This window comes from Gossypium raimondii, chromosome 12, assembly GCF_025698545.1.
Source record: "Gossypium raimondii isolate GPD5lz chromosome 12, ASM2569854v1, whole genome shotgun sequence".
In the NCBI taxonomy this organism is placed as follows: Eukaryota; Viridiplantae; Streptophyta; class Magnoliopsida; order Malvales; family Malvaceae; genus Gossypium; species Gossypium raimondii.
The window spans coordinates 38,269,404-38,341,492 of record NC_068576.1 but is presented as its reverse complement, the minus strand read 5'-3'; the positions used below and the strand labels follow the sequence as shown (position 1 = coordinate 38,341,492).

General features: G+C 32.7%; 3 protein-coding genes across 5 annotated transcripts; 1 reads left to right on the top strand and 2 right to left on the bottom strand.

The window, feature by feature from the left end:
• Positions 1–34,752: 34,752 nt before the first annotated feature.
• Positions 34,753–35,538, top strand: LOC128035500 (uncharacterized). The gene is made up of 2 exons (XM_052625256.1): positions 34,753–34,870; positions 35,204–35,538. The coding sequence occupies exons 1-2, from the start codon at positions 34,753–34,755 to the stop codon at positions 35,536–35,538; spliced, it is 453 nt and encodes a 150-aa protein (XP_052481216.1).
• A 25,841-nt stretch (positions 35,539–61,379) lies between these two features.
• LOC105762443 (soluble inorganic pyrophosphatase 1) lies at positions 61,380–63,376 on the bottom strand. Of its 2 annotated transcripts, XM_012580247.2 has the most exons (9): positions 63,137–63,376; positions 62,716–62,839; positions 62,596–62,624; positions 62,441–62,506; positions 62,235–62,342; positions 62,089–62,154; positions 61,878–61,998; positions 61,720–61,801; positions 61,380–61,632 (listed from the first exon to the last, which is right to left on the bottom strand). In XM_012580247.2, the coding sequence occupies exons 2-9, from the start codon at positions 62,837–62,839 to the stop codon at positions 61,590–61,592; spliced, it is 639 nt and encodes a 212-aa protein (XP_012435701.1). In that variant the 5' UTR covers positions 63,137–63,376; the 3' UTR covers positions 61,380–61,589. The 2 variants fall into 2 exon arrangements, with proteins under 2 accessions (XP_012435701.1, XP_052481650.1); XM_052625690.1 differs by lacking the exon at positions 63,137–63,376 and having other exon boundaries at positions 62,716–63,099.
• A 979-nt stretch (positions 63,377–64,355) lies between these two features.
• LOC105763984 (probably inactive receptor-like protein kinase At2g46850) lies at positions 64,356–67,479 on the bottom strand. Of its 2 annotated transcripts, XM_012582404.2 has the most exons (4): positions 66,599–67,479; positions 65,682–65,765; positions 65,524–65,598; positions 64,356–65,364 (listed from the first exon to the last, which is right to left on the bottom strand). In XM_012582404.2, exons 1-4 carry the CDS (start codon positions 67,371–67,373, stop codon positions 64,562–64,564), a joined length of 1,737 nt encoding a protein of 578 aa, XP_012437858.1. In that variant the 5' UTR covers positions 67,374–67,479; the 3' UTR covers positions 64,356–64,561. The 2 variants fall into 2 exon arrangements, with proteins under 2 accessions (XP_012437858.1, XP_012437856.1); XM_012582402.2 differs by having other exon boundaries at positions 64,356–65,598.
• Between the last annotated feature and the right edge of the window lie 4,610 nt (positions 67,480–72,089).

Genomic DNA, 72,089 nt, shown 5'->3' with positions numbered 1-72,089 from the left:
ACAATTACGCTAATTTTTAACAGTAGAAATAAATAAAAATTTTAACAGAAAATACTAGTTTACCCTTTGATCTAGCATACAATAAATAATTTATCCATTTATTGAGTAAAAGTGACAAAATATAACCCGACTCTTAGTACGAAACCCATAATATTTTAAACATCATATTTACTTTTTATGTTAATTTTAATAAATTTATTATATAGTAGATGTGTCTCATATATATATATATATATATAACGTTGTTTGGTTACTAGTTCGATGGGGTTGGCTTATGATATTTGGACATTTTAGAGATTTTAAGTTTTATCATACATAATTATATGCGTGAATCTTTAAAATTTATCATATACAATTATAAAGCTAAGATTTGTTTCTTTTAAGCCACTCTTAGTAAAAATGAACATGATCATGTTTAGCCCATTAAGAGACATTGAATGAGGAAACAAACTAGGGTTTATATATATAATGTTAGTGTGGTTATTGGCTTGATGGGGTTGGGTTGTGATGTTTGGAGACTTTGGTGAGATTCAAATGGCATGCTGAATATCATTGGTCAATTTTTATCCCATTCAAACTTTTTTTATCCACAAACCCAGGTTTTCATTTTATCCGTAGTTTATTAACCAATAAAGCAACAGTCCCTATCGACTAGTGGGGAACCCCATGAGAGATTTGATGATAATTGCAACAACTGTCATATAGGCCCCAGCCTAGAGGAGAAAGAAACTAAAGTAAGCTACTCCTATAACATTGCTACACACACACACACACACAAATTTCATATAGGACAGGCTGCTGTTGTCTTTAAGAGTTCAATTAATTATTTTAGCCATTTTGCAAATACTACTATATATTAGGTAAATTAGAGCATTCGCTATTTAATTATGAGTTTTTTCCCACTCAATTATAAAAATCTTAACATAATTATTAAACTATTTGATTTTGTCTATTTTAGCCACTAATTATTAAATGAGTAATAAAAGGTAATTTGTCAGTTTTAAAATTAGTGTAATAATAATTTAATCCTCAACATTTATATATTGTGTTAATTTAATTTTGATTTTAAAAATTAACCCTTAACATTTTACAAGTCATGTAATTTGATATATACATTTGCAGTTTACTTTTTTTGTGATCCTTTCACCTAAAAATTGAAAAACTAAATTGATCAATTACATTTGATTGAAAATATACCAAAAATGAAAACATGTAAAAATCCAAGATAACATTTTTTCATCTTTTCTCATTCTTTTGAAACTAACCCTAAATGTCATAAAAAATAAAACTGCAAAAAAACAAATTTTTTTACAATCAAAATGAAACTGATGCAATATGTAAATATTAATAGTTAAAGTTACTATTACGACAATTCTAAGAACTGCTAAGTTATCTCGACAGTAGATAAGAAAAGAAAAATTAAATAATTGAATAACTACTCTCTCTATAAAGGGTCTGAAACTGCAAGCCCTTTATGTGAAAAGGCAAAAGAGGGGATATATATGGCATTCAAAACACACAAATCAATCAGGTAAATGAGGGGCACACCGCCTGCTGTAGCCTTTGCACCAGCTACGTACGGCTGTGGCAACATCAACAGCGGCAGTATATATATAAGCATAATTAGCCGGCACTGCCTTCTGATGAAAACCGTTGAGCCTAGCTGTTATGTCGGTTTCCCTTTTTATTTTCTTTCATTAGAGACTCAGCTCAGCCCATTTGGCTACGAAGGATCTACAACCTCCGTCTCTTCTCATTTGTTGAAGTTTTTGTGGTGCCAAAACTATATAGGCTTTCACCCTTCTCATTCTCCTCTTTATTATTTCTGAAGTTGTTTATTAAATTATTTATATTCTGTAAATTTATTAAAAGAGACTACAAATTTTAAAATTTTTTATACCTAAAACCATCATCGAGTCTTTTACCATTGAATATAAAAAATTTAAAGAGCTGTTTATATATTGATTTTTTTCTTTTTTTGTGGAGGTGTGCATGTTGTTTGTCCATATGTATGCAGCAATCAATCATAAATTAAATGTTATGAAATGCTGCCATGTCTTCTTTTATTCCTTTAGTTGCCTTAATTATTTGTTCAGCACAAAAAGGTTATTTTTCATTCTATGTCTTGTTATTTTCTAGTATCTACCTTTCTATATCTTCTAGAGTTTCAAAAAGCCTCTCCTCCAAGCTGCCCATGTTTATCTCTTCCACCTACCTTTGCTTTTCACCCAGAATATGAAAATATAATAATAAAGTTGATATGAATTTAAATACAAATATATTTGTTACCAGTATAAGAAGACGTAAATTTGATCGTACTTAAACATATTTTATCTTCTTATTTACGAGTTGAAGAGGGCTTATAAATAATATTAGGCATTGTATACACAATGACACAATTGATGGTCTTTTATTACATTTATTTATTTAAGATAAAAATCCAAGCTTTCATATATCTAACTAATACATGGCTTCAATCCATTTACCAATCCTTATCCAGCTTCCATAATTTTTTATATACTGAATATTCAATAGTTATATCAAATCTAGATTAGATTTGTAATTAAATCAATTCAATTCTTAAATAAAAAATAAAATAAAAATTTAAAATTATTTTCTTCATCTATAAAATTAAAATTCAAGATCTTAAGTTCAACAAACCTTGATTGTCCGACTCAATCACCCATCCATCTAAGAAGCTCCCCCACAAGTACACTTTTAATGTCCCATGCAATTAGGGAAAGCAAGCAATCCTTTGTTGTTAAGTTAAAGTCGATATCTGTATCCATGGATGCCATTAGTTATGTATCGCATAGAATTTAATGCAAAGTAGAATCCAGAAACATATTGTGTCCAAATTACACGTGCATATGCCTAATATTGTCGACCATCCCCACCCAAGATATAATGCAAAAGAATTAATTGCCATGGGTTAAGATTTTAAATATCATTTTCCATCAATTAGTCTAGTTATTATTTCGGATGTTAAATGTGAACTTAATATTTTTTTATTACAGTAATAACTTATAACTTCGATATGCTATGTTTTAAAAAACAACCCAGCTCGAATTTCGCCAATATTTCTAATGGCACGTGGGTACAACTATCCACTGATGGTGTTGTGGTTAGAGATAAAGGGTGTGGTAGGAGATCAAGATGATAATTGGATTATGGGATTTAACCGGTACTTGGGTGTTTGTTCTCCATTTGAAGCTGAAGTATGGAGTATTCATTCTTATTCTAATAAATGAAGGATACAGACAGGCCATAATTCAGACTGATAATCTTGAGGTAATTCAAGCATTGACTGATTTGGGATTGGAGGATTCAAGGATTACTGTGTTTAGAAGGACTCAACGTATTATGCGGGTTGAAGGACAGTGGAAGATTAGTTACATGCCAAGAGAATAAAACTTAGTTGCGGATCGACTTGCTAAACTTAGTCTTAATTGGAAACAAGTTTACAGGTTTTTGATAAGGCTCTTAAGGAAACCTTAACATTTTTACAAAAAGACAAAGAGAATGATGCTTTTATGCATTTGATGTAATTTATTCATTATTTTCACCAAAAAATAACCCTACAAAATTTTATTGACATTTTTTAATAAATAAAAATCCAAAGTGTCAATATGATGCTAGTAGTTTATAATTTTGTAGGTAACAATATCATATTATCTAGAAAAGTTAAGAAAATAAAAGCTTAAAATTATAATTATTTATGATTAATTATGTTGGAAAGATATCACGCTGTATGTTTTACAATGACATAACTATTGCATTGTAAAACAACACAACCATATGAAGAGGATATCTCATGGAAAGATAAAGTCTTTTGTTTTCTATATAAAGGAACTATTTTATTTGGTCATTTTCACTATTTTGCTTGAAGTGTCTAAGGTCGGGAGTGTGCATTTAATTATCTGGTTTTTAGATACCAAGAACCGACTAAACTATTAAAATTGAATAAAAAAATGAATTTAAACCTAAAATCGAAACAATCAAATTAAAAAATTTCAATTCGGTTCAATCGTTTTTTCGAGTTTTTTGAGGTCTCTTTACAAAACTAATTAAGCAAATAATTGAATCGGGTTGGGTTGCTTTATATTTGAGTATTTAATTGTATATTTGGCTAATTCAATTCGTTGGGGTATTTATTAAGATTAATTAATTCGATTGATATATTCTATATCTAGGTAATTAATTGGATAATTTAATTGGGTGTTATGTGGTAAAGATAAAAGAAAGTAAGGACCTAAGAAATTGGGAGAGTAAAAGAATTGCGATATTTTATTCATCAATACCATGCTTACAATGCTTCTACAAAATCTATATTTATAAATATAATAAGTATAAATGAAATAGAAGTCTAATAGAGTTCTAAAACATATCAAACTTATCTTAATTTTCATGGGCATCCAGTTAATAATAATATATTCGTAACATTTTCCCTTGGATATCTATTACTAGATAATATGCTTTGTTAATATCTTATTAAGATAAAAACTCTGTGGAAAAAAAATTCTTAGTGAAAGAAAAAAAATAAACTTATTTATAATACGCATAACATGTTGCTTCATTAAAAATCTTATCAGGAAAACTTAATGGGACAATACCTCAGTTAAGGGAAAAAGAGTACGAGTATTTACTCCCCCTCATGATAGCATCACATGATATCTCAATTTTACATATTCCAATCTCGAATACTAGTTTTTTAAATTATCACTTGAATGGGTTTGATAAACATTTATATCATTATTATTCCGAACGTCATGAGTAAGACATAATTTTGGGGAAATATATTTGATCTCTTCAGGAGTTCTAATAATAATTATACAAACTTTAAAGCTCATGCTACTTCAGTTGCAAGTGTTGGAAATGTTCGCTCCGATTGACCTGAGTGCAAGCATTATGGTAAAAGACATCTAGGAAGTTGTAGATTTAATGATCGAGCTTGCTTTAGATGTGGATCATTAGATTATTTTATCCATGATTGTCCTAAGTTGGCTGAACAGAATACAGTACAGAACATGAGACCGAGTAATACTGTAACTAGAGGGAGACCACCCAGAGGTGCCGGGAATGTGAGTGGGAGTCAGAGAACGACCAAAGATACAGCTGTGAGGTCCGAGGCCAGGGCACCTGCTCGAGCATACGCTAGTCGCGCTCACGAAGAAGCGTCATCTCCAGATATCATTACCGGTACCTTCCTTCTTTATGATACTACTGTTCTTGCATTGATTGATCCTGGATTGACTCATTCTTATGTATGCAAGACTTTAGTATCCAGTAAGACTTTGCCTGTAGAGTCTACTGAGTTTGTGATTAAAGTATCGAACCCCTTAGGCCGGTGTGTATTGGTTGATAAAGTATGTAAGAATTGTTCGTTGATGATTCAAGATTTATGTTTTCTGGCTGATTTGATGTTGTTACCATTCGATGAATTTGATATAATTCTGGGTATAGATTGGCTAACTTTACACGATGCTATTGTGAATTGCAAACAGAAAACTATTGATTTAAGATGCAAGAATGACGAGATAATCCGAATTGAGTCTAGTGATCTGAACGGGTTGCTAGCTGTGATATCTTCAATGAAAGCTCTGAATTATGTGAAAAAGGGATGCGAAGCCTATTTTGCTTATGTGATTGATTCGAATGTGACAGATAAGAAATTAGAATCAGTGCCTGTTGTTTGTGCGTTTCCTAATGTGTTTCCAGAAGAGTTACCGGGTTTGTCGCTGATCCGAGAGGTTGAGTTTGGTATTGAATTAGTGCCAGGAACAACTTCGATTTTGATAGCTCCGTACAGAATGGCTCTGACTGAATTGAAAGAATTAAAGTTTCAGTTGCAAGAATTGATAGATAGAGGGTTTGCTAGACCTAGTTTCTCACCTTGGGGTGCTTCGGTTCTGTTTGTGAGAAAGAAAGATGGTACAATGAGAATGTGCATTGATTATCGTCAGTTGAACAAAGTGACTATAAAGAAAAAATATATTCTGCCCCAGAATTGATGATTTGTTTGATCAGTTGAAAGATGCTACTGTGTTTTCGAAGATAGATCTGAGATCGGGTTACTATCAGTTGCGAGTTAGATACTCTGATGTACCAAAAACTGCTTTCCGAACAAGGTACGAACATTATGAGTTTTTAGTTATACCTTTCAGACTTACTAATGCACCTACTGCTTTTATGGATTTAATGAATTGGATCTTCAGACAGTATTTGGATCGATTTGTGGTTGTGTTTATAGATGACATCTTGATATATTCTCATAATGAATTCGGGCATGCCGAATATTTGAGAATAGTGTTACAGACTTTACATGACAAGCAGTTATATGCAAAGTTTAGTAAATGCGAGTTCTAGTTACGAGAAGTCAGTTTTCTAGGACATACTGTATCAGCATTGGGTATTCAGGTTGATCCGAGCAAGATTTCGGTATTAGATTGGAAGCCTCCGAGAACTATTTCTGAAGTCCGAAGTCTTTTGGGACTTACCGGTTATTACAGACGGTTCGTAAAAGGTTTCTCTATGATTACAACCTCGATGACTAGACTACTTCAGAAAGATGTTAAATTTGAGTGGTCAGAAAAGTGTCAGAAAAGTTTTGATCAGTTGAAAGCTTTGTTGACTGAAGCTTCGGTATTAGTTCAACCAGAATCGGGTAAAGAATTCATGATATTTAGTGATGCATCTTTAAATGGTTTGGGCTGTGTTCTGATGCAGGAAGGCAAAGTGATAGCTTATGCCTCGAGACAGCTGCACAAAAAAACTATCCGACACACGATCTGGAGTTGGCATCTATTGTATTTGCATTAAAGATTTGGCGCCACTATCTGTTCGGTGAGAAATGTCATGTCTATTCTAATCATAAAAGCTTGAAATACCTGATGACTCAGAAAGATTTGAATCTGCGACAGAGAAGATGGTTAGAACTGTTAAAAGACTATGAGTTTGTTATTGATTATCATCCGGGAAAAGCAAATGTTGTTGTTGATGCTTTGAGTCAGAAATCACTGTTTGCATTACGTGCTATGAATGCTCAGTTGTCTATGTCTGATGATGGTTCAGTTTAGTCAAATTGAAAATGAGGCCTTTATTCTTATAGCAGATTTATGATGCTCAAAAGGTTGATAAGGAGATATTAGCAAAACGAGTTCAATGTGATTTGAATACTGATTTAGAGTTTCAAATTGATGTTGAGGGTTGTTTGAGGTTCAGAAATCTGATTTGTGTTCTGAGAAATCCAGAGTTGATTTAGATGATTTTGAACGAAGCTCACAGTAGTAGACTATCAGTACATCTGGGAAGTACAAAAATGTATAACGATCTGAAACAACTTTACTGGTGGCCTGGCATGAAATGGGATATCTTAGAATTTGTTTCGAAATGTCTAATCTGTCAGCAAGTCAAAGACGAACATCAGGTACCATCCGGGTTACTACAGCCGATTATGATTTCAGAGTGGAAATGAGACAGAATCACGATGGATTTTGTATCGGGTTTGCCTTTGTCACTGAGTAAGAAAGATACTGTCTGGGTAGTGGTTGATAGACTAACAAAGTCGGCCCATTTTATTCCGATACGCATTGATTTTTCGCTTGATAAGCTTGCTGAGTTGTACGTCTCTCAGGTTGTTAGATTACACGGAGTACCTATTTCTATTATTTCGGATAGAGATCCAAAGTTCACATTGCGATTTTGGAAGAAACTGCAAGATACGTTAGGTACGAAGCTACACTTTAGCACTGCTTTTCACCCACAGACGGATGGTCAATCAGAGCGAATTATTCAGATACTCAAGGATATGTTGAGATGTTGCATTCTTGAGTTTGAAGGTACGTGGAAATGATACTTGCCACTGATTGAATTTGCGTATAATAATAACTTTCAATTGAGTATCAAAATGGCACCTTATGAGGCTTTGTACGGTCGCAAATGTCGAACACCTTTGTATTGGACAGAGTTAGTGAGAATAAGATACACGGGGTCGATTTGATCAAAGAGACTGAACAGAAAGTGAAAGTAATTCGTGATAGTCTAAAAGCAGCAACGAATCGTAAAAAATCATATGCAGAGTTGAAAAAGAAGGATATTGAGTATCAGATCGAGGATAAAGTGTTTTTGAAAGTATCACCGTGGAAGAAAATACTCCGATTCGGTTGTAAAGGCAAATTGAGTCCGAGATTCATTGGGTCGTATGAGATTATTGAACTTATCGGGCCGGTTGCTTACAAATTGATGTTGCCATCTGAGTTAGAAAAGATTCATAACGTGTTTCATGTATCTGATATCGATCTAATTCCTCACATGTGATTTTACCGTCTGAGATTAAAATTAAGTCCGATATGACATATGAAGAAGAACCGATTCAGATTTTGGATCGCGAGATTAAAGAACTGCGAAACAAGAAAATTCTGTTAGTAAAAGTATTATAGGATCGAAATTATGTTGAAGAGGATACGTGGGAGCCTAAAGACGCTATGAGACAACAATATCCGAATCTGTTTAACAGTAAGATTTTCGGGGACGAAAATCCCTAAGGGGGGAGAGTTGTGACAGCCCGGTTTAGACCCTAGTCAGACAGTGGTTTCGGGACCACAAATATGAGTAAAAAATATTTTAATATTACTTTCCGTGCTTATATTATGTGAATTGACATGTGTGAAATTTTCGTGAATTAATTTTATCATTTGTGTGCCGATTTGTGAAAAAGGACTTAATCGTGTAAAATGCAAAAGTGGCTAGCTATTTGTTAAAGTGCTTTATTGTTATGGATTTTCTAATGTGGGGTCCTTATGTTGATATTATACCAATGAAAGTATGAGTGGACTTTTATGGACATATGGTAGTGGATTTTTAAATGAATTAGTTAACGTTAAAATAGTAATTAGTAAATAACATAATATTAAATAAAACAAAACACAAAATGCCATGCATTTGGCTTTGTTTTTGCCGAAAGTTGATGAACAAAGAACACATTTTGTGTTTTAAGCATTCAGCACTTTGGAAGTTAAAATTTGGTATGTATTTTGCTTGGTTTTTGATAATTTTCATGTTTTTTAGATCGTTGCTTCGTATTCTAGCTAGCCCGTGTTCTAATTTTTTTATTGGTTGTGTATTTTGTGAATTGCCATTGATGAGAAATTGTTGTTTTTGTTGTTTGATGATAAAAATAAATATTTGTTTATAGATTATTAAATTTTGTTTAGTAATTTTTGATAAAAAATCCAAATTAGGGATTTATTTGTGAAAATGAAAAATTGAAGGGCTAAAATGTGAAATAAATGAAATATGTGGGCTTATATGAGCTATAGGGATATTCGGCCAAGCTAGGATATTTTTAAAGTATGTGTATTTTGTGTTTTGTGAAATAGGAACTAAATTGTAAAAAATGTAAAATGTTAGGGGCTAAAATGCAAATTGTCCATTTATATGTTTTTGGAATAAATTTGAATGAAATGTTATTAAATAGCCAAATTTAAATTTATTAGATCAAGAAAAGAAGATATCAGATTTGGATCGGGGGAAATCAAAAGTTGTCGAATAGTCGTCTCGGTCAGTTCGTCACTACACCAAAACAGGCTTTTAGAGGCGTTTTTTTAGGCCTTTAAGCGCCGCTAAAAGTATTTGCGGCGCTTTCACTAGCGCCGCAAAAAATGCCGCTATTGACAACGTCGCTAACTTTTGCGGTGTTTATGAGACAAAACGCCGCTAAAGAACATGATCTTTAGCGGCGCTTTACCCACAAACGCCGCTAAAGAACATGACCTTTAGCGGCGCTTTACCCACAAACGCCGCTAAAGAACATGACCTTTAGCGGCGCTTTTACCAGAAACGCCGCTAAAGAACATGATCTTTAGCAGCGTTTTTTATAAAAGCGCCACTAAAGGTCATAAAAAATAAAAAATAATAAAATATTATAAAAACACCACAAATCCAATTTAGAAATGTATAATTTAATTTGAAGAAGTATTAAAATGGAAATTCATGAACAAGACGTATAAGGAATTGTGATCGAGGTACGTTGATACCAATAGCATGATCAAAGAACTTAATCACGTAAGGAAAACACATGGTTAGACAGATCTTTTTACATTTTAATACATCATAACCATAATTGGTACAATTTTATACCCTAATTGCTGCATCAGCTCCAGCTGCAGTTTCCACTTGAAGAACCTTGATTCCATTGACCTCCTGCATTATCCATTAAAGAGAAACAAATGTAAAATAAGTGGTCTCCAATCAGTGTATATATATATATATATTAAAAAACACACAAAAATTAAGTAGTAATTATAAAGACAATAAATAAAAATCAATACCCACAATTAAAACATAAAATGCCAAACATCAAAGAGACTAAGGACAATATACATATACCTATACAGTATATAATAACTCTCCAAACACATGAAAAACTTAAAAAGAAAAAGAAAAAGAAAAAAAAGAAATATATATACCTACATCGGACAGTATGCGTATCCACACAGATATATGAGTACAAGTTTGCTACAATATTTTCATTTAATTCATGTATCCCTAATAGCTAATTCAACATCCAAGGCAAAGTAAACATTTACCTTTCCCTGTTTCCGAAACTACAAAGTAAAAAGCCAACCTTTGGATGAGTTTACTTATGCAAACTACCATTTTGTGCCTTATATTTTCTAGTATTCTCTTATTACAAAGGTGCTTCACCAGCAGCAATAGCTCGAAAATATAATAGGTTACCACTTTACTTCTCATCAAAGATGAAACTTATAGCATTTTTTTTCCAATGATTCTCAAAAATAAGTTCATCGCCAAATATTTCTGTACGATGTTTTAGAACATCTATGCATTTATGCATTTTCATAGAAAACAAAAAAAAAGAAGTCTAGTGACAGATGGACAATACATAATGAGATCAAAAGGTAGCTAATTCAATAGTTGTCTATAGGAAAGGAAATGGCAACTTAAGCTGTGCTTAAGATTATCTGAAACCAATCTTCTCTATATTGTTTATGTAGCTCAAATATGCCTATAAGAATGTTATGTTTTTCCTTAACAGTTAGGTCTGGCTCCCTAATCATAAAATAGACACATTATACTAATGTTATCACTTAGGAGGAGGATTATTCATGAAGCTCTCGATTGAAAAAATTATGCATAATTATTTTAACAGAAACTTTGAACTATAAAGTGTCAGGAAATAATGTCATAATATTTAAGGAATTCAAAGTGTCATACATTGATAAGCCTCACTGCAGTTATCAAGACCAAATACAAAAGCACTACTCGAAAAAGTTCACTTTCTTATAGAAATAAGGTGATTAGAAATTATTACTTGTCATTCCCGCCATTATAGAAACACAACCACTTATTCATTATTATAAAAGTTGTAAAATCAAAATAATAGCAATTAGGGAACCCCAAAAATTGTATGTGATTGAGAATGCAAGCAAAACTAATACAACATCTTGTCATCATTTTAAGAAATACAAATTTCTATATGAAGTTCAAAATCAATAGTGAATATACCTTTATAATAGGGGCTTGTTAAAGCCTCAAATATTCTTGATAAAATTTAAACCAAAAACCCGAATGAGAAAAAAGCACATATACACTTAAAAGAGACTTTAGATAATGACACTATTAATATAAAATATGCTCCATTGTAATATTGAATGTTACACTATCTAGGCCTTCCAATGTTTTGAATGTTTTTTATATTAGTAGTATACAAGCTATACATCAACTTTGTTTATATACATCAATCTTTTTAATAGTAATATTAATATTACAAGATGTTCAGATATCAGATATGTGCTAAATTTTCTTTGCATGTACATCTTTATGGATTTATCTATTCAATTTTCCATTGCAACTCAAATGGAAAAATTCTAAAAGGTAAAACAAGGAAATCCTAAACAACATTCAATCTTTCTTATATAAACTAATTACACAAAATTTATTCATAGGGACTAAAAGGCACCTTGAAGAACAAAATCTCAACTCAGCAGAAGTAAGCATTAAAGAAGCCAAATCCAACCATTTTCCCATTACCATACACTCTTGCGCTTCCATACAAAGCGTATTACTTGTGACCGTAAGCAGTATAATCTTATGCCCCCACACATATTGCAAATGTTGAGAGGCTGTCATTCATCTATCAAATAAGAAGTATAACTGGAGAGGCTGTTCCATAATAACTTAAATCGACATGCCAATACTTGGTATAATAGCATAATAACTTAAGTCGACATGCCAATGTAATTGAAGGAGGAAAAAGAAAACCTGGCAATGCTTCAACTAGAGACATGCACCCAACTCAAACAGATACAAGGCCTCAGAATATCTTTCAGTAGATACATATCTGAAATAAAAAATGCATGTTTCAAAATCAAAGATAAGTCTTCCAAAGTAAACTAAGGCATCAAACGTGGTACGCACCATTGTTAAATTTGTCCCAACTGCATAATTAGTAACATAAAATAAAGAATAAAAAAGGAAAACTCAAATAAATAAACAAATAAATAAACAAAAGAAAACCTCAAATCAAGCGAGAACTGTGATTACTTACCCTAAAACCTTTTTTGTTCTTCTTAATCGGACACGTGAAATACTTACTCACGTTTTCATCGCTACAACAATATTCCAGCTTCAAGAACATGAACATAAAAATAAAGAATTAAAGATAAAAAAACTAAAAGAACATAAAAACAATGAAAAAAATAAATAACAAAATAGGCAGAAAGCAGCAATCTAGGGTTTAGATTTCAAAGCAAGAGACAGAAACTTGTGCTCTTACCCGCTTGATGAACTAGTTTTTAAGATCGTCAGTTAGCGCAACAATCGCCTACGAGGTCTCCTTATTTTGACTCTGAACCTGCTCATGGTCGTGCCTCCTCTTCGGATGGCGATGATGGAATCTCCTCTTTTCCTTTACTCCTCTCCTGCTCTCTTGTTTCTTCCGTTCGGTGGGAACCCTTTCAAATGAAGCGGTAAATTTAAATTTGTAATTTTAGGGGAAAAATTAGAGGTTTTAGGGACCACTCCATCAGTTCCAGAACTGTTCTGCTCCTGGTCCTGGGTTTCCATTTTCGGATCCACATGATTTAGTATGAGCCCTTCTGAGAGGTATGCAAAAAGAGGGAGAGAGGGGAAGATGATAATGAAACGGTGGTGGCAGAGAGAAACACTTAGGTATTTTGAGGATACCAATTTTAGGGGGAAAAATTTCAGGGTTTTAAGGGGGAATTTTGGGATAAAACGACGCCATTTTGAAAAGTGAAATTTATTTTGAAAAAAAAATGTTTTATTTTGAACAAAATAACATTTTAATAAGAAAACAAATGATAAACTGTAATTAATTATTAAGTTAGAATTATCTAAATTAAATAATTACCTATATACCCATATAATTTTATTTCATTTTTATTTTTGTATTTTTTCTTATAATTTGGTCCTATCCAAATTAAATAATTACCTATACATCCATATCAAATATATCATATGGTTTAGATTAAATATTTTTAAATATAAAAGTATTAATTAATTGTATAAAATTGTATCATTTAATAAATCTCAAATAAACCTTAAACCTTAAACCTTAAATTAGCCATTCAATATACATAAAGTCTATCTATTATATATCTCTTAAATAATATAAACTATACTCATAATTTTAATATATTAAAATTATTATCTCTTTTACAATTATATAAAAACATATTTAATATAAAAATTAAAAAAACTAGTTAATCTAAACCCTAACTCGACCCTTGAATCTCTAAATCCTAACCCCTAAATCCCTAACTCGTAACCCATAACCCCTAACTACTAACCCCTAAACCTTAAATGCCAACCCTTAAACCATAATCCCTAAATCCATATATAATTATTTGATCACGGCGGGGGCAAGGCAAAACACACAAAAAACTGAACTGGATAAAAAAACTGAACCAAGCACTAAAAATACTGAACTGAGATGGGATAAGATGGGGATATCCTTGGATATAGCTTATATCGATTTTGAAGAACCAAATCTTCACACGATTTTGAAGACCCAAATTAATATTATCTCTTGTACAATTATATAAGAAATTAATTAATATATAAATTAGAAAACACTAGTTAATCTAAACCCTAAACCATAAGCTTAAACCTTAAAACCCTAAACCCATAAACCCTTAACACATAACCTTTAAACCTTAAACCCCAGCCTTTAAACCATAAACCATAACCCCTAAACCCATAATCCATAAACCTTAAAATGGTAACACCTAAACCTTAAACTCTAAACCATATACCCTAAACTATAGTGATAATTAATTCAATATTTTAAAATTAATACTATCTCTTTTACGATTATATAAGAAATTATTTAATATATAAACTAAAAAATCAGTAATGTATCCAAAAAACTTTAAATTATTTTAAATAATAGTATTTTAATTTTTCCATTTTTAACAAATATTTTAAATTATTTTAAATCCCTGAGCATTAGCGGCGCTTTCTCAAAAATGCCGCTAAAGTAGCATTAGCGGCGCTTTATTAAAAAACGCCGCTAAATCCTTGAAAGCTCAGAAAATGACGTCGTTGGGCTTAGGTTTTTTTGCGGCGCTTTCTCAAAATCGCCGCTAAAGCTCAGCATTAGCGGCGGTTTCTTAAAAACGCCGCTAAATTCCCGAAAAGCTCAGAAAACAGCAGCATTGGATTTAGGTTTTTTTGCAGCGCTTTCCCAAAAACGCCGCTAATGCCCTGAGCATTAGCGGCGCTTTACTAAAAACGCCGCAATATCCCCAAAAGCTCAAAAAACGACGTCGTTGGGCTTAGGTTTTTTTGCGGCGCTTTCTCAAAAACGCCGCTAAAGCCTTGAGCATTAGCGGCGCTTTCCTAAAAACGCCGCGAAATCCCCAAAAGCTCAGAAAACGGCGTCATTGGGCTTAGGTTTTTTTGCGGCGCTTTCCCAAAAACGCCGCTAAAGTCCTGAGCATTAGCGGCGCTTTCCTAAAAATGCCGCTAAATCCCCGAAAGCTCATAAAACGACGTCGTTGAGCTTAGGCTTTTTTGTGGCGCTTTCTTAAAAACTCTGCTAAATCCCCAAAAGCTCAGAAAACGACGTTGTTGGGCTTAGGTTTTTTTGCGGCGCTTTCCCAAAAACGCCGCTAAAGCCCTGAGTATTAGCGGCGCTTTCCTAAAAACGCCGCTAAATACCTGAAAGCTCAGAAAACGGCGTCGTTGGGATTAGGCTTTTTTGCGGCGTTTTCCCAAAAACGCCGGTAATACCCTGAGCATTAGCGACGTTTTCTTAAAAACACCGTTAAATCCTCAAAAGCTTAGAAAATGGCGTCGTTGGGCTTAGGTTTTTTTGCGGCACTTTCCCAAAAATGCCGCTAAATCCCCAAAAGCTCAGAAAATGACGTCGTTGGGCTTAGGTTTTTTTGCGGCGCTTTTTCAATAACGCTGCTAAAGCCCTAAGCATTAGCGGCGTTTTCTTGAAAGCGCCGCTAAATCCCCGAAAGCTCAAAAAACGGCATCGTTGGGCTTATTTTTTTTGTGGCGCTTTCTAAAAAATGCCGCTAAAGCTCTGAGCATTAGCGGCGCTTCCTTAAAAAATGTCGTTAAATCCCCGAGAGCTCAAAAAATGGCGTCGTTGGGCTTAGGTTTTTTGCGGCGCTTCCTGGAAAACGCCGCTAATGATCAATCTTTAGCGGCATTTTTTTATCCAAATGTCGCTAAAAACGCCACTAAAAGCCTATTTTGGTGTAGTGCGTCTTCGTCCGAGGTAAGTTCATAAGTAAATACATGCTGTTAATTTTGAATACATATAAATTATAAGTGCTGAATTGAATTATTAAATATATTTAGGTAAATGTTGAATTTGATATAAGCATGGGAGAATTAATTATGAGCTCGATTCGATCGGATTACGACGTCCGAAAGCCCCGTAAGAACCATAGGAATAAATAGGATACATATGTCATGACAAAGGATTTCGATATGTGATCTCGTGTAAGACCACGTCTGGGACGTTGGCATCGATTTGAGATTTACGTGTAAGACCATCTCTGGGACATTGGCATCGTATATGATTTCGTTTAAGACCCTGTCTTGGACAGTGGCATCGATATTTGATTACATGTAAGACCACGTCTGGGACATTGGCATTGTACGAGCTTTCTGAGTTATCTGAGTATCCTATTTGATTCTGAACGGTTCAACGGGCAATGGTACTGTAAAAACTGAATGTGAATTCAAATTAAATGATTCAGGTATGTTTAAGTTTATATAAAGTTTGATAATAAAGGTAGGTGTTGTTGTATAATATGATATTGTGAACTAATTGTTCAAATGTGATTATAAATACATGTGTTTGAGATTGGGAGTATTCGGCCTGCTTGAAATAACCATATTAATGTTCATTTGTTAATTTAATTAATTATGACTTACTAAGCTTTCCAAGCTTACTTTGTATGTGTATTTGTTGTTTTATAGATTTTTCTTGAAAGCTAGCTCGAGCTCGGGATCGTTGAGGAGCATTATCACACCATCGCTATATATTTTGGTACCGTGAAAGAAAACTTGTATTTATGTCATATGGCATGTATAGTCTAGCTTGATATGCTTGGTTTTGAATTGTAGATATTTAGCCATGCGAAAATGACTTAATTTTGATATTAATGTTATGCATATTCAGTCATGGCAATAGTTTATTATAGAAGTGGATTTCATGATATATATATATATATATATATATATATATATATATATATATATGGTGTTTGGTTATATAGTTTGGTAATAATGTTAAAGTTTGTGCATATATGGCTAGAACTTGATACTATTATGAAAGTAGGTTATTTATTTATATATATATGATTGAGATGTTGGTTATAAAACGGTATGGAGAATTGATAGGTAGATTAAAAGTTGGTTTGATAGTTAGTTAATTTTGGAAATATGAGTTGTGGAATAAATATTGAATGGTGGATATTTGTATAATTTAGTTTAGTAATGTAAAAATGATATATATATTTGTTGGATTTTTGATTATATAAGTTCGATTGTCCAATGCAAGAATGGGCATTTTCTATGTTTGTTTGATTGATGGTTTTGTTATGGTGTTATAATTTGAGGAAATTTTATATTAGAAATAATTTGAGAGTTAGTATTTGATGAGTACGTGAATTTGGATATTCATTAGTGAAGGTAAATGTATATGCTAGTATTGTAATCACTTAAGGTTGAATTACTATGATTAGGTTCGTGATAGTATGATATGTTTCAATATAGGTGAAAGAAATTTGCTCAAATAAAGTGATCATAAGCGCATAATCGCATGATGAATGAAGTGGTGTATTTGGTCGTTTTTTTTTTGTAATGATGGTTTTTGTGTAAAAATATACGTTACTAGGCTGTATGAATGGTTAAATTTTGATTAGTATGCTATTTGAATAGTTCATAAGGTGAATAAATAAATAAATGTGGTTTGGCTTGATTATGAAATTTGTAATTTGAGTGCATGATTATGAAGTTTAAAAATTTCATACATGACCATTTGTTGAGGTTATTTAGGCCGAATATGTTGGAGTTTATATGCTAGGTGATACTGCGTAGTAATTATAATATACATGTTATACATTATATAATAGTTTAAGCTTAGATAATAATTTTTTGTAAACGCAAATGAGATGAGTATGGGTGATTTGAGATCTGAAATTTAAACGAGCTAAATGTATTCATAAGGTTAATTTACGATCATAAGTTGAAATGAATGTCTGTTTTGTGCTGTGATTTGTTTGGTAATGCCTAGTAACCCAAATCCAGCGACGGACTCGGGTTCTGGGTTTTACGTCTTGGGTCTCTTCTAGAGCATCCGACTCCACTATATGACCATCTTGATTTATTATTTTCTTTTAAGAGAATTTTCATCTTACCAATCGATTTATCATACTTCAGGCATGCATTACTTTCAATTTATTCTAACAAGTTGTCCTATTAGTACTTTGACACATCAGTTGGTATATAAGACTTGATTATTTTTGTTAGGTCAGTAAATACATTTGGTAGTTAGCTTACAATAAAATAAATTATCTTTTGAACTTCGATTCAAATTACTTTCCCGAGAATCTAGATAATGATGATTCATCCAACTATTATTTCTCTCTCCTAATGTTGGGAAAAATATCAAATCAAAATACAAATCATGACATAATTGAATCTCCAATTCGTTTTAAATATCGATAATATGAGATTCATAATTAATATATATTCCCAACATTCTTTAAATATTCATTTTGTACTTTGTGGTGGAACAACTTAAACATATACAACACATTTAAAAATTCTAAATTGGGTTGTATTTAGCTCTGATCAAAGGTCAATTGTAATGGGAGTACTTATCACAATTTATTGGCATGATGTGTACAAATATTTATTCATATAAAATATCATATCCTTATATACAAAAAGTTATGTTCTTAAAATTAATGGTTTAGCTACCAATTGGAGGCATTTAATTACTAATTTGGCTAAACCATTTTATACGATATAAACAATAGGCTTTTGCAATAGCTATTCGCACTAACAATCTAGCGTATAATAATCATTAAAAGCTAAAGTAATAAAGTCACCAACATTAACAAGAATTGTCTCAATTGCATAATCTAAAAGTTTTGTTCGTAAACAAATCATTAAACAATTAATTTTGCTAACTACAAGTTATGAGTTGATAACTCACATGTGATTAACTTGTAGATGCATCTACTAAAATAATATCAAAATATCCACTTGTTGGATAAATAGACCCATGTTTCTTTCAGAAATGCAAGAGATTCAATCTCAACTTTTGTTATTGAGGTTCTAATAATTCATCTTCTTTGAGAAAAAGAAGCCCTTGATAAATGAAGAATCTTCAGATTCTTTAATAAATATAAGTAAATTCTTATCTTTTCACATTATTGATCGAGATGGCCTAACCGATCATGCCAACTAATTAGTATATTTGAACTAGTAGACTTCTTGTTTATTATGCACATGGTTCAACGGTACTAATGTAAACTTCTAGTTTACCATATCGTATGATTTAATCATACTAATATATGCATGGTATAAATTGGAGGAAAAAATAATTTTCCAATACAATAAAATCAAAGATGAAGCTACATGCATTTGTTGCAAATAAATTTTATCAATTTACAAAATGTGGACAAACAAATATTTTATTTGCATAGATCTATGCACAAAATTAAGCAAAGCGTATAAGCATATCATAATTGCACAATAATTAAAAGCTGAAATATAATATGGATTTCAACACCAATCTTATTATCAATCTTCGCATTATCATTATTTTCCCACTTTTGGTGGTCAGAAAAAAAATATTATGACCATCCCTTTTATTATTATAGAGTCACTTACTATATCCACACCTAAGATTACATCTTTTGGATTTCAAATTTATTATATATTGTTGCACTCATTTTAGGGAATGGAGTGGATCCAGTAGGGCGAATTTTATGGGTTTTTATTTAATAGCTCATTATTTAATTCATCCATAAGTAAACAACCTTTTTTCACGACATTGCTACTACAAGAGTACATTTAAAGCATAAAAAGTTGAAAAATTTTTCTAACAAGTTCTCATTAGTAACATTCCCTCCAAATAAATTTAATTGAGAACTTATTCTAAATACTATAAAGTTGCACTTACTAGCAATTTTAAAAATTTGCAACTTCTAGAGAAACCAATATACCGAGTTTTGGATAGAATAATCACATGCTAATGGTCATATCTTTCTTTTAAATTATTCCACAATTTAAGTGGATCTTTTACAAACAAATATTATGCTTTTAACCCTTCAAGAGGATGATGGCGAAGGAAGATGATGGAAATTATCACAGTTCATTTAACAGTCAATCAAGTCTTTAAAACTAAGTACATGCATTCAATTACTAAATATTTCTCTATCCTTTTCAAAATAAAGATAGGTATTCAAGTATCGTGTATAATATAATTCAATAACTAAATCTTTCTCTATTAAAAATGTAGATATTTATAGCAAGAGTGATTCATATTAAATATAATATTTTCCTCGTTCACAATCTTAATAAGAGATCCTTTACAGAGAATATCTTTTAAAACTAATGCATTAATCATCACCATTTTGTTCTTTCAAATATTGATATATTAGTTTTTGGAGCTTTTAACTAATTTTATACTACCAAATATTACATTAATAAGTATTGAGACTAGTTAGAACGTAATGCGTTGATTATCACTTTATTTAATTGAATATCACGAAAGATTAACATGTTTCGTTATCATATTAAACATAAGGTAACAATATATTAGCTCTTCTAGAGCCCAAAATTGGTTTGTTTCATCACCAAATAAGAAAAATACTTTTATCCCTAAGGATAATACGACCGTTGTATTGTCTATGAGATATATATTTCCTTTTTAAGGAATATTAATTGAATAATAAAATATTTAGGTGTACGACAGTATAAAACCAACGACTTTTCATACATTGAGAACATAAGTTATCTCACTTCTTTGAAGGGTTATAATGAGAACTATTATTGTTCTCTTATTTATCTTTATGTTTCCACTTCCAATGGTTAGTAATTATATCCCTATGTTCCCATTTCCAAAGGTTATCGATTATATCCTTTGAAAGCATTGCATTATCTAAAAGAAAATTATTTATCTTTATATCTGAATGTCATTAATTTCATTAATGTCAAAATATCATCAAGCATGAAAGCCACTTAAAATGAATAACACTGGAGAAAATCATTTTTTTAATGGAAGAATACCTATCTAAAATTTTGTAATGGTTGCATAACCATTTTTATTATTCTTTAAAAAAAATTAAAGCAGTTGTTTTCATAGGAAAAAAACTTCTTTATATATAAACTACTCATGGTAGTTTTATGGTAGCTACTTTTTAATAACCTTAAAGGATTTAGGTTCTACCTGTAACACACCTAACTCGTATCCGTCGCCGAATTAGGGTTATTGAGTATTACCAATCAATTGGAAACCATGCAAAATAATATTATTCGATAACTTAAATACATCATAAACCATTCATATGCATGAATTTTGTCCCTAAATCGAGCCCTCAAGGCCCTAAAAGTATCTTAGAAGAAAATTGGGACCAATTGAAAATAATTTGAAAAGTTTGAGAAAAAGATGCATGATTTGCAAAACAGGGGTCACACGACTGTGTGGTCAGGCCATGTGCCTCGCACGGATGAGACAAACACACGTGTCTCAAGCCGTGTAACCTTCGAACTAGGGACACACGGTTGTGTCTCAGCTCGTGTCCTAATCCGTGTAACTCTCTGAGCAAGGTCACACGACCATGTCACACGCCTATGTGCCAGGTCATGTGTTAGGTCATGTAACTCACTAACTTGAATACTAAGGGACTTTCAAATGACACACGGTCGTGTGCCTCACACAGCTGAGTCACATGCCCGTATGTCAGGTCGTGTAGACCCAAAATTACCCAAAAGTTAAGCCATCTCCAAAACCATTCCATGTACAACCTTTAAACCCATTCATACACACATTAAAAAGGGTCTAAATATCACCCAAATACACATCAAAATATCATTTCAACATTCTAAACCAACTAACCAATGTGTCATTCAAAGATACCACATTTGCATCCAAGATCAACTATCAAATATGGCATTCTTTTACCATTTCACACATAATAACCTATTCCACTAGTTACGAAAACAGACCATTTATAACCCTTTTCAAACCATGCAATATATACCTAAAGAAACATATATTCCAAGTATCCAACATGACTAAGGACTCAAACTTAGCCAACATTCAAATTAACCCATCAAGCAAAACTTAATCCCCTAAATCATATTTGTACCAGAATGATTATAAACATATTCAAGATCTATTGCAATTCAAGGTCCTATACATGCCATATAGCCAAAATATCAAAAATCTGCCAAATTAGTCTTTGGGGTAGTGTGCTTCTTTAAGCTTGATTCGATCTCCCAAGAGCAAAAAGTGAAATCTACAAACAAAAACAAACAGAGGTGAGCTTACTTGAAGCTTAATAAGTTCGTAAGAAAATTAACGATAGAGCTTACCACAAATTATCTTAACAACACAACTGTATAATAACTAAGGTAAATCTCTGACGTTCACAATCTACCAAAGTTAAAAGCCACCCATTTCGTTAAATCAGGTTGATTAGATAACATAGCTAGACATTTTAGAAATGTAGAGTATCATTCATTCGGCTAGATCCCAGATTATTGACCGATTCACAATGCTGCTTACACAAGCTGTAGAGGGTTTGCAACATATGCAAGAGCTTAGCTATTGCTACGGTTCATTCCATAGAACAAAGCATTTAACCGCTTCACTAAATCCACAACTTATGATTCCCAGCCATCATATTAGTCCATATCGTTAGAACATATTTACGTAATCCTTTCGTCACTTCACGTCCCGGCCCCAGTCCATATCACTTTAACTATTCGTTTTACCATTTCTCATTTTGATTTAATAAGCCTAAAAATTTTCCAACTTGGTATTCATAATGTTATGGGAAGAAACACAAACTATAAGAATTAGAAATATGAACTTACCGGCTGATTCGCAGTATTAGCCAAAGTACAGGGACTATTCTGCTGCATTATCTTTTCCTCAGTCCTCCACACATTCGTGATCTAAAACAATAGTTCCATTTAACTAAATAAAACCAATAGTAAAATTAACTCATTTTATGCAATTAAGCTCTTTTTACTACTTTACAAAATTGCCCCCAATATTTCACTTTTATTCAATTTAGTCATTAAGCCCTAAACATGCAATTCAACCATTTTATCTTAAAACCCAATTCAACTTAAAACCCTATGATTCTCTAACAGTTCATTTTCACTATTATTTCTCACTAAATACTAGCAATTTTACTCTTTTATCAATTTAGTCCTTAAACATTAAAATCATTAAAAATCACTTTACAAAATAGTTCACCCAAACATTAAAGTTTCATATTCTACCAAAGCTTTCAAGAAATAATTCAAACTCAACAACGAAACAATTTAAAACATTTAACAGCTTCACAAATTAGTTCTCGGTTTAGCTAGATCAAGCTAATACGAAATCAAAAACATAAAAATTACTAAAAACAATATCAAAACACTTGCCAATAAAAGCTTCAATTAAAAAGAAAAACAAACCCTAGCTTGGCTATGTTTTCCGTGGAGAAGATGAGAAGAAATGCAAAATTTCTTCTTTAATTTAGTTTTAATTTAATATATACCTTGGTTTTTTTGTAAATATTGTAGCATTCATAATTAAACCTTAATTAACTGTTATTAAGCCTAATTACTCTTATCCACATGTGTATATCATCGTCTAAATCCACTAATTTAACTCCCATGGGTTAAATTATTCATTTGGTCCCTTTAATTTATAAATTCAACTTTTACAATTCAGTCATTTTTACTTATTAACTATTCAAACGAGAAAATTTCTTAATCAAAATTTAATATTGTAATGCTTTAAATAATTTATTTATGTTTCTGTAAATCTTGACTTAAAATGAGTATCTGCTTCAGTGGGAAAGTGTGTTGGTTGTGTGTGTGGGTTCAGGTCCTACTTTTGACAAATTCTGTTATTTTTTATCCTAGTCTTGTTCCTGTTGAGTAGGCTTATGTTATATTGCTAGTAAACTTATATCAAAATGAGCCTGCTCGTTTGAGTGGTAAGGTGTTAGCTTACCCTAGGGTCCCGTATTCGATTCCCTGTGTGAGCGTACATGATATTTTTGTTGCGATTGTAAGATAGAGGTTCAGTAGTGGTAGAATTCTGAGGTAGTAAAGGTGGTTAGTGGGTAGGATTCTGGGGGATTTAGGTATTAGTGGGTAGTTGGGATAATTTCATCAAATTATATCTTATTTTATTTTTCTCCTTGCCAAAAATTGATTGTGTTTCTGACCTTTGCTTCCTTTTCTTCTGTTCACTGCCAAAATTTTCTCCTTTCTCCTTCTTTTTCGATTCTGTCACAAATTTTTTGCGCAATTCATTGTGTCTCAGTTTTCGATACCCATTCTTGGTTTGGTAAGTGGTGTGTTTTGTTGTTTCGTGTTTAACCTTCGATTTTTATAAAGCATTTGTGAAAGTTCTGTTGAAATGACATAACGATGCGTAGTTAAGAAATTTGACATTTTTACGGATATCATGTAGGAGAAGGCTATGAAAGAGGAGGTTTCGCTTTGACAACCTGAATGGTATAAGCAGTGGTTTATCGTCGGTGGTAAGTCAGTTTTGTTGTTGCATTTTTGTTGACGAGTTTGTTAATCAAACTACTAAATTGGTGTTGGGTATTATGTTTTTAAGTTTTGAATGTCTCGAGATTACTTTTGCATAAAAAATGTACCAAGTGTGTACCCTAAACACGAAAAATTGAAGTTTGGCGAAAGACAAAAATTGGGTCTGTGATGCCACACGAGCGTGTGGCTGGAAGTATGGCTAGACGTGTGCGAGACACGACTGTGTGACTGACAAAGGTGTGGCCGTGCACTTGACACGATCGTGTGACAATGTGAGTGTGGTCGTATGGGCCACTCGGGCTAGGCTAAGTTAGGCGTGTGGGCCAACACAGTACACGAGCATGTGGGTTTTTTCCAACCCGTATAGGCCACACGGGCAAGGCCATTCTGGACGTGTGGCCCACACAGGCACTTGGACTAGAATTCTGAAATTTCCCCTAGGGTCGCATGGGTCGTTTCGATCGACTGTGGACCTATTGTAGGGTTGGTAAGGGTGAACCAAACCCTATTTCATGTAATCTAATACTCTGATAGTCTGATTTGAGTAGGAAACTAATATGTATTCCCGACAGTACTGTTAAGTTTGTATTTATTTGTATACAAGCATGTTAAGCATGTTTATTCCGTTATTTTTACATTTGTATTATGTACCTTTGTTTGGGGTGAGATTTGTATATGTGGAGGAAGTGATTTGTACGGTAACCTTTTCACGTATATTCTGGCAGCTTGACTACATATATGGAATTTTGTGTATGTTGCATGACTATTTCTATTGGGTTACACACTGAGTTTACGAAATCCCACATCTATTTGTTTGTTCTATTCGGGTAATCCACAAACTTAGGCGGGTTGGTGCGACGGAGGCTCAACGGTGAGCACTCAACAGAGAACTATTTTTATTTAGTAATGTCGGTTTTTTTTAAAATCTACTTTTTCTTGAGAGTTTGTAATTTTTGGGACTCTCTAGAATTTATGGTTTTAACTTTTGGATTTGAATTTTGTTTTGCTTCCTTTTTCGCAACGTTGATAGAAATACTTTACGCAAACAAATAGTTTTAACAAATGGTTTTTGGAAGCACGAGCTTGGTTTCGAATAAAATGATTTTCAAACTTCTACTGCAGATTCTTGATAACTTAAAATGATTTCAAATAAGATTATAAACTCAAGGTTTTCCAAATTTTAAGATTCCGATTGGTAAACTAATAATACGATACGTTTTAAATTAAAAGATATAATTTAAAACCCTTCTTCGTAACACACCCAGATTCGACCATAATGTCTAGGCTGAGTTAGGAGTATTACATTTAGTGGTATCAGAGCCAGGTTACAAAACTCGGTCGTGAATTTTCGGTTTCAAAATTGTATTTTGAAAAATGACTAGTTTTCAAATAATTTGGATCATTTTGAGTAAGTATGTGGTACACTGAGTCTTCGGCGCCGATCTTGTAAGTATCTCTGAATTTAGAAAACACTGTAGTTAGCACTTTCTAAAACTATACTGAGTTAGTTAAAGACTAAAAACTTTGAAATACTTCTGAACTTCGGATAACTTCAGCACACTAATAAACACCAGAACTGATGAATAAAATTTTATAATGTAGATAAAACCAAGTCTCAAAGCCGCTCGGCTTGGGACGACGCACTGTCTGAAGCTATGTTGAGGGTTTTGAAGAGGGTCGCTGGACCCCATTCTAGGTCTAGGGCCATGGGTCAGTAACTGAACGACTCTGGTCCAATGGAGCTAAGTTGTTTAGCGGCATCACCGAAATCTCCCCTACTGTGGCCGAGTATTGGTTAGAGGCCACCGAGAGGATTATGAATAACATCGATTGCACTCTAGAGCAGAAATTGAATGGTGCAGTTTTTGTTCTTTGCGATGAGGCATATCAATTGTGGTTTTTAATTAATGAGGGTACCCAATCAAATCATCTGAACTGGGATTACTTTAAGACTGCCTTTCAGAGAAAGTACGTGGGCGCAAGCTATGTGGATACTCGTAGGCATGAGTTCATGAATCTTACGCAAGGTGATAAGTCTGTGGCCAAGTATGAGGTCAAATTTTTTATATTGAGTCGTTACACTTGAGGCGTGGTGGCATCCGAGTATGAGAAATTTATTCATTTTGAAGACGGTTTGAGGGATAGTTTAAGGGTTCCAATTTCTTCGCAGAGGGAGCGTAAGTTTGTTGTTCTTGTGGATAAGGTGAAGATCACTGGAGAAATTAAGCGTGTGGAGCGCCAGAATAAAGACCGAGAGAAAGATAAGAATAAGAGGGATTATGAGCCCTCTAGTTTTGTTTAGAGGCCTAAGAAACGGGCTAGACTTGATGGGCTTGTTAGAGTGAGATTTCCTGTTGCTCCTGCTGGGATTCAGCCTTGTGGTGACTATGGTAGGCGCCATCCGGGTGAGTTTTGGAGAAGATCTAGGGCTTGTGTACGGTATGGGTCTTTGGAGCACCAGATTAGAGAGTGTCCACATCATGCTGATCAGATGCAAGCTACAGGATTGGGTTCTGTTCAGCCTCAGAGGGCAGTGCAGTAGGCACCTAGGGGCCGTGGATCAACTAGGGGTGGTAATGGTATGGGCCGAGGATAGAGAGCACCGAGCAAATGTGCTAATCAGACTAAGGCGAGGCAACGTGCATTGGTTTATGCTGCTCGACGTCGAGAGGACAGAGACGCCCTTGATGTGATCACGGGTACATTTTTCATTTTTGATGCCCTATATGCTTCTTTGGTAGACATAGCTTCTACACAGTCCTAGGTAGCTAGTTCTGTTTCTAAAAACTTAGGAATTTCTATTGAGTGTACTTCTGGTAAGATTACTATACTGAGTTCGTTGGGGCAATCTGTCCGGGTTAGTAGACTATATAAGAATGTTTCATTAGAGGTACAAGAGGTTGTGTTTCCGGTAAATTTTATGGAGCTACCGTTTGGGGAGTTCGACTTAATTTTGGATATGAACAGGTTGGTAGAGCACCAAGTTAGTTTGGACTGTGCAACAAAGAGGGTTGTTCTGAGGACCGTGGATGGTAAAGAAATGGTTGTGATCGGTGAGCGTCGAGATTACTTATCTAATGTGATCTCCACTCTAGTGGCTGAGAAATTAGTTCAGAAAGGATGTGAGGCGTATTTTGCCTGTGTTAGTATTTCAGTTTCTGAGAACTCTTCTATCGAAGATATCAGAACAATGAAGGAATTTCTGGATGTTTTTCTCAAGGAGTTACCGAGTTTACCTCCAAATCGAGAAGTTGAGTTTAGAATTGAGCTTTTACTGAGTACAGCTCCGGTGTCCATTGCTCCCTACCGTATGGCACCGAATGAGCTTACAGAGCTTAAGGCTCAACTTCAATAACTTCTAGATCATGGTTTCATTCTTCCTAGTGTGTCTCCGTGAGGGCACCTATTTTGTTTATGACTAAAATGAATGGTACCATGAGGATCTGCATCGATTACCGACAACTGAATAAGTTAATTGTGAAGAATAAATATCCACTTCAGAAGATCGATAACCTGTTTGATCAGTTTCTTGGGGCTGCGGTATTCTCGAAAATAGATCTTCGTTCTGGGTATCATCAGCTTAGGGTTAAGGAAGCTGATATTCATAAGACAGCTTTAGGATTCGTTATGGGCATTGCGAGTTCCTAGTTATACCCTTTAGTTTGACAACTACTCCAGCTACATTCATGGATCTAATGGACTGAGTTTTTCAGCCGTATCTGGATCAATTTGTAGTAGTTTTCATCTACAATATTCTGGTGTACTTTAAGACTGAGGATGAACATGATTAGCATCTTTGTAACAGTCTGATTTAGACCCTAGTCAGATAGTGGTTTCGGGACCACAAATTCGAGTCAAAAAAATATTTTAATATTATTTTCTGTTCTTATAGTTTGTGAATTGACATGTGTGAAATTTTCGTAATTTAATTTATCCGTTTGAGTGCTTAATTTAGAAAAAGGGCTAAATCGCATAAAAAGTAAAAGAGGCATTCTATATGTTAAATGTGTTTATTTGTTATGGTTTGTTAGATAGGAGGTCTTTATATGTTTGTAGAGCCCAATTTTTGCCCGGGACCAGGCAAATAATAACCAACCGAAAAAAAATAAAGTTCAAGTCCATTTACAACAAGCCCAATACGGCCCAAACTCAAGAAAACCCTAAGCCCACTAACTAAAAACTTTCAGCAAAAAAACCCTAGCTGCTGATGGCTGAGGCGCAGCTGCCAAGCCACTCCTCCCGCACGAGCCTCCGTACGCGCGCCCGCACACCTCCGTACGTGCCATATCTACGAGCCTCCACGTCCATTCCTCCTTACCTGCACGCAACAAACAAGCAGCAAAGAGAAAGAGAAAAAAAGAAAAAAAACAAATTAGCAGCAGAGATTTTGGGGATTTTTTTATTTATTTTCATTTTCTTTTCGAATCGGTTATATAAGACCGATTCTAACACTGTAAAGGGGGCCTTTTTTACAGAGATATTGAATAGAGGATAGACACATTTAGAATAAAAATACAAAAAAGGGTGATTTCCTGGGTTTCTGATTCATTCTTTTTTCATTTTTGCTATTCTTTTTACTTTTTTTTTCGCGTTCATTAATCGTTTGTTAAGAGGAAATATAGAAAAAGAAGAGGGATTAGAGAGAGCGAGCTTACCTGGTGGCCGAGACGTCGTTCTCTCCGTCGCGATCGGAGTCGGACGAGGGATCAGAGCCTCTAGACGATGGTTCGTCAGCGACGTGCAGAGGAAAATTCTGTCTAGGGTTTGTAGGCTGGCTGAAATGGCTTAGTGCCTTGGTTTTTAGGCTTTATGCGTGCTGTGAAACGGCACCGTTTGGAGTCTGACCAGTGGTTCCAAAACGGTGCCGTATTGGGCAGTACCCGCGCGTGCGACCCGACCCAGCAATAGGATCCGCATGTCTTGCTTGGAGGGGTTATTTGCATGTTCAACCCCTCCTATTTTACGCATTAAGGCAATCTGGTCTTCGCTTGTTTTACATTTGACCCCGAAATTTACGGCGCATTTCAATCGAGTCCTTGAACGACTGACGCTTCGGAAAAAGGACACGTGTCCAATTATGGGCTTAATTTCGTAGTTGGTCCTTGACCTTTGCGCGTCTTTTGTTTTAGTCCTCTCTGTTATTGTATTATGATTTTTACCCTCTTATTTCATTTTTGCCCCGATTTAGTCCCAAATCTGTTAGATTTCACTTTATTTTTGCAATGTATTTATTTATTTTAAACTTTATATTATTTATTTTAAATCATTCTATTATTACTTATTTTAAGTTTTTTTTATATATTATGTATTTTAAACTATGTTAATCAATTATTCATTTTAGATATATATATATATATATTATTTATGTTAAACTACATATGTATATTATTTATTTGGATTTGTTTTTATGCACATCATTCATTATCATTTAAAAAAAATTGTTTGCATATTATTCATTTAAGATTCCTTTTGACATATTATTTATTTTAAGCATTTTACATATTATTTTAAATTGTTTTCTATGTTATTTATTTATTTTAATTGCTTTGAAGATTATTCATTTTAACTTGTTTTACACATTATTTTAATATGTATGGAATTAGTTTAATATATATATACGTGTATAAAATGTATTGTAACTTGTAATTTCTAAAATCTTATTCTACGTTTTAAAATTTTTATCATTTCGATTATGTTGATTGGTTTACTTGGGAATAAATTATTTTTGTATTAATTATTCTCTTTTGTTATTTGTAAGACCGATTATTAGTTTATTTGATTATTAATGTCGATGTATTATATATGTGGTTGCTCCAAATTGTAGAATTAATTTGCTATTCATCATTCGCTCCGTATATTGTTATATTGTTTGTAAGAATTGCATTCCATTAAAACATTATAATCGTTTTATTTCAAAACTCCTAAAAAAGGGGCTTGGTGTTTATTAGTTCTCGAGAGAATTGTGCCCTAACTTACTGGGCTTCAATTCTCTTCGATGGATTTATATCATCAAGTTTCCATTTTATTAAAACCATACCATTATCAACATAAAGTTTTTCGGGATTTCAAAATGTTGGACCCTAACTCACTGGATCCAATAATTTTGCTATTCCGAATTAAGGATTTTTTATAAAGGCAATATTCGATGTTTAGGAATTTCGGGAAATTAAACCCTAACTTACTGGGTCTTAATTTACCGTTGGACCCAAATAATCGGATATCTTTCTCAAAATGCATAGGTTTTAAAAGTAATGAGATAAACTTAATTTTGATGATTGAATTGTTACGCTCTAAACTCACTGAGTGTGGCAATTCATGAGTACACTTTACCCAAATTTTCTTTTCAAATGATCTTATTTTAAAATCTTTTTTAAATTTTCGACACTAAGACATTAAACAATCGATTCGATACCAATTTTGGGCGTTACGAGGGTGCTAGCCCTTCCTCGTGCGTAACCGACTCCCGGACCTATTTTCTCAAATCTCGCAGACCTAAAATTTATTTTTTTGGTGAACCGATCACACTTTACTAAAGGACCGGTGGTGACTCCCATCTTTAATGTCAAAGTCGATCACCATTTTTTCTTCAAAATCAAAAAGTGGTTTCGACAATGTTATTATACCATTAGTAGCTTGAGTGGACCATTATAGACATATATTAATTATTATGTTTTATAATTAAGGTTAAAATAGTAAATGGAAAAAAAATAACATATAATTAAAGTAAATGAAAAACAAAATAGCCATGCATAGTTCATCCTTGGCTGAAACTTCAAAAGAAAAGAAGAAAGAAAAGAAAAGTTAGGTTCGACACTTTGGAAGTTCAAATTAGGTATGTGTTTTGCTCGATTTTTGATAATTTTTACGTTTTTGATATCGTTGCTTTGTATATTACCTAGCCCATGTGTTAATTTTTGGAGTTGATGATGATTTTGAAAATTGCCATTGTTGATAATGTGATGAAATTGTTGTTTGAAGATGAAAAATAAATCTTTGATGTTTGATTTTTATGTTTAATTAAGTGATTTTTGATACAAAAATCCAAATTAGGGATTTATTTGTGGAATTAGAAAATTTAGGGGCTTAAATGTGAAATAAATGAAAATTATGGGTTGCTATGGACTATAGGAAGATTCGGCTAAGGCGTAGTTTTGATGAATTTTGTGTATTTTGTGGTTTTTGGAAATAGAGACTAAATTGAATAAAATGTGAAAAGTTAGGGGCTAAAATGCAATTTGACCATTTATGAGCTTTTAAGTAGATTTGAATGAATATATGGTTAAATAAGTTAAATTTGTATTGAATTAGATCAAGAAAAGAAGAAATCGGATTTGGAACGAGGGAAATAAAAAGTGGTCGAGTAGTCGTTCCGTTTCGTTCGTTTTTGCCCAAGGTAAGTTCGTAAGTAAATAATTGAGTTTAAATTTAATGTACTTATTTTATACATTGTCGAATAGAAATATGTGTATGTATACTTCATTGCCGATTTGTATTTTTCATAGGAAGATTATTTACGAGTTTAATTTGATTGAACTACGTCATACCAAAGTCATACAAGCAACAAGAATGCTGAAATGTGATTTCGTGTAAGACCACGTCTGGGACGTTGGCATCGATTTGAGTTTTACGTGTAAGACCAAGTCTGGGACATTGGCATCGTATATAATTACGTGCAAAACCCTGACTAGGATAGTGGCATTGTTATTTAATTACGTATAAGACCCTGTCTGGGATAATGGCATCGTTATTTGATTACATGCAAGGCCACGTCTGGGACGTTGGCATTGTACGAACTTTTTGAGCCGTTCAACTATCTTTCTCGAATTTGAATGATATAAAAAGTAATTATATGACACAAAAATCGAGTGCGAGATTGAATTAATAAAATTCAAGTATGTTTGAGTTATACAAAGCTTGATAGTAAAGGTAAGCATTATATATAACATGAAAGATGAATGAACCACTTAAATATAAGTATATATGTATATGTACAATATTAGTAGGATTCGGTTTATTTGTATAATTTATGTGTATTTTGAAAAGTATTTGCTTACGACTTACTAAGTTATTTCAACTTACGGTGTGTTTGTTCATTCATTGTTTTATAGATTTTGGAAATTAATTACAAGCTCGGGGATCGTCAAGAATCATCATCACACTATCGACTGTTATTCGGTACTTTTGAAATTTTAAACTCTGAACATATGGCATGTATAGGTTAGATTAAATAGGTTTGGTTTTGAATTTGTGTATATATATAGCCATGCAAAAATGGCTTAAATATAATGTTGTGGTTTGTGCATATGTGGTTATGACTTATGCTTGAAAGGGTTAAGTTTTATGATTATGTAACGAGTACTAATGAGTATGATCAACAATCAGCCAATAAATTAGCTATTATGGAAATGCATTTCATATTATAACTTGTGTCGTTGATGGACATACCTTTGATTCGTGATGTATGTATCTATAATCTAAGTGATGGCTTTGATTTAGATTGTGAAATTGGCATTCGATGTGGCTTAATATTGACCTATTTTTGATGTCCAATTTTTTTAGTGAATTGACTTGGAAGTGGTAATTGATTTGTATGTATTTTCGGCTTCATAGGTATCTTGTATTGGAAGTATGATATGTGGTTGTTTGGTGGGTTATAGGATGACATGATTTGGCATGAATAATAACTATGAAGATAGAAATATGAGCATATTTTATGGTTATTTGGGTACAAATTTTGAAATGGTAATTAACATACATGTTTTAAGATGGTTTGAGTTTGATCATTGAGGGTATTTTTAATGGCCGAATATAGGTAATTAATTTGTTGTATTTATGTGTTTGGGGCATGATAATTATATGCAAATTGATGTACTAAAAATTTTGTGTATGTTTTAAAGATAAAAAATTGTTTAAAGTAGCTAAGGTATAATGCATATAGGTTGGTATTGAAGTTACTTAAGTTTTATATTGTATGCTTATTATGTGAAAAACTAAAACAAAGCAAAGGTGCAAATAAGCAAAAAAAAATTGCTATTATTTTATTTAATTAGTTAAGGAATTTAATTGGCCGTGATTTGGTATTTGAATTTTTTTAAATGGCTTTGTTATAGAGTGATATGTGTATATATATATGAAAATAATATGTTTGATACTTAATTAAAGATATGGATTGTTATTACTTAGTTTTCTTATGCACATATTTTTATTTAAACAATATGGCCATAAGTTTGTTAATAAAATAAATATATGCAATAGTTGCTATAACGTAAAAATATTAATTACGATAAATTTTTAATTGGTCCAGTGATCTATAGTTGTGAAAGTGATGTATATGATTGGGCTGTTATTTAATATTCAAGTTTTAAAATTAAAGATTGTTTGGAATTGTGTTTTGGTTGGTAATGCCTCGTAACCCTAGCTCGGCGACAAACACTGGTTAGAGGTGTTACAATCTTAGGGTAGTGCTTTAGATAGTCCGAAAGAAACAGCTCTATGCTAAGTTTAGCAAATGTGAATTCTGGTTGTGAGAGCTAACATTTCTGAGGCACGTGGTTTCTACTAAGGGGATCCGAGTTGATCCTAGAAAGATAGAGGTTGTGATTGATTGGAGACAACCTAAGAACGTTTCGGAGATCTGTAATTTTCTTGGTCTGGCGGGTTATTATCGACGGTTTGTTGAGGGGTTTTCACTGATTGCAGCTCCTCTGACTAAGCTTTTGCGCAAGAATGTTACTTTTTTCTGGACTAATGCACAACAATCGAGCTTTGAGAAGCTCAATTCTGTTCTGACTCAGGCTCCTATTCTGATATATCCTGAATCTAGTAAAGAGTTTGTGGTTTACAGTGATACGTCGCACATCGGTTTGGGATGTATACTGATGCAAGATGGTAAGGTTGTGGCTTATGCGTCCTATCAACTTAAGTCATACGAAGGGAATTATCCGACGCAAGATCTCGAGTTAGCTGCTGTGGTGTTTGCACTAGAGATTTGGAGGCAGCCTTAAGTACCTCCTTACTCAAAAGGAGTTGAATCTTAGGCAGCATCGATGGACTGAGCTACTCAAAGATTATGATTGCACGATAGAGTATCATCCCGGTAAAGCCAATGTGGTGTCTGATGCTCTTAGTCATAGAACGATGACTGATTTGAGGGCAATGTTAGCTCATCTCAGTTTGTTTGATGCTTGGGGTCTGTAAGCCGAGTTGCAAGTGAAGCTGACTTGGATTGGGCAGATTCGGGAAAATCAATTAGGTTATGAGTCTCTGGGACTACGGTTTTGTCAGGTTGAGAGTGGCAGTACTTCTAATTTTGGACTGAATCAGGATGGAATTCTGTGTTTCTGAGGTCGGGTTTATGTACCGAATGATTCTGATTTGAGATAGTTGATTCTGAGGAAAGCGCTTAGTATCCCCTATGTTATGCATCCCGATGGTAATAAGATGTATCAGGATCTCCGTGAACTGTACTGGTGGCCGAGTTTGAAACAAGAGGTAACGAATTTCATTGTTTGTTGCTTGACGTACCAGCAAGTTAAGGCTGAGTACCAGTTGCCTTCAAGTTTGCTCTAACCCGTTAAGATTCCCTTATGGAAATGGAAACTTGTGACAATAGACTTCGTTAGTGGGTTGCCTTTAACACCTACTAAGAAGGATTCTGTTTGGGTCATCGTGGACCGATTGACCAAGTCCGCCCATTTTATTCCAGTTCGGATGGACTACTCTCCGCAAAAGTTAGCGAAGCTCTACATCTCTGAAATTGTAAGATTGCATGGGGTACTAGTTTCGATAATATTTGATAGGGATCCTCGTTTCACTTCTCGGTTCTGGAAGAAACTTCACGAAGCTCTGGGTTCGAGATTGGACTTCAGTACTGTGTTCCATCCTTAAACAGCGGGTCAATCTAAGAGGGTGACTGAGATACTAAAAGATATGCTTCGGAGCTGTGTGATTGATTTTCGAGGTAGTTGGGAGGATTTTCTGCCGTTCGCTCAGTTCGCCTACAACAATAGTTGCCAGTCTAGCATTCGGATGGCACCTTACGAGGCTCTATATGGTCGTAAGTGTCGTACTCTGCTATTTTGGACTGAGTTGCGTGAGCGATGGGTTTTGGGTCCTGAGCTAGTTTTCAAGACTGAAGATAAGGTTAGATTGATTCGGGCTCATCTAAAGGCGGCCTCTGATAGACAGAAGTCCTCCGTAGAAGAAAGTTTTGTGGTTCGGTCATAAGGGAAAGTTAAACCCTAGGTTCATTAGGCCGTATCAGATTCAAAAACGTGTGGGACCGGATGCTTATCAGTTAGAGCTACCTCCAGGGTTGGATCGTATCCATAATGTGTTTCACGTCTCGATGTTGAAGTGGTATCGGTCTAAGGAAGCCATGTGGGAACCTGAGGACTTGATGTGTCAGCAGTATCCCCATCTATTCGGATTAGGTAAATTTTGAGGTTGAAATTTCTTTTAGGGGGTAGAGTTTTAATGCCCTAAATAATTTATTTCTGTTTCTGTAAATACTGACATAAAATGAGTATCTGCTTCAATGGCAAAGTGTGCTAGTTCTATGTGTGAGGTGTTGGGTTCAAGTCCTACTTTTGACAAATTCTGTTATTTTTTATTCTAGCCTTATTCTTGTAAACTTATATTAGAATAAGCCTGCTGGTTCGATTCCCTGTGGTGAGCGTGGATGATATTTTTGCTGCGATTATGAGATAAAGGTTCGGTTGAGGTAGAACTCTGAGGTAGTGGAGGTGGTTCTTAGGTAGGATTGTGGGGGATTTAGGTATTAGTGGGTGTTGGGATAATTTCATCAAATTATATCTTTTTTTTTAAATTTCTCTCTTTCCAAAAATTAATTGTGTTTTTGATGCTTGCTTCCTCTTCTTTTGTTCACTGTCAAAATTTTTTCCTTTCTCTTTCTTTTCCGATTCTGTCACAAATTTTTCGCGCAATTCATTGTGTCTCAGTTTCTGGTACTCATTCTTGGTTTGATAAGTGGTGCGTTTTGTTGTTTCGTGTTTAACCTTTAATTTTTGTAAAGCATTTGTGAAAATTCTGTTGAAATGACATAACGATGCATAGTTAAGAAATTTTACGTTTTTGTAGATATCGTGTAGGAAAAGGCCATGAAGGAGGAGGTTTTGCTCCGACGACTTGAACGGTATAAACAGTGGTTTATCTTCGGCAGTAAGTCGGTTGCATAGTTGGATTTTTTTGACGAATTTGTTAATAAAAGTACTAAATCGGTGTTGGGTATTCTATTTTTAAGTTTCAGAAGTCTCGAGATTATTTTTGCCTCAAAATCGCACCAAATGTGTACCCTAAACACGAAAAATTGAGGTTTGGCTAAAGCCGAAAATTAGGTCTGTCAACGGCACACAAGCATGTGGCCGGCTGTGTGGCTGGCCTGCGAGACAAAGCTGTATGATTGATGAAGGTGTGGCCGTGCGCTTGACACGACCGTGCGACAGTGTGAGCGTGGCTGTGCAGGTTTTCGCCAGGCCGTATGGGCCACAAGAGTAAGGCCATTCTGGGCGTGTGGGCCATACGGGCAAGCCACAGGGGCATGTGGGCCAGAATTCTGAAATTTCCCCTAGAGTCGCATAGATCGTTGCGATCGACTGTGGACCTACCGTTGGGTGAGTAATGGCTAACCAAACCCTATTACATGTGATCTAATACTCTGGTAGTCTGATTTGAGTACGAAACTGATATGTATGCCTGATTGTACTGTTAAGTTTGTATTTATCTGTATACGAGCATGTTAAAAATGTTTATTCCGTTATTTTTGCATTTGTATTCTGTATCTGTGTTTGGCGTGGGATTTGTATGTGTGGAGGATGTGATCTATAAGATGACCTTTTTGCTTATATTTTGGCAGCTTGACTGCATATTATCTGTTATGTATCGCATCGACACTATATGGTGTGTAGGGATAGGTGGGTGTTTTTAACCCCACATGGTGTGATGGGATGGACGAAGATGGTGTGTAGAAGATGGGGGTAGGAATCTATACATCTGATATGTTATCTGATATCTATTACTATTATGGATTTAGGTCTGAATTTGTATCTGACTATATATGGAATTCTATGTATGTTGCATGACTATTTCTGTTGGGTTACACACTAAGTTTACGAAAACTCACATCTATTTTTCTGTTCTGTTTGGGTAATCCATAGAATTAGGCAGGTCGGTGCGACGGAGGCTCAACGGTGACCACTCAACAGAGAACTGTTTTTATTTAGTAATGTTGGTTTTATTTTAAAATCTGGTTTTTCTTGAGAGTTTGTAATTTTTGGGACTCTCTGCACTATATGGTTTTAACTTTTAGATTTGGATTTTCTTTTGCTTTCTTTTCCGCAACGTTGACAGAAATACTTTACGCAAACAAGTGGTTTTAACAAATGGTTTTTGGAAACACGAGCTTGGTTTCGAATAAAACGATTTTCAAACTTAAATTCTTGATAACTTAAAATGATTTCAAATAATATTATAAACTCAAGTTTTTCCAGATATTAAGACTTTGATTGGTAAACTAATAAAACAATACGTTTTAACTTAAAAGATATAATTTAAAACCCTTCTTCGTACACACCCAGATTCGGCCATAACGTCTAAGCCAGGTTAGAGGTGTTACAAATACGATACTAATGATCTCATTGATTTTAAATAATTAATATTTACAAACTGACATGTCAGATTTATTGTCTTGAAACCATTATTTCCGACACCACTGAAAAACGGGCTGTTACACTACCCCATTATAGACGAATCAGATCTGATTCGATCCAATATTTTCAACAAAATATAATTTCGAAAGGAAAATTTTAAGAAAACTAGATGCATACCATATATAAATTTGATTAATATATTACTCATACGATGTAAATGTAACAACTCGAAAGTCAATAGTGTTGGAAACGACAGTTATAGAATCCCATTTCTAATGTTCAAGTCCATAAATGTTATTATTTAATGTTTATGACGTTAATATAAAGGTTAATTAAAGTTTAGTCCCTTAATTCTATCAATTGGATATTTAATTAATGTCTAAGACTAAATTCTAAAAGTGGTAAAAGTTAATCACTATGAATTTTTAAATAACCGAATGACCAATTGAACAATTGGACCATTGGTAATTGGCTAAGCGGTGGTGGATGTTGGTTGGAACCCACCAAATGTGTTAATCAGGCTTAATGTTACCTTAATTAAGTTTAATTAAATAAATTAAAATTAACTAAGTATATAAGCCAAATTAGTTTATCATATTTTATTTTTCTTCTCTTCTTCACCGTTTCTAACTAAAGAAAACATATAAGCCATGGATGTTAAAGCTTCAAACTTTCGACACTTGGTAAGTGTATTCAAATTTAGTACTTGGTAAGTGTATTCAAATTTAGTACGTTTCTTGTAATTTTTATGTTTTTTAGGTTGTAAGAGCTTGATTTAGCTAGCCCATATACCAATTTGCAAAAATTTTAAATTTCTAAAAGTTGCCATTGATGAATACTTGAATAATTTTGTACTATATTGTTAGATTTTAAGTTTAGAGATGAAAAAAGACTAGTTTGTAAATTTCAAAATTGATGTTAAATTTCTATAATTATAGATAACAAGGGGTTATATAAGGATGTGATTGAGATCGATTTCAAAATCGAAGCTCAAATTTGAAAGTTTTGATAATTTCAGTTTTGGGGATTAAATTGAATAAAATAAAAATGTTAAGGGAATTCAAAAGATAAAATTGAACTGATTTTTACTTAAAATAGGGTGTTATAAGATGTTTGGAATTGATAAATTGAATTGAATAGTTGTATAGGTCAGAATTGGAACAAATTATAATTAATCGAGGAAAAGACAAAATTGTTGAATAGTCTTTGATGTTCCAACTTGTTTGTTGATTTAACCGTAAGTTCATATGATATGGTTGTGCTTAAGTTGTTACATATTTTAATTATGAATTTGTGTATGTTTGATAGTAAATTAATTTTTTTGCGATTTGGTACAAAAGGTGAGATATGGGCTAAATTGTAATGAAACGATAAATTGAATATGGTGAATTGGAATTTGAAATTTATTAGTTGAATTGAATCAAATTGGTATGATTATATCTGATTATCGAGATAGAGGACTAAATAAATAGTATTGAAAATGGTGTAATTTGGTGAACTTATGGAATTAACTTTGAATTGGGATGAAATGGGATATGCTATGTGATGAATTGATGTTTCAAACTATGATTGAATTGATGAATTGCGAATGGAAATAATGTGTAACACCCCTAACCCTTATCCGTCACCAGAACAATGTTACGAAGCATTACCAAACTTTACGAATTAAATACAGGCATTTCGCAACATTTGTTACACATATTAAGAATCAATTATATAACACTCAAATTTTCCCTTAGATGGACCTTCGAGGCCTAATATTCACCTTAGAAGTGAATCGGGACTAAACCGGGTACTCGGGGAATTTTCTCCAAAATATCAAAAATTTAAACATTTCCATGGTCCAACCATGGTCTTATCTGTCAATTCATTCTTTGCCACGAAAGGATCGTACTCAATCTTGCGTTCTACCCGTTTTAAACATTCAATTCAATTTTCATACTTTTACAATAATCTTAATTTCAACAACAAAATATGAATAAATATATTATATCATTCCTAAATTAACAAATAATCATGAAAGTTTAACCATATGAACTTACCTGGGTTGGATTGTAAAATTGGTAATAGTTTAGAGACTACTGAGCTAATTTCCCTTTTTCTCGTTGATCTACGAGCTCTTGATCTAGAATGTAAAATTTTTATTTCATTTGCATATATTTCAATTTCATTCCACTTCACAATCTATACCCTTAAAATTTCAAAATTACACAATTACCCCCAACTTTTACAGTTTTTACAAATTTGTCCCTCACCAATTATCCCGTCAATTGAGCTATTTTTTCTCAATTGACAATTTATCTAATTATTCTAGGCTATCTTATAGACTTTGATACATAGAAATTTAATAGCAAACCCTAATTCTTTAGTTCTTCACAATTTAGTCCTAAAATCAATTTCATGTTAATTCATCATAAACATCCAACACTCATCCATGGTAATTTTCAAAATTACCCATAAAATCAAAAACTAATGAAATAGATAGTTGGACCTAGTTGTAAATGTCTTAAAAACACAAATTTCAAGAAAAGAGTAAGAATTAAACTCACATGTAGCAAAATAATAAAATCAGATTCTTAAGGGTTCTTCAATGGTGTTTTTGGCTGAGAATTACGAAAAAATGTCTAGATATTCAATTAAATCCTATTTTTAAATATTAAGTTTTATTTCATTTCCAATTTTACCCCTTGTTCACACTAATTTCATGATTTTTCTACACTCATGCCGTCCAACCTCCTATTTTACGCTTATTTACCCTTCAAGTCCTTCCTCATTTAACATTTAGGCTATTTTATCACTCTGGCAAGTTTTGCACCTTTTTCAATTTAGTCCTTTTTTATTAATTAACTATCAAAACATTAAAATTTTCTAACGAAACCTTAATACTAAATTAATGACACTCTGTAAATATTTATAAAAATATTTAAGGCTCGGTTTATGAAATTGAGGTCTCGATACCTCGTTTTTGGAACCACTTAACCTAATAAATTCTTTTAAAACACAAATCACTAATTTAAAAATCTTTCTAAAATCACACTTATCTCATAAATACTAAATAATAAAATTTTTGAACATACTCGCCAGATTTAGTGATCTCGAATCAGTGTTTCTAACACCACTAAAAATTGGGCTGTTACAACTCTCCCCCTTCAAGAAATTTCGTTCTCGAACTTTGTTACCTGAAAATAAATTTGGATACTGCGATCTCATCGAGTCTTCTGTTTCCCAAGTAGCCTCCTCCGAACCATGATGGTGCCATAATACTTTTACTATTGGAACTCATTTATTCTGTAATTTCTTAACCTCTCAAGCTAAAATCTTTACCGGTTCTTGAGAGTACGTCATATCCGATTGAAGCTCAATTTCACTGTGAGGAATTACGCGTGAAGGATCTGATCTATACCATCTCAGTATCGATACATGAAACATGTTATAAATTTTCTCAAGTTCTGAAGGCAAAGCTAACCGATAAGCCACAAGGCCAATTCTTTCAACAATCGCATACGGTCCGATAAATCTTGGGATCAGTTTCCCTTTTCTACCAAACCGCAATACTTTCTTCCACCGTGTGTAACACCTCTTACCCGAGACCGTAGCCGGAGTCGAGCACGAGACATTACTTAGCTTATCTTACTAATTCAGAGCATAAAAACTTAGTTTGAAAATTTATTTCACTATTTACAGCAAATTTGTCCACCTGCGCAACAGTCACTTATTTAATTATAACTCGAGTTACAAAACTCAAAATTTATATCCGTAAATTTTCCCTGAAACTAGACTCATATATCTTTTCACCATAAATTTTTCAGAATTTTTGGTTTATCCAATTAGTACAGTTTATTAGTTAAAGTCTCCCCTGTTTCAGTGACCGACCATCCTGACCTCTTGTCACTAAAATTCAATTATCTCTTTGTACAGACTTCATTTGGTGCTTCCACTTATTTCTCCTAAAAATAGACTCATTTAGGAATCTATACATATAAATTATAACTCATAATTCCTTCTGTGAAATTTTTAATGAATTTCTAAATTAAGAACAGGGGACCTCAAAATCATTTTGACCCTGTCTCACTAAAATTCAAATATCTAAAAATATACAACTCTTTTTCTTAATCTATTTCTTTCATGTGAAATAGACTCATTCAGATTTAATTTAGTATCTCACTCAGCTTCTAATTCAATTTCCACCATTTTTTGATGATTTTTCAAAGTTACCTCAATGCATATATCCAAAAACTGTTCCATTGCAAATTTTAAAAAAATTCAATATAACCCTTTATAATTATCTAACCTTCCTGCAAATTTAAATCACAACCAATTCCAGATTTCAACTACTTCATTTAAATACTAATGAAGTTCAACCAATCAACCATTTCAAACTAAAAACATGTATATATTTCGATATCTAACACAACCATAACATTCAAATTTATTTTGCATACTTAGTCATTCATACTAATACTTTTTACTTCAATTTCCTATACATGCCATATAAATCCAAAAAGTTGTTTAACAAAATCTACCGGAGTAAATCTGGATAGTGTGATCGTTGCTGTAGATTCGATCCTCCGAAATATATATATATATACGTCAATCTACAAGAAACAGTAAACACACACCAGTAAGCTTACAGAAATCTTAGTAAGTTCACAAGCTCAAAATAAAATATTACCAAAATTTCACTAACAACATTAACAAACAAATAAAAGTTCAACATTTCCTGCCAACCACAATCTCAAATAATATATATATCGAATCGAGCTCAATATCAGATGTCAACTTCTATTCCGACATTTAGCTTCAATTGCACTTACAAATACCTGTCAAATTAAGGATAGTCTTACGGAATTGAGTACATCATTTGCCCGGTGCCACAAATTGCTTGAATATTTCACATTGCTATAACTCAGTATGGTTTTCTTCACGGAAATACCATACCTACTTTTCACAACTCAGTATGGTTTTCTTCACTGAAACACCATACCTACTTTTCATAACTCAGTATGGTTTTCTTCACCGAAACACCATACCTACTTTTTACAACTCAGTATGGTTTTCTTCACCGAAACACCATACCTACTTTTCACACTTTGCCATGGATCCACCATGGACTTATCCAATCAATTAAATCGTTGGTTGCCAAACATGTGTACTCAATTCTGCGTATCCCTTAATTTGAACTAACAATCTCATCTTCTTCTTATTTTTACCATAATCATAATTCAGTAACAATATACGAGCTTATACAATATATCATTTCCACATTAACAATTAATCATAAAAATTCAGTCATATGAACTTACCTGGGCCGATTCGTAGAAGTTGTAAAAGTTCAGAAACTAGCTCGATACTTTCTCTTTACCGCGTTTATCTTCGGATTCCCGATCTATAATATAAATTTTTCCATTCATTAGCATCTAATTCAATACTAATTTACTTCACAATTTATGCCTATCAAATCAAGAAATTACACTTTTACCTCAAAATTTACAATTTTTACAATTTGGTCCCTACTCAATTAACTCTTCAATTGATCTAATTTTTCTCAATTAACACCTTATCTAACCATTTTAGACTACTAAACAGCCTTTGATATTCATAATTTCAGTACAAAACCCCAATTCCTAACTTTTTCACAATTAGGCCCTAAAAATCATTTTCTACTAAAATCATTTTAATAAGATCATAATATAATGAAATTAAGACTTAAAATCTATAATAATTCATCATAAAATTCCAGAACTTATTCATGGCAACTTACAAAATCACTCATAAATTCAAAAACTAATAAATTCAATAGTTGGACCTAGTTGTAAAAGTCACAAAACATGAAAATTTCAAAGAAAAAGCTAGAATTGAACTTACATGATGAAAAATATGAAAAACCAGCTTGAAAACCCTCTCCTATTACGTTTTGGCTGAAGAAAAATGATGATATCTCTAGATTTTTCACTTTTATCTTTGTTTTATATATTTAATTTGTAAAATTTCCAATTTTGCCCTTATTTCTCCTTACTTTCCTGCTGATTTTTCTTGCCCAACCGTCCAGCCCAATAAATTTTGGGCCTAATTGCCTTTTAAATCCTCCTCATTAGTCACTTAGGCTATTTAATCATAATTTAACAAATTTTACACTATTCTCAATTTAGTCCTTTTTAGTTAATTGACTAACCAAACATTAAAATTTTCTAACGAAACTTTTATACTAATTCAATGACATTCCATAAATATTTATAAAAATATTTATGGCTCGGTTTATGAACTCGATGTTTTGACACCGTAATTTAGACCCAATTTACCTATTAAATTCTTTTTAAATCACAAAATTCACTAATTCAAAAATTCTTCTAAATTCATACTTGACCCATAATTATTAATTTATTAAATTTTAAGACTCACTTGCCAGATTTAGTGATCTCGAATCACTGTTTCTGACACCACTGAAAATTAGGCTGTTACACCGTGAAACTTTTCAGAACAGTCGATCACCTACATCAAATTCTATTTCTCTTCTTTTTAAATCTGCATATGACTTCTGACGGTCAGAAGCAGCCTTTAAACTATCTCGGGTAACTCGAACTTTATCTTCAATTTCTCGGATTAAGTCGACTCCCACTAATTTGGATTCACACGATTCAGACCAATACAATGGAGTCTTACATTTTCTTCCATATAGAGCTTCAAATAGTGTCATTTTGAGACTGGATTGATAACTATTATTATATTCAAATTCAGCCTACGGTAAATACCTTTCCTAGTTACCTCCAAACTCAAGTATACAACATCTCAACATGTCTTCCAAAATCTGAATTACTCGTTCTGATTGCCGATCAGTATGAGGAAAAAATGTTGTGCTGAAATTTAATTTTGTACCCAGAGTTTCCTGAAATTTACTCTAAAATCTCGATGTAAACCTCAGATCTCGATCTGAAGTAATAGATATGGGAACCTTATGTAACCTCACAATCTCTAGTATATAAAATTCCGCTAATTTCTCAAGCAAAAAGTCTGTTCTGATCGGAATAAAATGTGTCGATTTAGTCAATCTATCAACAATCACCCAGATCGAATCTTTCTTTTTCGGAGTCACATGTAATCCGGATACAAAATCTATCGTGACATGCTCCCATTTCCACTCAGGAAGCATGACAGGTTGTAACAAACCTGTTGGTACTTGATGTTCTGGTTTCACTTGCTGACAAATCAAATACTTAGCTACGAACTCAAAAATTTATTGTTTCATACCCGGCCACCAATACATTTGTTTCAAATCACAATACATCTTTGTACTTCCCGGATGAATGGAATACATGCTACTACGAGCTTCAGAGAAAATGTCAGTTTTCAAGTCTGAATTATTCGGAACACAAATTCTATTGCGATATCGCAACATACCATTATCATCAATGCTATACTCTGAACTCAAATTGTCCTGTATCATCTGTCATTTCAACACCAATTTCGGATCTTCATCTTATAATTCACAAATTCGTTGAAGGAAAACAGGTTTTGATTTCAACTCTAATAATACAGAACCATCCTCATTAAGAGACAAATGAGCATTCATCGCTCGAAGTGCAAATAAAGACGACTTTCGACTAAGTGCATCTGCCACCACATTAGCTTTTCCAGGGTGGTAGTCAATAACTAAATCATAATCTTTCAGCAATTCTAACCACCATCTTTGTCTCAAATTAAACTCTTTATGAGTTATCAAGTATTTTAAACTTTTATGATCTGTGTACACATAACATTTCTCACCGTATAAATAGTGTCTCCAAATTTTCAAAGCAAATACTATTGCAGCCAACTCAAGATCATGTGTATGATAATTCTTCTCATGCGGTTTTAACTATCAAGAAGCATAAGCCACCACTTTTCCTGACTGCATCAATACACAACCCAAACCACTCATAGACGCATCACTGTATACAACATACGGTATACCCGATTCTGGCTGAGTCAAAACTGGAGCCTCTGTTAACATTTTCTTTAACTGATCAAAGCTCTTTTGACACTCATCAGACCACACAAATTCAATATTCTTCTGTAATAATCGGGTCATTGGTGAAGCAATCATAAAAAATTCTTGACAAAACATCGATAATAACCTGCTAGACTTAGAAAACTTCGCACTTCTGTAATATTCTTTGGAGTTTTCCAATTTACCACAGCAGAAACTTTACTCAGATCAACTCAAATCCCATCGGCTGATACAATGTGATCCAGAAATCCAACCTTGTGTAGCCAAAATTCACATTTGCTAAACTTTGCATACAACTACTTTTCTCTCAAATTCTGTAGCACAATTCTCAAGTGTTGCGCATGCTAAAAAATCTGTCTTGAAATAGATCAATATATCATCGATAAACACAACCACAAATCTATCCAAATAAGGTTGAAAAATCTGATTCATTAAATCCATGAAAGTAGTAGGAGCATTGGTCAAGCTGAATGGCATTACTAAAAACTCATAATGACCATATCGAGTTCTGAAAGTAGTCTTTGGCACATCACACTCTTTAACCTTTAACTGATATTACCCGGATCTGAGATCTATCTTTGAAAATACTGCAACACCTTTCAATTGATCAATTAAGACGTCAATACGGGGCAAGGGATATTTATTTTTAATCGTGACCTTGTTCAACTGTCTGTAATCTATGCATAATCTCAAATATCCGTATTTCTTTTTCACAAATAAAACAGGTGCACCCCAAAGAGACATACTCGGTCTGATGAACCCTTTGTCTAGCAATTCTTGCAATTATGTCTTTAATTCCTTTAACTCAGCTGGTGCCATTCTGTATGGTGTTATTGATATCGAAGTTGTTCCCCGAACCATATCAATCACAAACTCAACTTCATGATCAGGTGGTAAACTCGGCAATTCCTCGGGAAACACATCAGTAAACTTATTAACAACTGGTAACTGTTCTAGCTTCGATTCAGAATCCTGAATATCAAGAATGTAGGCTAAAAATGTCTTATTAACTTTTTGCATTAGTCTCTGAGCTGAAAAAGTTGAAATAATTCTAACAATTTCTTTTGGATTTGCAAACTCAACAATAATTATCTCTCCTGTCTGACATTTCAAATCAATCTGTTTTTCTCTATAACTTACTACAGCATCATGCCTCGTCAACCAATCCATACCCAAAATAACATCAAATTCTCGAAAAGGCAGTAACATCAAATCAGCAAGGAATTCACAGCCTTTTATTTTCAATGGACAGTCACGATACACTAAATTAACTATTACACTTTGGCCTAATGGATTAGTGACTTGAACATCATAATCAGTAGGTTCAATAGACAATTTCTTTTCTGATGCTAATGCAATGCAAACATAAGAATGTGTAGACCTAGGGTCAATCAATACATATACAGTAACATCAAAAAGATAGAATGTACCAGCAATTACGTCTGGAGCTCTAGCTTTTTCCCATTCTCGGATAACATAAGTACGTGCAAGTGCTTTAGTCTCTGACCAAGCCGCCTTATCTCTCATATTCGAACGAGTAGCCCTAGTAGCACTACTTTGACCTGAACGTTTACTTCTTTGGGAAGTGGCTAATTACTTTTCTTTTTGTTCTTCCTACTCTTTTTGCAGCTGAAGACAGTCTCAAATAAAATGGTCAGTGGCCCCGCATTTGTAACAAGCTCCTGCCTTGCCTTTACATTCACCGAAATGATTTTTCCCACAATATTTACGTTTGGGCTTAGGAACATTTTGCACACTACCCATACTAGCCGTAGGTTTAATAATCATCTCATAATCTTGTTGATTCGCCTTATTCTTATTTGATTGTTCAAGCATTAAAGTAGCTCGATTGAATTCCTCTCTAGGCTTTTTAGCCGGAAATGCTGAAAATGATTTGGAGGTGTTTCTCTTGTAAGATTCTTTATTCCTTTTGTCTCTCTGCATTTTTCAGTTATATACCTTTTTCATTTGTTTAGATCTGACAGAATGACAAATTCTCGTATTTCTGTACCCCCAATCATCATTCTAATTTCATCATTCAATCATTCCTCAAACTGAATACACATTTTTTCTTCGGTTGGTATAATTTCTCGAGCATATCTGCTAAGGTATACAAATTCCCTTTCATACTCGGCTACCGATCGATTAACTTGTCGCAAATCAAGAAATTTCCTCTTCTTTTTGTATAAATACCTATTGTCGACATATTTCTTTTTAAATTCACTCTAAAAGAATTCCCAAGTGATTTTCTCTTTCGGCACTACGGCCACTATAGTCATCCACCAATTATATGCTTCCTCTTTCAGTAAGGAAACAACACATCTCAAATAATCATATGGGGAATAAGCCATTTCTTCAAAAACTCTTACTGTACTCTGAAGCCAATATTCAGCTTTGATTGGATCATCATTTGACCTACCCCAAAATTCTTCAGCCCCAAAATTTTTGAATTTTCTATCGGAGTATGTTTACTTGATTCAGTTATCAGAGGAGGTAGAGGTGCAACCGGAGGCTCTACAGGTGGTACAGTAGGGGGAGAAGGTTGTTAAGCCTAATTTCTTTCTTGCATAAACTCACTAAACCATTTATTCATAAACCCAAAGAACATTACTCAGATGTCTGTACTCTACTGTTGTCCTTATCATGTTCAGCATGTTCAGATCTATCTGACATCTTTACAATCTATATGAAAAACAAGAGTTAGATCAGATCATACACATCACACTATCACAGATTTATATGGCATGTATTTCTAGACACTTTACACATTACTATCATTATGAGAATCAACTAAATAGATGCTCTGATACCAATAAATGTAACACCCTAACCCTTATCTGTCACCAGAATAAGATTACAGAGCATTACCGAACTTCACAAATTAAATACGGACATTTCACAACCTTTGTTACACATATTAAGAATCAATCATATAACACTCATATTGTCCCTTAGATGGACCCTAGAGGCCTAATATTCATGTTAGAAGTGAATCGAGACTAAATCAGGTACTCAGGGAATTTTTCCCAAAACCTTAAAAATTTTGTTAGTAGCAAAGGACACACGCCCGTGTGGCTCACACGGCCAGGAGACATGGCCATGTCTTAGGCCGTGTGGGCATTCGATATGAGGCACACGGTCGTGTCCCACCCCGTGCCCTTACCCGTGTAACTCTCTGACTTGGGTTACACGGCCAACCACATGCCCGTGTGCTGGGCCATGTGCAAGGTGTAGGGGTCACACGGCCAAGCCACACGCCTGTGTGCTAGGCTATGTGTAAAAAACCTTGGCATTCTATTTGAAATTTTAACGTACAGAGGACACACAGCCAGACCACACGCCCATACGTCAGGCCGTGTGTTACACATGGCTGAGACACACGCTCGTGTCTCTACTTGTGTGGACGAAAATAAGTCATTTTAAAGTCACTTTTCTCACCCATTTTGACATTAATCTGCACTCAACATTCACATACAATATATCCCAACCAAGCAATCAATACAAGCTAAAACGTGTTCTCAACATGACATAACATCACAAATGTTTCAATTACTTATACTTACCTATTTAACTCATTTCATTGATTTATCAAATTCTACTACTAATTACATACATACATACAAACATTTAAGTTTCACAACCACAATTCGAACTATTTCATTGTCGTGTGTAAAAAACCTTGGCATTCTGTTTGAAATTTTAAGATGCAGGGAACACACGACCATACCACACGTCCATGTGTCAGGCCATGTGTCACACACGGCTAAGACACACGCCTGTGACTTTGCTTGTGTAGACGAAAATATGTCATTTTAAAGCCACTTTTCTCACCCATTTTGACATTAATCTGCACTCAACATTCACATACACCAATATATCCCAACCAAGCAATCGATACAAGCTAAAACGTGTTCTCAACATGACATAACATCACAAGTATTTCAATTACTTATACTTACCTATTTAACTCATTTCATTGATTTATCAAATTCTACTACTAATTACATACATACAAACATTTAAGATTGACAACCACAATTCAAACTATTTCATTCCAAACCAACCCTATACATGCCATATAAACCAAAATTTACATTGCAAAAACTACCAGATTAAACTGGATAGTGTAGCTTGATGTGTTGATCCGATCTCCCGATTACATATTAATCTACAAAAACATTAAACAACACGAGTAAGCTTAATAAAGCTTAGTAAGTTCAATAGGTTAAACATTGATCTTACCGAACTTAATATAATAAATTAAATTGTAAATAAATCATACATTTTTCCCTGTCAAATACAATATAATTAATAAACACACTTCATTCAGATCAATATCAATAATAATCTATAAATCTTTCAATTCAATCACATAAGTCTCTTGCCATTTCTTATTGAATCGAAGAACGACTTACGGATATGAGTACATCGTTCTTTTTGTGCCGTAGTCCAACTATGGTCTTACACATGCATTGCCATGGCCCTTCCATGGTCTACATTTTTAGTGTCATAACCCATTTATGGTCTTATCATCAGAATGCCATAACCCAACTATGGTCTTACACATGTATCTATACTACCATGGTCCAACAATGGTCTTACGTTCAAAGTGCCATAACCCAGTTATGGTCTTTTCATTAAAATTCCATAGCCTAGCTATGGTCTTACATTTAAACATTTCCATGGTCCAACCATGGTCTTATCTGTCAATTCATTCTTTGCCACAGAACGATCATACTCAATAATACATTTTACTCGTTCTAAACATTTAATTCAATTTTCATACTTTTACAATAACCTTAATTTCAACAACAAAATATGAATAAATATATTATACCATTCCTAAATTAACAAATAATCATGAAATTTTAACCATATGAACTTACCTAGGTTGGATTATAAAATCGGTAATAGTTTAGAGACTACTCAGCTAATTTCCCTTTTTCTTGTTGATTTACGAGCTCTTGATCTAGAATGTAAAATTTTTCATTCATTAGCATATATTTAAATTTCATTCCACTTCACAATCTATACCCTTCAAATTTCAAAATTACACAATTACCCCAACTTTTACAGTTTTTAAAATTTAGTCCCTCACCAATTATCCCGTCAATTGAGATATTTTTTCTCAATTTACAATTTATCTAATTATTCTAGTCTATCTTACAACCTTTGATACATAGAAATTTAATAGCAAACCCCAATTCTTTAGTTCTTCACAATTTAGTCCTAAAATCAATTTCTATTGAACTCACTTGATAAAATCATCATATAACAAAATTAAAGCTTCAATTTCATGTTAATTCATCATAAACATCCTGCACTCATCCGTGGTAATTTTCAAAATTACCCATAAAATCAAAAACTAATGAAATATATAGTTGGACCTAGTTGTAAAAGTCTTAAAAACACAAAAATTTTAAGAAAAGAGTAAGAACTCACATGTGGAAAAATAAGAAAATCAGCTTCTTCAGGGTTCTTCAATGGTGTTTTTGGCTAAGAATTATGAAGAAATGGTTAGATATTCAACTAAATCTTATTTTTAACTATTAAGTTTTATTTCATTTCCAATTTTACCCATTGTTCACACTAATTTCATGATTTTTCTACACTCATGTTGTCCAACATCTTATTTTAGGCTTATTTACCCTTCATGTCCTTCCTCTTTTAACATTTAGGCTATTTTATCACTCTGGCAAGTTTTACACCTTTTTCAATTTAGTCCGTTTTAATTAATTAATTATCAAAATGTTGAAATTTTCTAACAAAACCTTAATACTAACTTAATGACACTCCGTAAATATTTATAAAAATATTTACAACTCAGTTTATAAAATTGAGGTCTCAATACCTCGTTTTCGGAACCACTTAACCTAATAAATTCTTTTAAAACACAAATCACTAATTTAAAAATCTTTCTAAAATCACACTTAACTCATAAATAATAAATAATAAAATTTTTGAACTCACTCATCGAATTTAGTGATCTCGAATCATTATTTTCGACACCACTGAAAATTGGGCTGTTACATGATTATTTGAATAAATTGTTACCCTATTAATTGTTCGGGCAAAGTCAGATATAGTTTGTATTCCATAAGATAGATAGAGTACGAGTTGCTTTGACTACGTGTCAATGAGTGCTAGACACAACTTTTACTTCGATTATACCAATGAGTGCTGGGTGCAAACTATTTACTTCGGATTTGTCCGATGAGGCACTAGTGCCAAATTGAATCTGTGTATCCGTTCGAGTCCAAGTCAAGTTAATAGGGATATAAAATGTAAATATGATAAATGATACTTGAATTGCGTTGATATTATGATTTGATTATATGAATACATATTTTGATATGCGAATATCGATAGCATGTGAAAGATCATGCGAACATATTATACGATCCTGGAAGGCCAAAATAGAAATGTGACAAATCAATGAATTCAATTAATGAAACGAAATAGTGATTGACATTAAATTGAAATTGGATGTATTGTTGATAAATAGATAGAATGATATGAATAAGATAGTGAATTTATTAAATGTTGATTGATTAAGTGAATTGGAATGTTATATGTTTGATTATTATATGATACAATTATATGTTGAGCTCACCTTGTTGATATATGGTTGTCATGTTTAGGCAAACTAGTGAAGCTGGTAGCTTATTGTATTAAATTGTAAATTGAGGTAAGTTGTTGTTTAATGCCTATGAACTTACTAAGCATTCGATATGTTTACCCTGTTATTTCTCCTTTCCCTTGTAGATTGCCAACTTGTGGAACATGTCAAGCGAATTTTCGAGAAGCTCACACTATCCCATTATTAATTCAGTAATTTTTCAAACATTCTAGAGTTCGATTATGTGGCATGTTCATAGGAGTTTATATATGTGTTAACTTGGGAATGATAGTTTTGATTTGAACCTTGGTTAATGCTTGATTTTAAGAGAGATAATGTTCATATATATATATGAGTGTGTATGTTTAGGTAATGTGTTAAGTTATATATATGGCTAAATTTGAGTGTGAAATGGAATGACAAAAATGATGATTGGAATTGCTAAAAGGCAAGATTGTATAAGTTAAGTTTGAATAGGTTGAATTGGTAGGTTTTGGTGCGAAATTGAGATATATTGGAATGGATGATTGTAATTGGTTAAATGCTATGTTTTGGCATGTATTTGGTATGTTTTTATGCAAGAAAATATGGTGCAAAATCCACCAAATGAAAAGTTTGAAAGGTTGTTATGAAATTGGTAAAAAATTTGTGTTTTGGCAAAAAACAGGGGAATTAGTGGACTACTTTCGGTACCACGATACCATCCTCTAGATATTGTGATTCCCATTTGTTGTATATTTGAAAACTTTGCAATTGGGTCCTCAAGTGGGAAGCTTGACTACTTTCGTTGATATCGCGATTCCAGACCTTGGACATCGCAATACCCACCTGATTTATTTTGAAGTTTTGATACTGCTTTCAGTTTCGCGATATCGTTCTTTAGATATAGCGATACCATCTTGATACATTTTAAAAATTTTTAGTTTAGTCCAAGTTTATTCCCGGGATGATAAAGAGCTTTTGTAAGCTTGATTAAGGCTCAGATTTAATTGTATATCATAATGTAAATGTGTTTTTGACATGATTGTATGTTTGAATAATATATTTATGGTGTATTTGACTATAGTTGCTCCAACAACGAATGTGACATCTTGTAACTCAGATCCGGCAATTGGGTCGGATGAGAGGTGTTACAGTAAAAGTATAAATGAAAAATTGATGTGACTGAATAGTTGAAGCCCCATACCTATCTAAAGTTTGCTCGAGAAATCCAAGATCAAGAACCAAAATCAATGCTGAGATCAAATCTTTCACCATCTTGAAAAAATAGAATTAAAACAAGTTAATCAAATCAATTATAATTAATCATGAATAAAAATTAAAATTAATCTAGACAAAAATATTTTTTAAAAAAAAAACTTATTGCAAATCCCAACATCTTGTGTTTAAGACTTCACGGTCAAAAGGTGAGAGAGTTGTTAAAGGTCTTTCCTCGTGCTTGTTTTGGTTTTCTTTTCTTCTCTGACGGTAATAGGATTTATAAATTTCTTGATTTAAAATATTGATAAACTTTGAACAGCTAAATGGTTAAAAGAACTTGGGTGAAATCAATAGGGCATAGGTTTGATTCCTTATGAGAACTTTATTTCTTGAAATACAAGGACAATTGATTTTATAGATTTCTTCACATACAATAATGATAATATTTGGACGGTTGAATCCTTAAGAAATGAGCCTTAAACTTCTAAGGCTTGGGTTTGATTCTGGTTGAGCTATGAATTTTGTTCCATAATTTTTTTTGGGATCTACAAGAAATGATTAAGAAGAAAAAAAAGTTTATTTTTAGGCTACAAGAAATAATTAAGAAGAAGAAAGTTTAGAAGAGAATCGTGTTGAAATGTGTTATGAAATAAAGGTAAAAGAGAGTAAGGAACAAAGAAATTGGGAAAGCAAAAGAATTACGATATTTTATTCATCAATAGGATGCTTACAATGCTTTTCTAAAGTCTATATTTATAGACATAAGAAGTATAAATGAAAGAAAACTCTACTTCTAATGATTATTAGTGTAACGTCCTGATTTATTTAACTTTGTTTTTGTGAAATTTGTTATAATTAAATATCTGCTTCAGTGGTTAAGCAATGTGGGTGTGTGTTTGAGGTCTTAGGTTCAAGTCCCACTTTTGGAAAATATGCTATTTTTTTATCCTAGCCTTTTCCTTGGCGGTTTGGCTTATATTTTATTTCTAGTCAATCATATTAGAATGAGCTTGTTGGTTTAGATGATAAGGTGCTAGCTTGCCTTAAGGTTTCATGTTCAAATCCTTGTGTGATCGTAGATGATAATTTTTGTTTCGGTTGTCTGATAGAGGTTCGATGGAGTTGAAATTTTGAGGTAGTTGGATGTGGATTGAGGTGTCGGATTTGGTGGGATTATGTTGGTTAGTCGGTAAGTGGGAAATTTAGTGATTTTTTTTATTTTTTAAAATTTTATTTTTAATTTTATTTTTCCCCCAAAATTTCTTCTCTTTTTGGCGTTTCCTCATCTTCCTTTCTCTGTAACTTTTTTTTTGTTTTCCCTTCAATTTTTTTGTTCACAATCTTTTGCTCTTATCGTTGAGTTTCAAATTTTCAGTGTTCTTCGTGCGGTTTGGTAAGTGGGGTTTCACTTCTCTATAGCTTTTGATTTCTATAAAGTCATTTGGAATTATTCCTTTCGTAATAACATAATGGTGTGTAGTTAGGGAATTTGATTTTCTCCGAACATGTTGTGTAGGAAAAGGCTGTAAAGCAGTGGGTTTCGCTCCAACGGCCTAAACTGTGTTATTGGCGATTTTCGTCGGCGGTAAGTTATGTGTGTTGTTCGGTTTAGTGTTGACAAATTTGCAAATTAATTGCTAAAACGGTGTTTGGTATACTAATTCTAGGTTTCGAAGGTCTCAGGATTGCTTTCACATAAAAAATAAACTAGGTGTGTAATGGAAACACGAGAAAATGTCGACTAGCGAAAGCCAAAAAATTGGCCTGTCGATGCCACACGATGTGACCTGGCCGATTTGGGCGTATGGACCGTGCGCCAGGCCGTGTGGACCACACGGGCAGGGCCAATTTGGGCGTTTGGGCCTACACAGGTAAGCCACACGGGCATGTAGGCCCAAAATTCTGAATTTTTCTTTAGGGTCGCTCACGTCGTTCCGATCGACTTTGGGCCTTCCGTAGGGTCAATAAGGGCAAAACAAACCCTAAAGCACGAAACCTTCTACTCTGTTAAATTGGTTTGAGTATGATGAAATACAATATGTATGATCTGATTGTTATGTATAAACATGTGTAATATCTGTATATGAGCATGCAGGACATCTTAGTTTTGACATATCTGTTATTTTGTTATTTGCATCTACGTATGGAGTGGGATACGTATATGTGGAGGAAGTATTCTGTGAGGTGACATTTCGCCAATATACTAGCTGCAACTTATTCTGATAAATGACGTACGAACACTATGTGGTGTGTAGGGCAGGGTGGATGTTTTATACCCCATGTGGTGTGTTGGGATGGTCAGAATTGGTGTGTAAAGGATGGGGATAGGACTTTGCATATTTGCATGATTCTGAGATAATCTGATTCTTTTAAGGACTTATGTCTGTATCTGTTCTGTTATGTGAGAAATCTGAGTATATATGTATGTATGTTTCCGTTAAGTTACACACTGAGTTCTGAGTTTTTGAAAACTCACATATGTCTGTCTGTTTTGTTCAGGTAATCCTCAAGCATAGGCGGGTCGGTGCGACAGAGGCTCAGTGGTGACCACTAGTCCCTGAACTGTTTTTACTTAATAGTTTATTAAAATTTCTGGTTTTTCTTGAGAGTTTTGTAAATGTGGGACTCTCTGGACTTTTGGTTTTGTTGTTGATTTTTGGGTTTGGATGTGTTTTGATTTTTATCCTACGACGTTTGACAAAACAATTTACGAAAACACGGTTTTACACAAACAAATGATTTTGAGATCACAAACTCGATTTGCAAAATATAACGACTTTTAAACTTCCGCTGCAAATTTTCGTTTTACTTAAAAGGACAAACAATTGATGGTTTCATTAAAGAGTATAATAATATGTTTTCCTAAAATGTGGACTCTTTTAGTAATAAATTATACGAGGTTTTTAACATGATAAGATTGAATTCGGAACCATTTTTCGTAACATTCTCAGATTTGGCCATAACGTCTAGGCTGGGTTTGGGGTGTTACAATTAGAGCTCGAAAGTATATCAAACTTATATTGATCTTGATGGATATCCACTTAATAATAAAATACTTATAATAGGGTTGCATTATTTTATTTTTGTGTTGGTTTATATATGGGGAAGTGAGTATTGTGTATTTGAATATATGTCTTGGTTTAATGTTTAACCGATTTATTTGATTTGGATATCCAAAATCGATAACTGAGCAAATAAACCATCTAAAACAAATAAATTGAAAACCAAAATAATTCAATTTATTCGATTTGGTTTTCTCAATTTATTTAGTTTAACTGATATCTTGCACACCTTTATCTAAGGCTTTGTTATATTTTAGAGGCATATGAAAACTTTAGGGTGTGTGTTTTACATGCCCCAAGGACATCATACTTTACTAATGTTATTTATAATTTTCTTGTTCCATTTTTCTAATCATTTTTCTAAAATGCGATAATTATATATGTGTTTACAATTTGATTCACGTATTTTAAATATGCTTCACATCAATCTCGGATTGACATTTAATGACTAAAATTGTGATCACACCAAAAGATTTGATTGATATAATATTAATAATTTCATGACCCAATCAAAATGTTTAAAGTTCATGGACCAAATTAAAATCGTCACGATAGTTTGAGGATGTTGAATAAAATGAACCCATTCATTTCTGATTGTTGGGCTTAGTCCTAAAAGATGGGCCCCTCTTATCAAGTCTTCTGTTTGATAATGCATAAAGTAGAAAAATGAAATCTATTGGAACTTTTCTCAATTTGGTGTACAATGCAGTGAGTGGACGGATAGGACGAAATCAGAAAATTACTTTAGAACATAAAAAATGAATAATAATTTTTTGTGAGTCAAAATATAATTTTACGATTTCATAATTTTTAAAGAGACTATATCTTCACCCTGCTAACTAACTCTATGAAAGAAAACCCAGCCATTTACATAAGGATGAAACTAGGGAGAGGTCAAAAACTTCGTCAAAGGGAGGCCAAAGATAAGAATTTTATTTTTAAAAAGGATTAAATTATGTTTTTAATTTTTTTTATTTGAATGCTTAAAAAACTTAAAAATGAAAATTTATTACTTGCAGAGACTATGTTAATTAAATTTTCCTATTTGAATTGAATAACAGTTTACAACTATTAAATTGAATAACTGATAACACGAAGTTAGAAAATTACTTTAGCAGATAAAAAATGAATAATAATTTTTTGTAAGTTAAAATGTAATTTTACCATTATATTAACTTATGATTTCCTAAATTTCGAAGGGACTATATAACAAAGTTATCATTTTGAGACCGAGGTCATTGTCTACCCTGTCTTCACCATGCTAACTAAGAATACGAAAGAAAACCCACACATTTATATAAGATTAAGCTAGAGACGAAGCCAGAAACTTTGTCAAAGGGAAGTCGAAGATAAAAAAATTTATTTTAAAAAGAATTAAATTATATTATTAAGTTTTAGAAGAGCTCAAAATTACAAAATTTTCAATTTAATTGAATGATTAAAAAACTTAAAAAAAATAAAAATAAAATTATTATTTGATAGGGTGTTAAAGGTCTTTACCTTTCTTACGGTTTCATCTTTGGATAAACTTCGATTATGTGATCTTAAAATTTTTAAAATCTCATTTATTTATCGGATCGAGAACTAGGCGGCACGATTATTAATTATTATTATAATGACGACGATGAGGGTGATGTAATGGAAGCGTGAGACAGATGCACTTTGTAAAGTAGGGTCTAATATTGGTGGGACTTTAACTATACTTTATAGTCCTTTTATTAGAGCATTTGGTTTCACATTATAGATAGGTCTATCAATAGCATGCAACCAAATTCTCTTTGGATTTCAGCGGACATAGTTGACATTGAACTAGATGATGTCATGTCAGTCCATCGGCCTAACTTAATATATCCCAAAAGCCATAAAAATCTAACCCTTTCGGTGGTTAAAATCGAATCCCCAATTTTTATGATTCTCCTTTTTGGATATTACGTGTACCTGTTTTGATATAAAAGGACAGTGTGGTTGGAGCCCATAAATTTGATCATCATGTCGGTTGCTCTTAATCATGTTCCGTTTCAATGTGTGTAGTATCAATTTCAGATCTTATTATCGAGAGTTTTAACGTGTTCATAGAGTAAGAATGTTTTGAAGTACGCAAAGTTAGATTTGATTTCATGACGAATAGTGTTAAAAATCTCGACTCCTCGACATTTTCCTATAAATTCCAATTTTGGAAAATACCCAAAATATTGAATTGATGGTTTGCTTGTTCACTCACTTCATGTTTTTCCATGGCCTTAGATGTCAAATTACAATTTAATGAGCTTTGGATCATATGATAGCAATTTTGGTTTCCACGACAGCTTTCAATGCTCCAACTTGGTGCATCTCAATCTTGAATTTTAAAGATTTTAAGGATTGTGATTTGAATTCAAAGTAACCGATATAAATTTAATTATTAAACTTTCACATGATTCAAAATAATTCAAATATGAAATATTTTAATCTCGAAATTAAATCAAACTCGATTTAAATTTAAAATCAACCTCAACCTAAACTTGGTTTTGTTAGTGCCACAACATATATATATATATATATATATATATATATAATATAGAAAAATAAAACTTGATTTGAGTTGAAACTAGAAACGTTTATGGTCGTCGAATCTCGATTTCAAAATTCTTTTACATATTTTATAATTAAATTTAAATATAATTTTTATTATTTAAATTGAATTTGGGCCAAATCAACTCAAAATGCGTGCTATTTATCGATGTAAATTTTTTGCAGTTAAAATATGTTTTAAATTTTGTACATTTGGAATTTAATATTTTATTTTTAGAATTAAAATATAAGTTTTGTTAACATTGATAATTTTTTGTGTTAAATTCATATTTAGTATTAAGGTGAAATAATAGTATAATGTGATCGCGTGAGATCCTTTTTAAATCAATAGTCGTGGTTAAATAATAGAATTGAGGAGACTATAGCCACTTAATCAAGCCACGTTAGAAACTAGGAAATTGTGCTTCTGACATGGAACTTGTTAAACCGTTTATCAAATATGTTATTTTATTCTAAAAAATGTTTTCTCTTTCTTTAACGTTGAAATTGATTGAATTGGTTAAAAGATAAACTCACATTTTTTCAATCCAAATCTTATGTGGCATGACCAACAGTAGATTACTGTTTTTTTTTTCTCCCTTTTTATCTCAACCGTTTATTTAAAAGGATCCAAAAGGATCCCACTATAATGGGATCTTTAATATCACTTCATTATAAGGTTTTTTTTTTTGTTACATGCCTACAAATTGAGTTTTTTATTATTTCAAAATGTTAGGCAAATAATTTAGGAGAAAAAATTTAATAGTATGTCAACTGAAGTTGAATTTTGAAATCTAAAAATATATAAACTAAATTTTTAAAAATAAAAAATTAAATATTAAAAAATACATAAATTTTGAGCATATTTTAACCTGTTTTTGCTCATGAGGATACGGAAGAGAATCATGACTGATCATATGTTGTATGATGTATTACACAAATAGCACCTTCTGATCACAGTTGTTTCAAAAGAAAGAAAAAAAATTCTAAAAGATTACAAAATAGAAAAAAATCTCAATCATCATTCTAGTAAGTGAATAACATTCTATTTATCAATTTTGTTTTTCCTTTAATCTCGAAAAGGAATTAATACTTTTATTTTTCAGATTTTAAAATGTAAGTCCAATTATTAACACGGTTTGGACGGAACAGATCTACTAATTCTTTGATTCCAGTTAGTAAAAAGGGATCTTGAACTAAAAAATAGATTCTAAAAGTTAACTAGAAGCTAAACTAAAAAAGGGTATCTTAAGCAATTGTAATAATAGGGTTAATTGATATTCCAGGTATAGTAGATGCTATCACACATAGAATCATACTCAATTTGATGGAATTATTTGATCTTAAAGGGGGTCTTCTATAATTTCGTATGTGAGGGGTTATTTTTTGGTTTCGTCCAGTCATTAATAACTTGATTATTTTTAGATAATAGTAGATAGAAACAACGCTCATAAAGAGTCCTATTGAAACCAAGAAATATAAGCCTGTCTGCCATCCACACCAGAATATATGGAGTTTTCCGAAAAAACACTGCTAGTGGAGGAAGATCTCCTAGAAATAAGAGACATAGAGCTAAAGAGAGCGCCAAAAAAAGATCTTCTCTTAAATTCAAGTTCAAAACAATATCATCTTTTTGTTATATTGATGTATCAAATGAGTATTTATTATTATTATTTCAAAATATCAAACCAGTGAGTTTAATAGAAAATTTTAACTGTATCAACAATGGACCTAAAATTTGAAATTTGAAAAGTGTAAAGACTAAATTTTAAAAGTATAAAGACTAAATTTCAAATATAGGAAGAGTACAAGGACTTCAATAATATTTTAACCAAATTTTGGTCACAAAAAATGGAAGAGAATCATGATTGATCATATGTTTTATGAATAACAAACGGCACCCTTTTTTATCACAGTTGTTTCAATAAGGTTATTATTATTCATCAAAAATCTCTACAAAGATTACAAAAGATAGGAGAAAATCCCAATCACCATTCTAGTAAGTGATCAACATTGTGTTCGTCAATTTTGTTTTTCCCTTACAAGAGAATTTTAACTTTCAATCCAGTAAACAATAATATATTTTTCAATAACTACAAAAAAATAATGTAATCAATATTATTGGCAAGATTGTTTTATTTAGTATTATGAACATGATGCATGATGAATTGATAAAAATAGCTTCTTTTTTGAGCCTATTTACTCAGAGTTTGCAGAAGGTACTCTCCATACAGGTCCCTGCATCACCGTAGCAAAAAACAACACAGTATCAGAAATGGGAAATTCCCTTGTTAGATATATATGTTTTAAAGGAAAGGGTTTTACATTGAATGCTGTATGGCTTCAAATGCAGTGCTTGAAGGTAAAATGTCATTCACTGCTACCTCTTTGTTCTCATTTTTCTTGTCTGTGTTATGTTAAGAAAATCTAGAACAATAGGGGGAACAATGGGATTTTTATGGATTCGAGATGGACAAGGATACAGTCTTCGAAGAAACGTTTGATCTCGGTAAGGCGGTGGGGAGGAAGTTCTTTGATATCAGTGTAGTGTTTGTATTCAGGATCATCGGCACAAACTGCAATGATCTTATCATCTTTCTCCCCCTATGGTGAGTCGGTGACAATGATGAAGGAGTTAGAATAAACAAGAAGTGTCAAAAAGGTTATACTTGAAAGGAAATGATGATAATATACCTGGTCAATCATTGGCATTAGTCCAAGTGCTCTGGCTCGCACGAAACATCCGGGAACAACAGGTTCCTATTGAAACGAAATGTCATATGTAACAATCAAGTTGTAGGACTAATCTAAAATTTGGCATGGAAGGACAGGAAGTTCACCTGCATTATAACCAAACAATCCAATGGATCGTTGTCTTCGCATAGTGTACGAGGGATGAAACCGTAGTTGTGTGGATATACCACCGAAGAATACAGAACTCGATCGACCTGAGATTCGTTTTAAACGGTGAGAACACATGCAACATGGCCGGTAGTATTTGAACGATGGGGACGGAACAATCGGTCTGATGTAAAGCATTTCGTACCTTAATCATTCCGGTTTTCTTGTCAAGTTCATATTTGACCTTACTACCTTTTGCTATCTCAACAACCTGTCCAGTTGAACACAAAAACCAAAATTTGCTTGTATGGATGAATGTAATGTCAAACATAATTTTTAGCCCTTAGAAAGAACACATACACAGTTGAAAACATTCGGAGCATCGGGCCCTGTAGACGATATTTTACCAAAACATTAGTTTCCCAATTATTCACTTAAACAATATCACAAACATGAACCATTCATTAATGGGATAAGTACCAATCTCAAGATCATGCCAAGGATGTGCAGCAACTGATCTCCTTGATAAAGATGAAAGGATCCTTTCATTCAACTTTGGTGCTTGACGTGAAGTTTCATTTGCATTTGCTTCTCCTTCAGCCATCTTTTTTTCAATCAAATTATAATAATTTTATGTTAGTCCACTCATCAATGTTAATGGACAAAAATGCTTTACACCTATGCCCAAAGTTCAAAGCTTTGAAACATAAATTCTAGTAGGATTTCGATAAAATCTTACTGGAACTAGTGCGTTTGCACTTAAACCCAGAAATGATATGGCCATGAAATACGAGCTGAATAAAGTTTCAAACGTGCAATGCATTCTACTATAGACAAAACAATAAAAAGGGGTTCCATTGTGATCCTAAACAATGCAGAAAATGAAAACACATGTACGTACCTTGTTTGCGGGCTAAGAATATTATACAAACACAAAAAATAAAGGAAAAAAAAAAAGCTTTAGATTATTGATCCTAAAGCTGTGGGTGATCTATAGGTAAAATATATATAGCATGGAGTGTTGAAACTTGAAATTTTGAACAAGAGACAAAACAGGGTGGTCAATGCTTTAAGGCATGGAGTTGCCTCGTGTCTGCTGTTGAGACAAAATTGGGGTTTGGTTTAAGGCTTTGTTCAATGTTCCCCGTCTTCTCTGCACTCCCTTTTTTTCTATGGTTAGGCTTTTACTTTTAAATATAGTTAATTTTTTGCTAAAAATTTGCCTACTCTCAAATTTTACCTGTTTCAACATTTCCGAAGTGAAGAGTTAAATTTTTTAGTAGTTTATGTTAATTGATTATTATTTAAGTAATATGTAATAAATAATTGTGTTTGTTCTTAATAAATGTGAGTAGTCAAATATGTTGGGTCGTAGATTGTCTCGTTATCTGAGAGTCCACTTGTTTGTGCGAGTCCTATTATTTATGTTCTAGGGGTAGTAAAACGTTTTTTCTTGTCACAAGTCGAAAAGAAAAGAGTGAGAGCAGTATTTTTAACACCCAGACCAACTTTTATATTTTCTTCGATCAGAGGTCCATCCAGTGTCTGTTGGAGCTGATTTCTTATGGTAGCTAGTAGACTCGAAGATCTTCAATGTGCACAGTCCGTTTTTCGTTTGGAGTATTGTAGCTTCGGGTTTTCAGCTTTTAAAGTCAGCCACTTTTTGGATGAAATGCTCAACTTTTCTTTTTAGTTTGTTTGGGATTACTTGTTGATAGCTCTTGTTGAGTTATATGCTCTTGTTGTATTGTAATCTTGTAGTAAGACTTTTTATACAGTGGAGCATTTGGTGGACTTTCAAGTCCCATGATTTTTACCCTTTGCTTTAAAGAGGTTTTTCACGTAAAAATTATGAGTTTCGGTTTATTATTTTTGCTTACAATATTGTGGTTTATTGCATCAATTGTTGATATATTGTGTTATTGGGTTGTCCATAATTACTGAATTGATCTATTGGGAGTGAAAGAACACTGATTGTCCTTCCACGTTGTTTGGTCGGGTTCATAGTAACATTGTTTTCTTCAATTGTAAGACTTGAAATTGAAACCTTACCACTCTACTCATAAGGATTAGTAGTATTAATGCTCCACATAGGGAAATTGCAATGAGGAAGTGTCAAATTTTGCAATATTCATACACTAACTATATTATGAAAGGCATTATGTTGTAATACTACCAGCAGCGAGTAGTTTTCATCAAATACAAGTTGTGAATCCTATACATGCAATTAGATATGTGAATGAAGGTAAGCTCAGCATATACTTCGTAGCTGATAATGGAGTAAATTGAAATTCATGGATGATTTTTATGAAAAAAGATGCGATTTTCAAGGGACATGTATAGAATCAGGTGACATGGATATCATTTGAAGCAAGCTTGAGTTTGAAAATGTTTCTTCAAATTCAGGTCCCTTCTTATTTCCCTCTTTTGCAATATGTACCAACCCCTTTGCAACATCAATCATTCCAATCTTGTCATCTGCACCAAACAATAAGCACCTTGTTGCTATGTCTGCAACTATTTCAATTTGCTCTCGACGAGTTATCAGTTGTTCGTGGTAGTAAAGAGACGGATCCACTATTGCTTCTAGTTTCCCACTCTTGATCTTTTCTAAGGCTACTGTTGGCATGTCTGTATATTTGGTGCCTGAAATTATCTCTAATAGTAACAAACCGAAGTTGTAAACATCGTTTTCATAGTTGTTGTGACCATCTCTGCACCCCGAGCTAAGCAATGCAAAACCGGAAACCTTAACCGAGAAATCCACATCGAGAAAAACATAGTCGGATGATTTAAGTCCATGGTGAAAGATTGGTGGAGCAATCTCATATTGCATGTATGCTAAGACACTTGCAATTTCAGTAGCTATTCTCAATCTCTTGTACCAATCCAGAACAATTTTTTGTCCCCTGCTATATTGCAAATGTTTCTCCAAGGTACCATTTGCAGGATATTCATATACCACCAATAAAGTGGAACCAGATTCGATGCAACATCCGACCAGTCGAGCTAAATTCCTATGTACAACAGATGATATAAGCTCAATTCTCGATAGAACATCAATTAAGTCTCGTTCAGTCTCGCATTGCACTTTCTGCACGGCTATATGTGAGCCATCACTAAGGATACCTGCATGAATTGTGCCATTTTTGTCATTTACTAGCATCTGACTGTCTTCGAATGCTCTAGTTGCTTCGTCTAGCTCTCTGTAACTAAACAGTCTAGTCCTACAACCTTTCCGAAACAATAAGGTACTGTTATATCGAGCTTGGTCGAGTTGAAAAGAACCTGGTTTAACAGGTCGTTTCAGTATGCAGAGGAATAAGAATAAGGAGACAAGGATGAAAATTGGAGCAAGAACACCTGCATGGCACAAAAATAACATACATATGACTATGTTTAAGGATAATGTTCTAACAAAACAATCAAATCTTATAATATCATACCAGCCAAAATTACAAGTTTCTTATGGCTATGTTTAGGCCCGTCACATTCTTTCCCATATGCTTCTTGTCCCTCCTTGATGCAGGCTGTTAAAAGGGAGATACAAGACATTGAATTTCATAAATGGTTATATGCTCTTATTTTAGCTACAAATCAGCCTAATTTGATCAGCCAAAATGAAAATATTTTTGTACTATTACATGCTTAATTTCAGTAACTTGCAGAATTTAGAATTTGCTTCATAGGAAAGGATAAATATACATTTTGGTACTTAAATTTGATTTCAGGGTTTATATTGGTACCTAAGATTTTTTTATTTTTGGGTCCAATTAAGTACTTGAACTCGACTTTCTTGGTCTAATTAAGTACTTGAACTTGGTTTCTTGGTTCAAATCTAGTGCTTGAACTTAGTTTTTTGGTCCAAATTAGTACTTAGTTATTTGAACCAATTTAAACTATGAAGCCGAGTTCAAGTACGTATTGGAGCAAGAAAAGTTTAGGTAATTAATTAGACAAAAAAAAAATCAGTATCAATTTGAACCTTGAAACCAAGTTCTGGTATCAAAATGTATATTTATCCTATACAAAACCATGGACTTCATGTGGATTGAATCCACAGTAGAGTAGCTGCTCAAGCCTTCAATTGACACCAATCTCGGGTCATCCACACCAATCTTGAGTTCGGATAACCCGATGGGCCAATGTGAAGATGCTCAGGGGTATAATATGCTTATCTTCAATAAGATGAAAATGCATTAATAGATCGAGCTTTGGGCATTTTACAACCAAACCAGTAAACCAGAATCAAGAAATTAAGTTCACAAATGTTCTCTAAATGCTAATGATCACTAAAAAAATGATGATAGAGTTGAATGTAGATGGTGCAAGCTCATCATATATAAATGATTTAAGTACTCACACTTGATGCAGCTAGCACCCTTTGCAAATCCATCGCCCACAAACCCATCCTTGCACAAGCACCTAACCCCAGCTTCAATTGTAGTGGCATTCACCATATCTGCATTATTAGCACAAATTCTATCAGATATGTTCCTAGGGATTGCCCATTCCAACTTAACCCCACGTTTTCCAGTATTGGTCCCTCGAGAAACCACCCATGATGTGAATCCTCTGCATCCAAACTTGGAAAAAAACGAAAACCCATCACCAAAATGCCAAATACTATGATCAGAAAGTGGATAACAGCATCCAAGAGAACCACCATTGTTGCCATCACAACCGGGCAAGTCATTTGTTTCACAAGCTGCTTTACATAAAGAAGAGTCTTCACAATCGTATAGCCCTAAAACGTTGTCACCGGAGATACCAAAGTGGTCGTTTTTGGTAAACCCGAAAGCGTTCAAGTCGTTGTATTGACGGCAACCGGTGGTTCCGGGGAAGTCTACAAGTACACCATCGGAGAAGAAATCGAGGACTCGATAGGTTTTGAACCCAATATGAAGGTAAAGGGTGGTGGAATTTAAACAAGAAAGATGGAAAGCAGTGGAAATGGAAGGACATGAAATGTTTAAGTGAAATGGGAATGGGATTTGAATGGTGCCACATTGGTCATTGCATTGATTTGGAACCAAAGACATAACTGGTCGAGATGAGAGAGTAAACGAAACTAAAAGTAAAGCCAACAACATTGCCTTGTAATGAACTTGCTGTTTGAGAGAGAACATTATCTTCATGGCTTTTAATTACAAAGCCAACACCATGTTCATGGTTTCAGGTTCAACCATTTTTAAGATAAGAGCCATGACAGAGAAGGAGCAAGATAGCTAGCCACATGGCAACATCGGGGGTGGTAATATGAGGGGGGGGTTAGGGGCTGATGCGTAGCGTAGGAGAGTGGCCATGGAAGTTGGGGAAGTGAAGAAGATTGGTCTGTAGAATGGGCTACAATTGGTAACCCCATAGTCATTGGACAGTGTGTATTTTTGTTACGTGGGGGATGGTTTATGATTAAAACACCTTAAATAATCTTCATCTATTTTAATAAAAATGCATGGTTTTACCACTTTTTCCTTAATGTCTTTCTTTATTGTTATATAATTTATAACTATTGATTTCTCAAATTAACTCCACGCCATTTCGATAAAATAATTATTAAAAATCATTTTTAATATAATTATTAAATACTGTATTAGGAATTTTATACTTTTATATAAAATTAAAATAAAACAAGTTTTTTAAAGAATTAATACCTAAAACTTTAAATTTATTAAATTCCCAACTTTACCATTTCGTTTTATAAAATTAATATAATTTTTTTAATTTATCTTTCTTTAACAAATTATTATTGTCACTCATATAATGGGTGAAAGGTAATCTACCTATTATTATAATAGTTCGTGGATAACACAAATTTTTTTGAAAATTTCATATTAAAATTAAAAATTCTATCATATAATGGAAAAATCACGTATTTAGATTATAAATATGTATTTAAAAATAACATATAATAATGAAATGTATTGTTTGGAACTAATTAAAAATAATAACACGTGAAATATGTATAATATTAAAATTAAAATAGATTTAATTGTAAGTAAAACAAAATTTAAACATATAAACACATCAAAATAAGAATACCAATGGAATACAATTTCTTATCAACAACATTATTAATTTATACAATTGGTAGAGGTAATAAAGTGAACATAATAAAATTAAAATGTATAAATAAATCAATATATAACCTTGGTTGAATAGTAAAATTAAGATTTTTCAATATAATTGGCATGGATATAAATCCTCGTTTGCATGATTTTTATCTATTGTTTTTAATTAAAAAATTAAAGTATCCCTCAAATAATATAACTTAATTTAAATATAAAATATATTTTTGTAATTTTCTTAATCGAGTTGGTGGTCAATTAACTTATAATTCCAACTCAGTCAAGGATTTTATTAATACAATACTAATTAGGTAAGGCTGAATGAGCGCAATTTGCATGTTTTTTTTAATAATTCCATTAAAGATTCTGATTATATTTGTTCTTTTTGACACAATACATAAAACTACTCATAGCCCCTTTTCACTCGAACCCAAGTAGAGTCATTATCTATGATGCAAAAAAGATTTCCCAACACCCAAAGTAGAGTTGACGCGCCTTTTGGGCACACTTAAATCTTACGCACTTACTGTGACAGCTGTGCTTTTATATAACGTTGAAATTAGGTGGCAGTTTGATCCAGTTTTTATATTTTTTTCGGATAGTTTATAAATTTAAAATATTTTATATTGATTTTAGATTCTAATTTTTATATTTTTTCAAAATAAATTTTGTTTTTTTTACAATATTTAGTCAAGTTTTAAATTATCTTTTCATTAAATTTTAAAAAAATTAAATTGGCAAGTGAATAAAATATAAGCGAGTATTTAAGATATTGGTAATATATTATTTTTATTTCGAAGCAACTTTAAAAATTGACATGTTTTTCTTTTTTTTAATGTGGATATTTGTCAATTCCTTGAGTCTACTAGTAAATATTTTCTCATAAATACATTTTTTTAAAAATACCCTTTATATATAAATTTTAATTTATTTTCACTATTTTAAAAATAAAATATTTATTTTCATATTTAAAAAATAAAATTAATTATAAGTTAAATAAAATAAATTTTAAGTATGTTCAAATAATTAGGATTTTCTTATATTCTAAAAATCATCCAAACACTACGGTTTTTGATCAATTGTTGATTTCTTGATTTCTTTTGTTTAACCCTATTGGGAATGAGATTTACTTTAATCTTGTGTCTAACTTGATATACTTATCAAGGTTAAAATATGCTATAAATCTTTTGTGTTTTTCATATATTTGGAACTTAATCTCTCTATTTTTATTTTTAGGAATTTAATTCTTTTGTTTTTCGGATTTAAAATTCAAGTTTAATTTTAACATCATTAAAATTCTTTTGCTAAATTTATTGATACGATATTTTGAAGTATAATAAAAAATGGCATTGTAATAATAGACCTTAATTTAATAGAAGAATTTTAACAAGATTAACAATTGATTTTATGATTTTAATTCCTAAAAGTAAATGGACTAAATTTTAAAAACAAATTGAAATATACGAGAATATATCAACTTGAACCATATTTTAATCATTTGCATATTTATATAATTAGCCTTCTTCATGGTAAAAGTACTATGGAGGCCATTGTACTCAAAGTTAGATTGCAATTTACTTTTCTATACAAATTAGTCTATGTACATTATATTAAAAAGCAAATTGGTCATTCTGTTAAAAAAATCATCCATTTTTACTATTAAAAATTGGTCATTATACGTCAAAATGAGTTACATGTGACACAGCATATGTAACTGTCTGGTTATTGTGTCAGCCATTACAATTTTTAACAGTAAAAATAGATGAAAGTTTTAACAAAAATGATTGGTTTGCTCTTTGATCTAATGTACAAGGACTAATTTACTCATTTTTTGAGTAGAGGGGGCAAAATGTAATCTGGATCTTGGCACAGGTGCCTTAATGGTACTTTTACTCCTTCTTCATCTATATTTGGTTGTAAGCTAGGGTAAAAATACTATGGAGGACCTATACTAGGAGTCAGATTGCATTTTGCCCCATTTTCTCAAAAATAAGAAAATTAGTCTTTGTACGTTAGATCGATAAACAAACTAGTCTTTTTTCTAAAAAAACTCATCCACTTTTACAGTTAAAAACTGGCATGACTAATAGAATAACTAGACTGTTACACGTGACGTGCCACATGTATCTTATTTTAACATACAATGAGCAGATTTAAACAGTAAAATTGGATGAAATTTTTAACAAAATAACCAACTTGCTTTTTTTGATCTAACTTATAAGAACTAATTTGCTCTTTTGTTCAGTAAATAGAACAAATTACAATCCAACTCTTAGTATAAAAGCTTCCGTGTAAATAAGCTGAATATAATTTAGCTTATTTAATATTTATGAACACCATAAATATACATCTACAATACTAAAATTATTAGTTTCGACATATTAATTTAAAAGTAAGCCAAAGAAATAAAATATTATTATTATTAAATTTCACATAAAAAATTAACTTTACAAAATATAATTTCTTAAAACAATAATAGGATAATAAGGGTGTATTTGATAAATCAACGAGAAGTTTTAAAATTTTCAACATTTAATATTTTTATTGTGTTTGATAAATATTTAATTATTTACTTAATATGAAACTTTCAACAAAAAAGTGTTGAATAAGATAAGTAGGTAAGAAGTTACTTATCATTTAATATAGAAAATATTAAGTTGACTTTATTTGATTAAAAATTAAAATATTTTAAATATATATATATATTTAAATTACCATATTCATCTTTTATCCAAAACTAAACAAAATAATATAAAGCATTATATTGATAAGATTAAAATTAAAAATGAATAATCATTTAAAAAGCTTAAGTACCAAATTAAGAAAAAATAATTTTAACTTGTGTTTGATAAACTAAAATTTTAAGTGCTGAATTTTTACTATTAAATTTCATAAGTGTTGAACTTATATTAGAAAATTATTTGGTAAATTAGTAAATATAAGTACGGAATATAATTATTAAAACGAGGTCCTTATACATCGTTTTCAATAACCATTTGACTTTTGAACCGAACCACGTATACTAACTTCTAATTTAGTTAGTTAAAATTCCTCAATTCAAATTTTAATATAAAATTATTGTTGACTCGGATAATTTAAATACTAATTATAGGAACTCACTCGTCAAATTTGTGGTCATGAAACCACCGTTTCCGATTCTACTGAAAAACGGGATGTTACAAGTACAGTTCTAATCATTTCAGAGATTTCTAAACAAATTTTATCTAAGTCAGAAGTACTTATAGTATCGATGCCGAAGACTCGATATTTCACAAAATCATTTTTCAAGTTAATGCAGAAATGAAATTTACTTGGAAAACAGTTTTTACAAACCTGGAGATGCTACGTAAAACAGTTGAAATTCCAGTTTTCGTAAATTTTAGAAAGTGTCGTAAAATTTTATTACTAAAAAAAAACCCTGGTTTAATAAAAACACATCTAAATTTACTTTTTAGTTGAAAACGATGTTTGCTTACATTTTCTAAAACAAATATTTTGTAGCAGTAATTTAGATCGTTGTGTTTTGGAAAAATCAAGTTTATTTTCTTGAAATCAATTGTTTTGCAGGAAACATACATTTTTGGTAAAACATTTTTAACAGTATCATGCAAAAATTGAAAATAAAGCCCAAAAAAACCAAAACAATCTAAAATAAAGCAAATAAATAATTGAATCAAATAAAGCAAATTTATTGTAACTGAGCTCCTGTGGCACCGACCTACCTAAGTCTAAGGATTACTTGAAAATATCAGACAAACGGAAAATGAGTTTTCAAAACCCAGTGTG

Coding starts and splice junctions, on each gene's coding strand:
- LOC128035500 (XM_052625256.1), top strand. CDS start 34,753: ATGTATCAGGATCTCCGTGAACTGTACTGGTGGCCGAGTTTGAAACAA. Junction 34,871..35,203: donor TGAGTACCAGTTGCCTTCAA/GTTTGCTCTAAC, acceptor ATCCTTAAACAG/CGGGTCAATCTAAGAGGGTG.
- LOC105762443 (XM_012580247.2), bottom strand. CDS start 62,839: ATGGCTGAAGGAGAAGCAAATGCAAATGAAACTTCACGTCAAGCACCA. Junction 62,625..62,715: donor TTGGCATGATCTTGAGATTG/GTACTTATCCCA, acceptor TATCGTCTACAG/GGCCCGATGCTCCGAATGTT. Junction 61,999..62,088: donor TAATGCCAATGATTGACCAG/GTATATTATCAT, acceptor GACTCACCATAG/GGGGAGAAAGATGATAAGAT.
- LOC105763984 (XM_012582402.2), bottom strand. CDS start 67,373: ATGAAGATAATGTTCTCTCTCAAACAGCAAGTTCATTACAAGGCAATG. Junction 65,766..66,598: donor GGGTGCTAGCTGCATCAAGT/GTGAGTACTTAA, acceptor CCCTTTTAACAG/CCTGCATCAAGGAGGGACAA. Junction 65,599..65,681: donor GAAACTTGTAATTTTGGCTG/GTATGATATTAT, acceptor TGTGCCATGCAG/GTGTTCTTGCTCCAATTTTC.